The following is a 71548-nucleotide window of genomic DNA, read 5'->3' on the forward strand; positions in this document are numbered from 1 at the left end:
TAGACCCCATTAGTAGCATCGATCCGTCACTCAGTTTCAATACTACCAATGCTTTCTGAAAGAACTGCATCCCGAGTACTAACTTGAAGTCATCCAGCGGAACGGTGGTGAAGTCGAGCTCCCCTGCCCACTCACCCACTTGGACCGCGACCTTCTTAGCCACTCCTTGGACGCGTCTCAATTTCCCATTGACCGACTTCAGGCAACTGTTAGCATCCCGCAGAACTAGCCCCAACCGACCAGCTTCCTCTTTCGTAACAAAGTTGTGGGAGGCGCCCGAGTCGATCAAGGCTCGTGCTTGCTTCCCATTCACCATCAAGTTCACGTACATGAGCCCGTTGGATTTCTTGGCGCAGGAATCTTCGTACTTCCCCATCGCGCTAATCCTTTGAAGTGAGCCCATCCGTGGTTGGTCTTCACCATCACTCGAGTCTTCGTCATACTCTTGGTGATAGTCGGCCAATGCCCCATCAAGACGTTCTTGAGCCTCTTTCGGCATCTTCTTGAACATGGCATTGAACTCCGCTTTGTTCGGACAATCGGCCATCTTGTGAGGACCCTTGCACACAAAACACGCGAACGGTTTCTTCGTTGTGGAAGCAGTTGACTTTCCCGCCTTCGAAGACGAGCTTGAGGGCGAGTTCGTAGTGCTCGCCGATTGGGCTTGACTTCCTTGCGAGCGGAACCGACTGTTCCCAATTAAAATGGCGCTATTTTGTGGCCTTTGTCCATTGTACCCACTCTGTGACGCACCAGTATTCCCCGTTGGTGCCACAACTCTTGGTGTCTCTCGTTCCCCGTGAAAGTCGACCAGGCGCTCCGCGGCCGATATGGCCGAAGACAGAGTTTTGGGATTCTGCCTCATGACCTCCTGTTGTGCCCACCTCTTCAACCCGTCAATGAATTCGAATGTCCTGTCCGTCTCGGACATTTCGGTAATCTCGAGCATGCACGCTGAGAATTCCCTCACATATTCTCGGATTGATTTGGTGTGCTTGATTTCCTTCAACTTCTTCCGAGCAACAAACTCCGTGTTCTCGGGGTAGAAGTGATCCTTCAAGATCCTCTTGAAGTCGGCCCACGATGTCACCGTAATCGTGCCCGCATCGATTTTCTTGTACCTAGCCCTCCACCACATCTTGGCATCGTCGACTAGATACATGCTTGCCGTGACAACTTCCGCGTCTTCGTCGAGCCCACTTACTCGGAAGTATTGCTCCGTATTGAAGATAAAGTTATCGACCGCTTTCGAATCCCTCGCCCCATCGTAGGGACGAGGTGGAGGTGCCTTCACCTTATGGCCCCCCAAAGATTTCCCGTCATTGGCCACCGCTTTCACGAGCGTGGCGCAAGTGTTCTCTAACATCTCGACCTTTCGGTGGAGATGATTGATCTCTTCCTCCCGATCATCGGGGATCGCATCACTGATCGCTTGGATGCGGGTGTTCATCCCGTCCACCTTCGTCTCGAGTTCACAAACCGTCTTCTGCAACTCCTCGAGGCTCGCGGCCATCCGCATAACGACGCCCTCGAGTTTGGGAAGCTTGACGTCGAATGATTCCTCTAAGGCATCCACTCGGTCCTCGATTGTTTCGCCCATTTTCTCGATCTCGATAAACAAATGCGGCGTGCAGAAACCCGTCCGAAGACCGGACTCTGATACCAAATGTCACGGTCCGAAACTTTGAGTCGGGGCGTGACGCGCACCCTTGTCTAAACACTCGACAAGAATGCAAGCGAGAGCGTCAAGCACTAGTGCATTCGTAATCGGTCTCGGGTTGTGGGTGTCGGAATCCTAGTCTCGATCGACACACACGAACTTGTTAGTGAAGTGAAGACAAGAGTCGTTCACAAGAAAGCAACAACAAGCAATAAGAAGACAACTTGGTAGGAAGTAGATTTTCATTCACTAGTACTCCCTAAAGAGCGAAATTTGATATTTACATCCTGTTAGCAGGAAACATTGAAAGTGTAGAATAGCGATATACCTATTTATGGAAAGAAAAGCTATACTAACTATGCTAAACTAGGAAAGTATTTACTGAAAATATACAAGGGAAATGAAATTACATAAACATGAATAAATCTAAGGGTTCGAAGTGTACGGCTCATCACACTTGGCATGAATCTTGATCAACCCAAACCCAATATTAACCCTCCTCCACACCTGACATGAACTTGGATTAACCCAAAACCTATATCAACCCTATAAAACCCGATTCCCACCATACTTGAGATGTTTTATCCCGATCTAACCGACTCGAACCACCCGACTACCACCCCCCTTGAAGTATTTTGTCACCAAGAAATTCACACAATCGCACGTACCTTTCCCACCTTCTCGTCTCTAGTAGGGGAGTATTAATACGAGTAACAGGAGGGAGAAAGGAAGAGCAGAAGAGAGGAATCGGGTTTTTCCCAATTGCAAAGTCTTTTTATACTTTCACCATCAAATCACTATCAAATAACTACATAATCTAATTCCTTCTCTTTTAGGGTATTAATCAAAGGTAATAATCAAACCCCACCTAATAATATTCAACCAATTTTGTGCTTGTTTATGTGTTTTTTTGATTGATATTGTTGAATGTAATTCTGGGTTTTGTTTAATTTAAGTTAATTTAGGGTTTTGAAGAAAAAAAGGAAGCAACTTTGAGGATGTTTTTTTCTGGGGATCCGTCTACGAGGAAAAGGGTTGATTTGGGTGGTCGGAGTTCTAAGGAAAGAGATAGACAGAAGCTTTTGGAGCAAACTAGGTTGGAGCGAAATCGTCGTCTTTTTCACCGGCTTCAGAATTCTTCTGCTACTAAAATTCAGGTCCATTTTGATGTTTTTTACCCTTTTATTTGATTGGTATTTTGTTTTGGAGTAAATTATTGAGATTTGAGGAAGTTTGACGGGTTACTTAGTTTACATGGGTTTAATTGGGATCAGTGTAGTGGTAAACTGTTAGTTGATGGATGAGAATGGCGGTACGAGTAGGTTAAGGTATTATAATTGATAATATGTGATTAAGAGGTAAAATGCTATATCGAGGATTCAGAACTCAGAAGCCCTATAGTTTGCGTCTTTATGCAGTGATTGTATGATACTTCGTCCATTCATCTCATTTCCATACATTTGTTCAATATATGCAAGGAATATTTTAATCAAACGTATGAAAATGAAATGAGTAGAGGGAGTAGTTAGGAGCTTGGATGAGTTTAATGTTGAAGCAAAGTAATGTTCTCAGTTCCAGTCAAGATGTCAACATTTAAATCGCTCTTGTTGGTTCCTTTACACAAGAAAGATCAAAAGTTTTTAGGCCTGATAAATGTATTATTTAAGCGGATGTCCCTTTCATTCTAGCAAATCTTGATTAGGAATTATCTCCTCTGCCATCCGTAAAAACTATGATGATAATTGATAATATAGAGGCGGCATAGGATTCGGACTGGTACCAGTTGAAAGTCCAATTTCTCTGCTTCTGAGGACACCTTAAATTTTCAAATAAAAATGTTAACTTCAAAAAACATTCTGTCGATGTATACTACTGATTTATTACCCATATTTCAGTTACCTGGATAACTTTTCCGCCTAATTATTTCAGTTACCATGTTACCTGGAATCCTGGATAACTTTTCCGCCTAATTATTTCAGTTGCCTGATCTTCGTTTCTTGATTAATTGCAGAAATGCTTCAGAGCCTGGAGGGCTGTGCAAATTGAACACCAAAAGGTTCGTGAGCAATTTTTCAGTACATACGGGAGCCGCTGTGAGAATGTTGACAGGTAAAAATGATTTTCAGCTACGACTCATGGCTTCTCTTGATCAAATTTCCTTCCTACTGGCATCTCCTTGCTAAGTTTATCATTGTACAATAGACATGTTCTTCTGTCTTGTTGACAGTCTCAATCATCCAAATATGTAATGATTATATAATATTTAATCGTCTTTTTTATGTATCATGTAAACTTTCTTCTCCAGACATTGCTTTAGCCCAACATCAAAATATCTTCGTGAGCTACTGTTCTTCTTCAGTCCGAAAAATGAGAAGGACTTATTCACACTTTTGGAGACTTGTCGGCTACTTTTGCAGTATACTCAAGATACTGGTAATTATTTCATTCCTTCTCAGTTCTTTATTCAGTTCAATTATATTAGTTGCTACAGTTGCTACTGTGGTCTGTTACTGTATTAAGTTGTTCTTGGTTTCATAAATGTTGGTTATCTGGCGTTACTTATTAAAGTCCCCCATCTTTATGAGAGTTTACGTGCATTATAGGTTATTTGAGCTACAGCTAATTATGTGTCGATAAAAAAAAAGCTTGAAGTAGGCTAACCGCTAACCTAGCTGCGCCTTCTGCTTCTGCGGGACAATTTACTGAAGGGCTTTTTCTCCATGAACTGTCCTGCAGTAGTCTGTCAGTGTGGAATATCATCTGACAGTACTCTCTTAAACATCTCTTGAAAAATCTTATTCAAACTAGGGATTGGTGTCAATTGGTTTAACTTGAGTATGATAAAAGGTGAATATTATTCTGAAGTTTGTGAGGGTTATTTTATCATCAATTACTAAAGATATATATGTTGGCAAATGTGTTTGGAGTTGGGTCAACGAGAATATTGGTTCTACTTCTGCTCCTTCCGTCCCATCTATATTTTCCCAATGGTTCCTCTCATTGTACAATAGATCAAACATGATGATATGAAAAAAATTTCTGATACATCTAACATGAAAAATTCAACACAATGTTTCCACATATCTTTGGAGAAATTGATAGTCAACATTGATTTTGGCTGACCACCCAAAGTCAATGGAGGTAATAAGCTTGGGATAAATATAGTATAATCTTGGGTGGTCTATGTTTTGAAGTATGTGAGCTTCGTGTGGCGGCCTGGATGAGTTTCCAAATCACTAAATTAGTGAGTATGTCCAGTTTGTCCTCTGAAAATTTCCGGGAAAGTTATGTTATCATAAGTGCCTTATGACCAGTGGATGGTGGGCTGGATAGAGATTATTTCCCCCCAAACTTACGGTAATCTGACATCTGAATGGGCGTAATTTAAGGTGTCTGATTTACTTGGATTTTGATCTTCTATATTTTTTTTTGGTAATGGACTTTTCTTATTCATTACTACTGTTGTTGATGAAGCTAATGGTTATGTGTCAACATCTGCAGGGGATGCCATTGCCTTGTTTGCGGGCATGGACTATTTTTCTAATCGTGGTTTGGTTAACTATAGGGTGAAGCAGCTAACTTATGCATGTATCCGTGCTGTTCATGCTTATAGGTTTGTACTGGATTTATTTTAATGTTTCAGGGCTTACACGTTCTGTATGAAATTTATGCTGCTAATATACTATAGAAAATCTTGTTGTGAAGAATGTGCATGATGTACTGTGATGTGAGTTCCATTGTAAGGAAAGGAAACTAGGTTCATTTCCTTGATAGGATTATCCCATCTCCTCCTTGCTGATGATGGAGGGAAGTGAAAACTATCAAATTTTTAAACCACCTATAAAGAACATGGTTATTAGTGTCCAAAATTGGCCATGAATCTGTATTTCACTCTACGACCCCATCCTTGTGAGGATGAAAAAAAAAATGTTTCTTAGACAAGTATATATGGAATGGATAAATTATTTTAGCAAATACCTAGTTTGTATCCTGTTGTTTTGTTGGGTCAGTCTCAATTCCCTATGTTTGGTTGAAGCTCCGTTTGGAAAAGGGCAACGGTTATGTTATTATGTGTGTAAATGGCTTTCTATTAGAGGCAATGATAGTTTGTGATTTTGTCAACCGTGGCAACATGCATAGTGGATAAGTCTCGTCTCTTCTTATGTGATTGGATAGTCCGAGAAATGGAAAAATTGGTAGCGTGTGCAAGGCATGCGTTCTTTGGTGTTTTTTAAGCTCGTGAGGGCGATGATTGTGTATCTGATGGAAGCTATGGAACACAAAATGATCATGATTCTCGTATGCGCAAAACACATTGCACCAAGATTCTGAACTTAGTTGTCAAAAAAAAAAAGATTCTGAATTTGGGGAGGATAAGTTGAATGACTCATCATCAAGGGTTGTTGGAGACAATCATAATATGAAGTAATTGCACGCATGAGGTACAAAGATTTATAGAAGTTGGGAAGCCTCACTGCAGGAGTGAAGTGAGCTTCGTAATCTATTCTCGTTGTGGCATGAGACTGTGCTTGAGCTTCTTTCTGAAGCATGAACTTCTTAGTTTTGTATGCGGAGTGTCACCTGTGCCCAGACTGTTAACCCTTGACACCTGGATATAGTTTGAGAGATCATAAATTGAAGGAAGTACAATTTTTTATCAGGAAATATAAACAACAGGAAGAACAAAGTGCTTGTAGTTGCTCTTCTCTCAGAAGCTTATACATGTTATTTCTCATAATTTTCATCAGCAATGGCCACACATTCTCCTGCCTTAAATTGTCTGGAAGACAGTATGTTAGTAACTATTATCCATGTTAACAGGCTACATTCATATGCTTCTTTCCGAAAAAGTAGGAGCTTTATGGTTTTCCATTTTTGTGGACTTGTCTGTTTCGGGTACTAACCCAACGTTTAGTTGGTCAACACTCGACTCGAGGGAGTGAAAACTGCGTCTTTGCAACCAGTGGCTAGAGAGTGAAGGCCCTTTTTGTTGAAGAAAATTATTGCCTGCAATTTTATGATTAATTTGGTGCCAATAACATGTCTTTTGCTTGAACAATGAAAAAATCCATGATGAAACATGGAAAGCACATTAACAAAGGGAGGCATGAATGCCTGTTGTTGTCAAAGAATCAGAGAGCCAGCTTCAAACTGTATTCTCAATCCTTACATCTCTGTAACTGGCCTACGTGTAAGGAGGTGATGAGCAATGTTCTAGTGTAACCAAAGATGAATTCAATCATGATTATCTTAGTCTCCTTTAAATTTATCTCATTATTGTTCAAAATAAAAGATATGATCCGAGGTTTATGTCCGTTGTTGCTTTTGTCTTCGTTATCTTTTATTGTTACTCAAGTCAACAATGCCCATCCATTTGCAAACTAGTACAGATCTTTAAATCCGATTTGTTTTCTTTCTACACCACAAGGGTTTTGTTTTTGACATTAAATTCAACTGGTGAACTCTCTTATTTGTTAATAATTAATTTTGAGAATATCTTCCTAATTGCTGATATCCTTACTATCCTCTTTATTTCTTATAATTGCAGAAATCAGGTTAAAAAGTTACCTTATTGGTCTCAATCCAGTTCACACCTTTCAAAAGTTCTACTGGAAGCTGTGATCAAGTTAATTGACCCCAATATCCCGTGGAGTTGTGAAATAGTTCAGTACATTTTGAAAAGAGATGCCTTTACCTTGCTCAGAGAGATAACACTTGATGCCGAGGTATATGTTATTACAACTTTCATGGTATTTATTTCAGCTTAATTTATGCCTTATAGCCAACATCTAGTGGCTCTGACATGTAACCAACAATGCTTAGGGAAACTGGATCATTTCTTGTTTTCAAAAAGCTTTATTAGCTGCTCATTAGATTTTGCTTTCTCTTTTGTATTGCACTTTTATTGATCTGTAGTCTGTTCCTTACTGCATTATGCATGTGTTAAACTGTTAATTATTTTATGAGATGATCTTAAAATGATTTGTTGTGAAACCACCTTTTTCGTGGCTCCTTGCATGTTTTTGGTACCCTGTGGCCCTGTCCTGCCAGCAATAAAACCTTTTATTTAGTAATATTGTAACGTTAATGACCATTTCACGAGTGGACTATTTTATATCATTTGTAAGTCGTAACCCATCTTTTGACTTTTAGTAAACCTTTTACTTTATTTAGTGAAAGAGTTTCATGTTATTCTTCAAACTTTTGTTTTTACTTCTATTTCCAAAATCATTGTTATTAATTTGTATTTAAATCTAAAACCAAGTTTTTGATTTTTGTACCTATATGTTTAGCTTGATCTTTGTATTATGTTTCACTTCTCATTCGGTTTTCACTTTTCTCTTTCTATCTCTTTGCGTTTTGAGGTGTGTGATCACTTAGCAACTGTTCTAAAGGATGACTCATGTCAGCCGACCCCTAACCAATTTGGGATTAAGGTTCTGATGTCATTGCATATTGTCTTGTGCGACCTTGGTACACCTTGATCCTCCTGCATTATTGACCCTTAATAATTGTATCTTTTGGTGATAACCACCTAATAGCATTAAATAGCAGCTGCGACGCTGTATTGTAACAGAAAGTTGTGGCAGGTACCAATATTTTATGAAGAAAAACCTTAACTTTTGTTGTTTAAGCAGGCAGTGATATTTTATAGAGAAAACCTGCTATTGTTGCTAATAGGTCATAGCTATATCTGTCACAGTAGAAGGGTTTAAGGAAATTGTACACTATTATATTCTAATTGTTTTTTCACGCTTTTCAAAATCTCTTCACATGTATCAAATAACGTTGCTAGGAGTAGAGGGAGACCAAAACAGACATGGTTGAGAGTGATACATCACGATATGAGATTTCTCGGTCTTGATGAGGGAATGGTGACGAAGAGGGCACAATGGAGGGCAATGATACATGTTGATTTTTAGTATTTGACGTTATTTGATATATTCAATGTTTTTATTTAATTTTTAAAATTTATTTGTTCTTTTCGGATTTATTACACATTTTTACCCACAACTTTCTTATATATGGTTCACTTTTAAGATATTCCGGACCCTTAAGTTTTACTTCGATTTTCAAAATCGTTTTGATCTTTATTCTCGATTTAAATTCGAAGTTTTTATAAAAGAAATCCGGACTTCGATTTTAAAACCTATAAGTTTACCCGACTTTTGTGTTATGTTTCACCCCCATTTTGTTTTTTACCTTTTCTTTTCTATGTTTCGCATTTTTGAGGTGTGCGTTCACCCATGGACGGTTCTAAATGATGATTCATGTCAGCTGATCCCAAATCATTTTGGGATGAAGGCTCTGATGTTGTTGTTGTTCAAAATCTCGTCACATATTTTGAAAAACAATCTATTAGAATGGAGAGATACCGTTTTCGTTGATTGAGAAAGTACAGGTCTTAGTTGTACGTACTTTGCTTGTTAGGGATTGGGCTGGCTACATTATGCCCCTGGGCTCTGGGTTGAACATGATCCCTTGTTAATTTCATGTGAGTGATATCTTTGGTATACTTCCAGAATCCGGATGAGCTGTACATGTGAGTGATATCTATGGTATTCTTCTGGACGAGCTATACAAAATGCTTTGTTGATTATTTTTCTCACTTTCACAAATGTCTTAGTTAAACAGAAGATATTAGATATCTCGCTTATTTGTAGGGCTGCCTTCTTTAACTTCCTTATTTTTTAAACTTTAAACTGCTAAACAAACATATCTAGTTGTTTTCATGTATGTACTTACGTGAAACATGTTTGAGTTAATCATTGTGGTTTATGCTATGAAGGAAAGTTTGAAGACTCAGAATATGATTGATGTTTCTTCTTTAGAGCATGTGCTCATGCTGATCATACCACATGATGGCAAGAGGCCATGTGTGTGTCAGAATGCTGATCAATGGTGGAGCTTTGTATCACAAATTCTGACGATTCCTTTCCTGTGGCCTATTTTTCCTCGCCTTAAAGAGGTTGGTTCCTTGATGGTATATCTGATCTATATTCTTTAAATGACAGAGTCAATTAGAAGGTCATTGTTATGACTTATGATCCAATCTGTCTGATAACATATATCCTGAATGGAGTTTCGTGGGGGTGATGAGCTGTTTTTCTTTCTTACAATCCTGTTTAGGTCAACAAAAGCTTTTTACTTATGGAAGTAATGCCTATTTCACCCCGATTCAGTTTTAAGTATCGGATGCGATATGGTGCCCAGCATCAGGCATGGCTATTTGTTTGAAAAACTTTTCATGTTTCTTGCCTAAAATAAAGCATCAAAGTATTCTGTCATGTCAGAAGTAAGAGCTTATCTGTCACGGTTACATTATGGCAGTTAAGAAGGATAAAAGTATCTTAATTATTAACAAATGGTCTAAAAATCTATTACTTACTCTGAAATGTCAGCAAAGACACTCCTATAGACTACAAAAGAGGGACGAAGGGAGATGTTTATTAAAATCAAACAACGTATGCCTTTTGGCATCCTTATCACAGTCTAGACAAGCTATGCTTTTCACCGACAATTTATGTTGGAAAGTCTTTTAGACCTTTGTTTCAGCGCATGTGGATTTTTCTGCCCCAAAATTCGGCACCTTTTGTTCCTGGCAAAGCTATTTCTTTCCCGAATCCTTTGACATTTGAATGACAAGAAGTTCCAACATATAGTATCTACCTTACTTGCTGCTTTTGTTTGTCCGCTACTTGTAATTGTTGCTGGGATTTTGTGCTTTCCAGACCTTGGCTAGACAGCAGCTTTGTGAGCATTATGTGCACCAGATGTCATTGCATATTCAGTGTCATGATAATGTTCTGCCCAAGGATGTCTCAAATGAGTATCCAAGTTATGCCTGTCTTCTTGGAAACCTGTTGGAAGCTGCTGCTGGTGGCCTGTCTGACGTTGACAGCTCTTTTGAGATGGTAATGACATAAAACGTAATTGTTATTATCATTCTTTTAGTATCATTCCTGTTTGCAGTTTGCGCCTTCTTTTCTCCAGCACGAATGATTGGTGTTTCGGATTTTACATGTGTATGCTTTTTAATCTTATCTAGTATCAGTATCTCTCATATAAGGCAGGGCATCATGATAAACTAGTAATGAGATTGATCCATATTTTTAATAAACGCAGTAGCTATTCTTTGAATTGGTGCATTAATGGGTAGGGTTAATTTAAATAGTTATATGGGTTGGTCCCAACTTTATAGATTTAACATCAAGCCGCCTTTCAAGAGGCTAAAGAATCTATCTTATGTGGTGGCACTTGTGAGTTTGAAATACTTTTATGTTACGCCATGTTTACTCAGACTTGCCAACTCGGGGTCGAGTGTTTGGCCCTTTGTTTTAACAATTTAACCAGTATATGGATATAGAATCATTAATATTAACGGTGACCTAGTTTGCATATGGAAGGAAAAATAATCCACAAAGGTGCAACAGGCTTAATGTACCGTTTCACTTTTATAGATTACCAAGCTCCATGTACAAAATGGAAATTTAAAATTCTCCTCTTTATTTTAACTGGACTATTGCGTATTTGCTTCTCTCATGGCTCTCTCCTCTTTTTTCTTCTTCAAAGTGTTTCATTGTCACATACTCACATTCACTTACTTGATTTTTCTCTCTTCGCGGTCTTAGTTAATACCGTTCAAATCCAATTTAAGGATATTTGTCGAGTGTTAATGTTGTGCCTGATTTGGCCTACCATACGTTTTACGGACTACCATACACGTTACCCATGGTTCATTCTTCTCTTTTGTTTTATGTTCTTTTTTTTTTTTGCTAATTTTTTTAAAAAAATTTCAGGCTGTTGATTTAACAACTGTGGCAACATCTTTATTGGAGATGCTCCCTCCTTTAAAATCACCCAATAAAGAAACTAAAGAGAGTATGTTTCTTACCCGTTTTCAAGTTTTTGTTTTGCATTAGGAGATGGGATGTTCCTCTTCTTGGCACCTGTCATTTTACTCCTTTTCAAGTGGCAGGCGCACTTTCCAGTATGCCTTGTTTATATTGATGGTTTCTTAACGCTAAATGTTGTTCTGAACTTGAGATCAGACTCTACAATGGAGGACGAGGAGATGATTCCCGTGGAACAAAATGGAAGTATTTTATGTGAAGCTTTGGAAACTCAGATAGCTAATGCAATTAATTCGCGGTTTCTTCTTCAACTGGTAAGCTTTTACCTTGTGGTTTCTTTTCTTTACATGGTTATGGACATTTCCAAATGTATTCCCAAATGAATTTGTGATCTGAGTATCCTTGAACAGACGAATGCTTTATTTGGAGGAATAGCTTCTTTTAATGCCATGGAGGACAGTCCTAATGAAAGAGAAGTGATAGCGATAGGAGCTGCATGTGCGTTTCTGCATGTTACATTCAACACTTTGCCCCTCGAACGCATGATGACAATCCTGGCATACAGGACTACACTTGTTCCAGTTCTCTGGAATTTTATGAAGCGGTCCCACGAGACTCAGAATTGGGCAATGCTAGCGGAACGATCCAGTTACCTGCCAGAAGGTGCTCCTGGCTGGTTGTTGCCTTTGGCTGTGTTCTGCCCTATATATAAGTAAGTTTCTTTTTCTCTATCTTTTAAACAGGAAAGATCATTTATCTTGGTTTTGTCTATATTGAGGGGCGTTTATAGACACAGAGGTATTGGAAAGGAATCAAGAAAGGGATACTCGGGGAACAGAAAGGGATAACCCTTAATTCCCTTATCTGTTTGTTTGAAGTGAAAGGGAGTAACAAAATACCCTCCAAAACCACCAACCACCATTCCCCCTAATACCATGGGACACCATGTCACCGACGACATCCCAACCCTCTTCGATATCCCCACCGAACCTCCCCCTACCCCGTAGCCTGAAACCACCACTCCTGCCTCACCTGCGAAACACCTGGTTGCCGGCAGCTCCCCACCCCCGTTGAAACCCGTGCCCCCATCTCCGAAATCGCTGCCCCCACCCAAGAAATTCCTTCTGATTATTCGGTAAAAAGGACTGATGTTTTCCGTTTAAAAAAAAAGCCAAGAACTGAATTTGACTTAACAGAAAACTCGATTTAGATTTAATTAGTCAATCATCCCTTCTCTCTCCCCACCCGGGTAGCTTCCTCTCCTTCCTCCTCCACTCGACAGCCTTCTCCCCTCCTCAAACATATCTTTCCACCCCCCCCCCCCCCCCCAATCGTATCTCCCCTCCGCCCTTACCTCACTAAACCTAACCTCACTCTTCCCTCACCTCTTCTTTCCCTACCTCAAACCACACCCTCTTTCTTTCCCCTTCCCTTACTTTGACTTGCCATATCTCCCATATAGGCAGCGATTTTCGAGTCCAGTTGTGATGGTGGGAGGGATGGTTGACGTTGGTAGCCGGTGAAGAATGGCTGAAGGCGGTGTCTAGGGAGGCTGGTGGGAGGAGAGAGTAAAAGGGAGGGTTAGGGTTAATGGCTAATACTTTTAATAATAAGATGCTAAGTGGTTAATTATAATAATTATAAAATCTTAAAAGAAAGCAAAGATATCGTTTACTGTCAAGTCAAGACGAAATCTTGATTAGCTCTGATGGAAAAGTCAGTTTGGTATCTTTAGACAAACACGTACTCAGTTATTAGGTACCTTTGGGCAAAAAAATAAAAAAATTAAAACATTTGGTATCAGATTTGCTGACGGCGCAACTTTTAGGCATCTTCTAACAATAAAACCATTTAAAATAGTCGGAACTTGAAATAGATTTGTTCTTGTGTTTCATCTGCCTTTCTTTTATTATCCAGTTTCTTCTTCTTCTTTTTTTTTTTTTTTATTTTTTTTTTTTTGCAATGGACTCATTTTTATTTGCTGTGGTTGACAGACACATGCTTACGATTGTTGATAATGAAGAGTTTTATGAGCAGGAGAAACCTTTAGCTTTGAAGGATATTAGAGGCTTAATTGTTATTCTCCGACAGGTTACAACTGTATTTATATTTGCGTGGTTCTTTTTTATTTCTTTCGTATATTATAGGCTGTGCATTAACTGCGAGCATTAGGACCGCTCTCTATATGGCCCTGCTTTATGAATTTATCGTCTTTCTCGTGTTTACTCTTTCCACCTTCCTATATACTGATGTTTATCTTATGCTAAATTAAGTCAGATAACCATCTCTATTCACCAAAGTTCCCTCACAGTATTTCCCATTAATTGGTTTGTCTACGCGTTGAGACTCCATTTACGAAACATCTGTCCATGTATTCAAGGCCTTGCACCTTTCTGTTGGTTGACATGAGATGAAAATAATTTTCCATCATCGCAATTTTATAGCATTCATTTGGCTTAGGTGGTCAAATGATATCGCCTTTGATCAATATTTTCTTCTAATGTACATTAGTTTTGTAATTTTTTAAAATGATAATATGAAAGTTGTTGCTTTGATATATCAAGCATGACACAATGTATTTCTGCACGTATTTGGATAAAAAATTAATCAAATAGGAGCAATTAATTTGAGATGAGGTAGTACATGATATGATATCGTTTTGTACATGTGTATATCTCCCTTGGTGTCCCATAATTAATATTATATCTTACATATAAAAACAACTATACATGATATAAACTTTGCTACTGATAATATTCTTAAATTTTATCTCGTCGGGCCTACCTTGAAACCTTGACTCATGTTATGATTTATTTTATTTTAATAATTCAGGCTCTGTGGCAGCTGCTGTGGGTGAATCCCGTGAGTCCGTCGAACATGGCCAAATTTTCTTCTGAGAGCTCGGCATATAAGAAGCAGCCATTAGAGTTTCTCCAGTACAGGGTCAGTGTAGTTACGGCGGAGCTTCTCACTCAAGTATGTAGACACTTTACAGTACGAAATTTGGTTATTGACTTTTCTTTGAATACTGCTTGCGATTGATGAGTTTGCTGCTAATCTGACAAGATACTTCTGGAACACTTAAATCATAAGCCTGAAGGGAATTTCACACGCATTTTCGTAAAAATTTTACGTTTGTCGTTATAGTGAGCCACTAACATCTCCTTGAAGCCTTGGCTAGTGTTCCCTTGCTGCTTTTTAGTCACTGTAGCTGTCAATGTTGCATATCATTTTTCTTCATTTTGTTGCTGGATATTGAATTTATTGTGTTTGGACTTTGGAGACTCGAGTGAGTAAAGCAGAGTCCTTGTGATTGTATCATACTCCTACTTCGAAAGGCTCAACATTTAAAAAAAAAAATTACTCAGGAAAACAATAATAATGCAATTTAAAGTGCAAGTAGGGCACATGGTAGTGTTTTTACAAAAAACTTAAACAAGGAAAACCTTGAAAAATGGAAACAAGCTTGAATGTAGGACACTTGGTTGACGGCAATATTGTCTTTTTTATGCCAAGTGGTTAACCCAAAGGGAAATGGCAAGTCTTTATGAATCAGCCCAAAGAGAATTTTCTCAGTCTTTCTTAAGCAGAGGGAGTATATGGTTGATGTGTCTTGGAAATTTTTAGTTTGTCTGGGCCTTTAGGGGATCCTCTGTTGCACAAAAATCTAGTTACGCGTTATTCATGTTCAGAGAGATTGTTTTCTACTTCCAAGCGTACAGTATTGTTTCGGACAATAGTCCAGGTTGTTTATTCGGGGTTTAGCTTGTGACGGTGTATACGCTTCATATTTTTTTTTCCCTGACTAGTTATTTTAGAAGGAATGACAAGAAACAATGTGTGGGATTAGTTGACCCTTGAGAGGATTTGCAAGATTTGAAATGCTCTTAGCCAATTTCCAACCCGGCAACCTCAGACGAGTAGTTTTCACCAACAATGGAAATCATATGAATTGCTCCCTCCTTTTCACTATATTCTTATCTTTTGCTTTTTTAGCGTCAAAGGTAAATGCATTATATGAAAATCATATTATGATCTATAAATATTGCATTAGTTACCAAAAAATCTTTCACAGAATTATATATGTATTGAAGAAAGGCAAATTATAAATGTAAAAAATATGGTCAAATTGTCATTTGGAGACCACAAATTTCAACCAGGTAGATTATAGTGAAAAAGAGACAGTATGTTTCAAAGACTATCATAGAGAGATGTTCCTAACGTGATTTGACAAAATATCACGGCCACGCGATCTTCAAGGGACACACGTTTTGCTAACTAAGGAAGCAAGATATATTCGAGTACCAGTTTCACTGTTCAGTTTTTGTAATTGCAGTTGCAAGATTGGAACAACCGAAGGCAGTTTGCGTCCCCAACTGACTTTCATGCAGATGGTGTAAATGAAGCCTTTATTTCTCAGGTACTTTTTGCCTTTCAGTAAACTAAAATCCCCTTGATCTCCAGAAACGGGGCTGTGCCTAGTTTGATTCCTGTATTGTACCTCCTGCCAGGCTATGCTGGAGAACACCAGGGCAAGAGAAATAATCAAACAGGCTCCGTTCCTTTTGCCATTTACTACCAGGGTTAAGATATTTGCTGTAAGTTATTCTGGATTTTCACGCGTGTGAATTTCTGATATTACTGATTTGCTTAGTTTCTTTTTGGTTAACTTCCATGTCACTAATTGGAGGTAGTGTAACAAAAATGTAAGCTTTCATGCGAAACTGCAATTGGAACTGCAATACTTGGTCGGTGTTTTGCTAATTGATGTTCACGGCTTTATTGAGACTCCCCAGTTTCAGAAGTTGTGCTTTGATCATTTCTGTAAATTATTCGGGTTTACAAGTAATAGAGTACTCAAGACTGTAGGGTACTCCTTTGTTGTTTCCTTTCTCACCGACTATATTGTTAATTATTGAGTACATGAAACTATGAAATAGGTACAAAAATATCCCAGGTTTGAGGGACACGTGTAACTGAAAACTGGAACTAAGTAAATAACTGATTATTAATAACATAGATTGGTTAGTGAATGGTCACAATGATTAGGAAGTGTATTTGTAAGTGTGATGTGCAAGATGTAAAATTTGGAATAGCCTCCAATTAAGTACTATGTATGGCTTCTAAGGTTAGGTTGGGGCCTTGTTTCCGACCCGACACTTGATGAAATATGCATCCCACATCTACCAATTCAACATTCTCGTAAAGAAAGGCTTGCATGACAAGGGAGGGATTGGTCCTCAAAAGAAATAGCATGATTTTTGACAATTTTGTTACCGAGTCTGAGTAGCATAGCACAGAAGTACTCGGGGTGAATATTCTTATGTAATGTTAGAGATTAACTGATTTTAGTAACTGGTTCGTTTTACTACAGTATGTTAGTCTGCTGATCTCCATTGGACGTTTGTACAATATTTTACAGAATGAAAAATAGTCCTGTCTATTCATTTATTAGGTTAGTTTCTTTATTTACACAATTTAAATAATGCTTCAAGGAAGGATGGTTGGATTCAGTAGTGATATTTTGAAACATTGTCGAAGATTCATGCTGATTAGTGAAGCTCTATCGATTACAACAGGGTTCTATCTTCTTGGGATATTTAGCACTTTTGATTTTGCTGGGCTTTAAATACCCTATTATTTTCTCTGTTTGGGTTAAAAGATCTTTTTTCTGTTGAGGTATATGTTTATTTATGGGCGGCATTTATACACAGTATCTTTCTGTGTTTCAACAAGTGTTGTACTTTGATATCTTGTTTGTATGTCATTTCATCAGTCACAATTGGCTACAGCAAGGAAAAGAGATGGTTCTCATGGAGTGTTTACTAGGAATCGTCTCAAAATTCGGCGGGATCATATCTTGGAAGATGCTTTTGATCAATTAAACACTTTGTCAGAGGAGGATCTAAAAGGATCGGTAACTGTTTACATGCACCTTATAAGTTGTACTGTCTATCAACTAATAGCTTATTAGCTTTTCTTATAAACCTGTCCTATCGTTGCATCAAGAGACGGTACTTTTCTTAGGAGTAATTAATTCATAACTCCTACCTTTTCTACATGTGTTTTCCAAAACTCCTACCTATTCTAATCTTTTTCAGTATCGCTGCCTTTTTTATAACATGTTCTTCAAAATTTGCAAGTAGCACAATAGGGGGGGCCCGGGGGGGGGGGGGTGTGGGTTTGGTGTGTATCTGTTACTTTTATTCATATCCCGCTTTCTTCAACATTTTCTAATCCTCGTATTTTTCATTTTCTAGATTCGTGTAACATTCATCAATGAACTTGGGGTAGAGGAAGCTGGAATAGATGGCGGTGGAATATTCAAAGATTTCATGGAAAACATCACTCGAGCTGCTTTTGATATGCAATATGGATTGTTTAAGGTTGTCTTTCCTAGACTTCAGCTTTCTACTATAGAATCCCCAACATTTTTTGTTGCATGCATGATTTAGGAGCTCTCACATAAATGTTGCAAAGATTTCATGCATGATTTCTGACATGATAAATTGCTGAAAGACTCAGGAGCTCTCACATAAATGTTGCAAGATCATTCTTTTCAATATTACTATTCATTACTTCGGTTTTTGGGAATTTGTTTTTAACATGTTCTAAACCAAACACAGATTTTTCTGGTGTCTTAATTGCATGTTCTTTTTCTTTTAAGTATCGTTCTTGTCTGGCTGTTTCTTCATATCTCATTTGATTTCTGATTGTATGAAAGCAAGACTATTAGTTTGTTTAGTGGCCCCTGGCCAGTGATGATCTTTCAGTGAAACTTTAATGATTTCTTTTTTGCGTGCTTGCATTTAATTTTGCTTGCTTGGCATGGTGTGATGTATCTAGGAAACTGCTGACCATCTCCTCTACCCCAACCCGGGTTCAGGATTAGTCCATGAGCAGCATCTCCAGTACTTCCATTTTCTGGGAACAATTTTGGCAAAGGTAAAGTTTGCAACTTGAAGTTTTACAATGAAACTCTTAACTGATTTCTAAGTTTCAATGCACATATAGAAGTTTCTTGTGAAACCAGGCGTATAAGCTCTTTATATGATGTGTGTCCTTGTCTAATATGTATAGCTAGAGGGCATGACTAACATTTGATGCATCAAAGAATGGTTGAAACCATGGTTACCGTATTCGCTATGAATACGCCCTTACCTATTCGCGATTCGCTCTTATAAAATGTGTGTTGTTATATGTATTTTCAGTAAGCGACGAGACAGGGCATTTAACGATTCACGATTCGTTGGGTAATTGAGCGAATCCGGTAACCCTGGTTGAAAAAGTTTGGTTGGCATTTGCACTTCAGTTCTGACTGTTGCCACTTTTTTTTTTTTTTTTTTTTTTCCTTATTTGCTGCTTGGATGTTGAAAGGTGAACTGGACTAGAAAATCAATCGGAATTTCTCTCCATGCACATACATCATAACATAGCAAGAGTGCTATATTCCAACACAGTATATCTCTTTACTTTTGTAAGCCTACAAGTATCATATACATGAAATCTAATGGAGACCTTTTATAATGTGCTGCTCTACTCACGCGTCAATCAACCTGTGTGTCACAGTCCGCCATTGAAAATAAAACCTGATTAGAATGTCTTCGCCCAAAAAAGTGTAGGTTCTACATGCTATATAACATCTGTAAAGATTTCTCCATCGCAAACTCGCAAAGGTCCAACGAAATTCTCATACCTTCTGTAGAGTTCTTGTCTTCTATGTACCATGCATGTAAAGGCATAAGCTTTGGTGGATGTGCTACTGAATTTCTGTAAGAAATAATTACATGTGAACTAACCCCAAAATGCCAGTTGCTAAACACTAATATTATAATGTCCTATCAAACTGATAGTATTCATTTATTGGGTTGTCATCAAAGTTTCTCGCACGTGAAGAGTCTTCAGAGTTTCTCGAATGAGAATAAAATGTTTAGAAGTCTCTTTCATGTAGCTACTCTTCTGACGTTTTTGTAGTATATCATTGGAGTTTTTAGGTTGGTTGTCTTAGACAACGGTTTGGCTGCTCTCTCCTCATAGGTATTTTCTCAGAAAATCCATGTATACCTCTTTGTTGAGGCTGCAATTTTAAATGTGAAAAGTTGTTTGGCCGAAAGCAACATTTAGTGCATGATATCAAAACCTCTCTAAATGCCTCTTCTTAGAATTACAAGCCCAAATTCCAGAAGGTGATCTCTTGGAATGGCGGTGAAAGGTTCCAAAAAATGGTTCAACGTGATTGGGAGAATATGATGTGGAGTAAAGATAATCCTTAGTCACAAACTATTGAGGTCTTTTTCGAATGTAGTTACTTTATGGAAGGCTTGTCTAGTACTCTTGTTCTCTAGGGTTCGGTTTGTTAGGAATCTATGGTTGCTCCTAGAACCTGCCTTTACTTGCATGACTCTCTCTTAGATAAGATTCCCACTATATATATGGGGCAAAAGACAGAAATTCCTCTGTATGAATCTGTCTTTGGCAGCTAGTTGCCTTTTTTTCTGGTATTTGCACCTCTCTTGTTTAGGATAGTTTTGGTTGAAGTATCATGTTTCAAAGACGGCTATTGTGTCTTGGAAAGGGTAAACAAGATATCTTTGATTATCAACATGTCGAAAACTGTATGTGATGGTGCATAAGAAACAGAAGAAATGAATAGATGTTTTGAGGGTACAATGTCTCTTCACAGCTTGAGGTTATGTCACCTTTGTCAGGCTATATATATTCGTTCCTCTTGGAAGAGGAGGATGAAAAATTGTTGGATTAGCGACATTGGAAGATGGTTTCATTAAATATTTGGTGTACTTGATATCACATCTAGAATTCCAATTCCTTTTTCGAAGTTGTCACGTAGTTGCAAATCTAGTGCTTCACTCACTCGAATTCGAATATTCCACTCGTTCGGATGCTTAAGAGCTTAAACATTTAGTTCTCGCTGTGTATACTGATGCTGCCTCCCCCCAGTGTCTTTTTCTACACAGAGACACCTATGTGTGTCCTTAACTGATGCCCTTTATTACTTACAAAAACTTAACAATCTCATCCGGTCTTGTTGTTCACTTTTTGGGTATTTGGTGTAGTTGCTGTCAAGTCTTTCACAAAATTGTTCCTTGTTGATATGCAGTATTGTTGATAGGCCTCAATCTCATGATGGTTCGAGGGCATATTTTTTTGTGTTCTCTTTATTATTTTTAAATTAGAGTCACCATCTGGATGTCTTTTTTTTTTTATAATTTATATAAACATCTTCACTTATAAAAAAAAAACTATACAGCTTCCTTTACTATTGATTAACACTCAAATGTTTGTTTGATTTCACTCTCTCGAGTCTAGCCTCTTCCTCAGTTGTCGACGGCCAGTGATTTCCTTGATTACGTAGGTTCTTTATACTGCTTTATTGTATGCTCTTATGTTGTCACAGGCAATGTTTGAAGGAATTCTTGTGGATATACCGTTTGCAACATTCTTCTTGAGCAAACTGAAACAAAAGTAAGGCCCTGACTGATCTTATTATTCTTTTGCATCAGATAAAAATTTCACCACTTTTTTTTTTAATCCTATTAGCTTTACTGACTGTAGAGTGTAGATGCATGTTGTTGCTGACAAGGTATAAAAATGCCCTCGTTATGTAATAGGATTCTCAGGGCTGCGTTACATAATTTCCCATTATGTAACACATCATAGAGAAACCCCTATTTGCGGTCGCATCAACCAATATTTCTTAATATATTGCGTTTGAGTCCCCGCTTTTATTTCTTAATATATTGCCTATAAGTCACCCTTTAATATATTGCCTTTAAGTCACCATACCAACCCATTATTTTTATGAAAAATGTGGACAAAAACACAAGGAAATACTCCTTATTCCAAGTAAACCTCCCCATTTCCCTTTTCGGCAAATTCAGGTTAGCTTCCCTATTTCCCTATTTGGTAAGTTTCGTATGGTCCAAATTTAACTGTATGTGGAGTAGTGTGTTTGTGTGGTCCATATTCACTCCAGCTTTACTTGGAATAGGAGGGAGTATGTATTTTTTGGCAACGGTGTCTAAATTTTTGTAGAAGAGGTTTTAAAGAGAAGATAGACGACAAATATGGAAAATGAACCCAACTTTCATTCTTTTGAAGTGAAGATTAATGCATTGTGTATATGCTTTTGTAATTACAACCACATTGGCTGCAACCCATGACATCCAGTACTGCATTGTGCTATACCACTTATTATATCATGGCTGGGTGCTTTTGCTCTAAAGCTACAGCTGAAGTTATGCAACTGCAGCATACAGCAGTGTAATAAAAAACTTCAATTTTATTCCTTGATGTTGCAGTTAGCCAATGTACAAGGGTAGGTGAGTGAAGTTTTCCCTTTAGTTTTTATCGGTGACCCCATCTCTAATCAATGCAAATTTTCATTTGTTTCAGGCATAACTATCTAAATGACTTGCCTTCACTTGATCCAGAGTTGTATAGACACCTTCTATTTTTAAAGGTACTGCATGTTGATCTTAGCTATTGTGATGTCCTGCTTCATCATGTTGCTAAGTATGATTATTAATATTTTTATCAATATTTTGATTCTTCTCAGAGATTGTGTTTTAATGTTTTTTCTTTTAGTTATACTTTTTTCTGGTTGTTCCCGCTCTCAGAATCCTTATATCTTGGATTTGAATTTTGTAATATAATGAAACAAAGCAAACCTGCTGATTAACTGTCTATACTTCTTATGCTATTAAGTATAAAGTATTCCCTCATTTCCACTCATTGTATACATTTGAGTTTTGCTCCTTGTTTAAGGAACACTGTTATTCAACATCCCACATTTGTCCCTAAATACCCTCAAACCTTAACACCAGCTCCCCACGACCACCCCTCTCCCCACCTACCACCCCTCTTCCCACTGCCAACTTGCATCATCACACGTGGACCTATCACCCGTGAAGTTGGTCGCAGGTGAACCCATATGACCCATTACCATTGGCAGCCGCCTTCCCTCCGCTGCTCCTCACCGGCCACCACCCTTCTCCTCCATCGACCTCTTTCTTCTTCTCCGCACTTGCCTTCTTCTCTGCTTTCTTCCCCATCTACCTGACGATGTCTACTCCTCGCACTGGAGCATTGTCTTGATTTGATATTCCACGCCACCCAAACCCTAACTCGTGGCGACTAGGTGAGAAGAGGAATGTTGTTGCATTTAACGCTGGTGTGGAGGAGGTTGATGTGCGACAATGGTGGTGGGGAAGAGAGGGAGGATGGTGTCAAAGAGCTGCTAGATGGGTGGTGATATGACGACGGTGGTGGTAGTTTGTGGGTGCCGATGTGCGACGATGGGTGGTACTTTAGTGGTCGTGGTTTAGGTTGAATGTTAATAGACGAGTAGGATGGTGGTGGCGGTTTGGCTGGTGATTGTGGTGGGTAGTGGGTTGTGTCGATGGTTCAGGTTCATAGCATCATACTGGTGGTGGATTGGTGTGAGATGGTTGTGGTGGGTGCTGGGTTGGTAGGGATATATAAGGTAAGAGAAGGGTATAGATTAAAGGGTAACACCTATAACTTACCAAATAAGGAAATTTATACAATTGAGTAGAAAAGCCCAAAATCTTATACGTATACAATTGAGTGGAAAGGAGGGAGTAGTAGTTAGTGAGGTTTAACTCAAGGATAGGCTATGTCTCTTTGTGCTTTTAAGTTTTAACTCAAGGATAAGGTTGCGTATAATAGTATATCCAATCTTTCCATTGTTATGGTGAATGGTGATAACAATTTTTTGGTGATAAGTACATGTTTGACCAAGGATAGTAACTCTATCAGTCAATATTATGTAAATATTGGTTGTGTTGATTCCTCCGCATACCCTAACAAAAAGGGCGAAACATGACCAACGTTCTCATATGTTTTCATTTCCCTCCAATCTTGTCTATGTACTTCTTTCTAGAACCCACTTCTGTACAGGAAGTAATGTTGAAGAAGTAAGGGTAAATCTATGTTATTGGTACTGGTAGGTATAATCGTGGACTATGTAAAACTAATGATGTTTGAAGTTCATTGGTTCTGAGAGCTTGTTTAATTGGAGGTTATTTCTTGGGCAAACGATAATAACATTTTGGTCGGAATGGATGTCTACAGTAATTTAAGCTCAATAGAAATCCCTTAGGTTTCCTTCAATTATAAGTTGCTCCATTATGACATATCAGGTGGGAAACAAGAAATGTGGTGTTGAAAATCAATGAACAAAAAAAATGTGTTTTCTGTGGTGAATTTCTATCTTGGAGGCATGGACATCAATGTGAGGGTATTTCAAGTAAAATTATGGACAAGTCTTATTTTCCATATTCCATTTTCCATTCTGTGCCATAGGCAGGTCGTGCTGAATATTGATATTCAACATCTATGATCCAAATGGCAATAATCTGGAAATGTGTGGCATTTGGAGATGACGTTAGTGGTTCTCGCCCTTCTGACGTAATGACTGAACAGTCATAAAAATTTGATGCCAAATGCCATGTCGTTCCAGATTTAGTCATATGCTTCTGACCCAAAATATTCTGTTTCCCCATGGATTCCCTTTGTCTGATTAATGAAGCTTTAAAAACATTTTGGTGCATAATTTGTATGTTTTGTTGCTTTTGCCGTGCTCTCTTCTTGAGGGCCACATCCCATCCAAAGGCTCTATCAAACTGATTTTATTGGTTAGTTTGTACAATTTGTCTGATTTAAACGTATTTTAATTCTTTTTTTTTTTTTTTTTGCAGCATTATCAAGGTGAAGTTTCAGGCTTGGAATTGTACTTTGTCATTGTAAATAACGAATATGGGGAGCAAACAGAAGAAGAGCTTCTTCCTGGAGGGAAGAATATGCGTGTTACAAATGAGAATGTGATTCCATTTATCCACCTGATAGCAAACCACCGTTTAAACTTTCAAGTAATGTCTTGCGAATTTTTATGTTTATGTTTAAGCCTCTTCTTCAACTTTATCGGTCTAGTTTAAAAAAAAAAAGTCATCACACTTATGAAAATTGAAAACTGTTACTGTCAGATACGGCAACAAAGTTCTCATTTTCTCCGAGGATTTCAGCAACTTATACTGAAGGAATGGATTGATATGTTTAATGAACACGAGCTCCAGGTACTGCTTTTTCTCGGAGACTAGTGTTTTCGTAACTCCCGCCTTTTTCCTTTATTTCTTGAGTAGATTATTCTCCTTTCTGATTTATTGTGGTGATTGTATTCAGAGTAGAAATTACGTTGTGTTCTTGCTTAATGTCGTGAAATGACTAGTTATTTTGCATGGTCAATTTGGTAGCTGTGATGCGAATAGCAGAGTCTCACTGAACTTTCTGCACTTAGTTATCGTAATTGAGTTGACACAATTATGGGTTCCATTTTCGTTACGAGTCTGGCTCTATGTAAGATTGTGTACATCCAACCCAGCCATCCGGCGCTCTTACTTCGTCATGTATACGACAGTACGACACATCAACATATAAGTGCATTTAGAAATTCAGTGGGTGAATGTCAAAATGAAACGTGGCAGTAAAAGCTAGTGTTGACCAGTGTGTCATGATTCACACAGCGCCACGGGTCAGGATACAGCTTTGAAAATAAACTTCACTGGCTTGGGGAATTTATGTTGCTCTGTATGTTAATGTAATAGAACTAGCTAATTTTAAGACTTGTTTTGTCAAGCCTTACCTTATGCATGTAATTTCACATAGTTGTAAATTTTTTTTTTTGCTTTCTGCCGCTGACATTGGAAACTTGACTTGCGTTGTTGGCTGGAATAATGACTTTGGTCGTGTTTGGCAAAAGAAAAGCCGGCGTATAAATAAATATTGCTTCTTATACTTTGAAAATGGAATGCAGAGTACATTTTAGGTAGTATCTGACCTCAAAATCGCTAATCTAATTGTATATATAGACTATTAATATGTGTTGGAATTTAGAACATAGTACTAAATATGGCCCAGTGTCATCGCATGCCGCATTGTATGGTGTTGAAGGTATTCTAAGGGGTCACAGAACTTATCTTTGCCTTGGTGTTTTGCGTTAATCTTTTCATTATTTTTGTTTTGTTAGTTACTTGAACAGTTGTACCCTTTTGCTGATGTCATACCCCTCTCATGTCAAACCTCTTTCTTCGTAAGTTACTGAATATTTTATGTGAGCCTTGTGCCTAATTATATTGGCTTTATTGGAAACAAATAAAGTTCCTCCCAGTTCCAGTGTTGCATATATCAGATTTAACGGCAGAAAATTTAAGTGAGAGCAGAATGAGTTCTGGATTAATTTTACTCTCCTTTCTCTACCAACTTTTTTTGCTTAAGGTGGCTGCATATATTTATTTATTTACTTGTTTTCTTGCCCGTTGTACAGATTCTAATATCAGGTTCACTTGATGGATTGGATATTGACAATTTGCGTTCTCATACCCAATACTCAGGCGGATATCATGCGGTAGGCTTCCTATGTTACACACTTACACCGCTCTTTTATGTTTGGAGAAGTTTCAGTATAGACAAATTATTTAATAACAAAAGAGCCTCAATCCCATAACGATTTGGAGTCGCCAACATTTGAAATGTCAATGATGAGTAAAATAAATAGAAGGTTGAAGAAATGTATAAATAAATGATTGAAAATAACTACCATTAAGAAAATAAAAGTAGAATCAAATCAAATGTTAAAATCTTCCAGAATGTCGGAAATGATGTTGAAAAGAGATTTGAAGGGGAAAAAAGGCGAGAATAGTTGGCAAAATAGAAAAGGCGTGAGAAAAATAAGCAGACGTATGCAGCCGCTGCTCCAATGCCCCATCATTGTTTGTCTTACTCAGGGTTACCGGATTCACTCCATATGGTTGCGAATTGCTTATCGATTCGCGATTCGTTTGCGTATCAGTACGCTAGGATTCGCTAATCAATTCAATATAATTCACGTATCGCTGAGTTTTAAAAGTAGGGGGACAAGGAAGAACACGTAAGAATGCCGACCAACTGTATCACATTCGTCAAGAAGATTCTCTAAATTTACATGTAGGACTTCAAAGCACATAAGTTTTTGCAGTGAAAAGCTACTTGTTCCAACTTCTAAGCATTGATATTGACCTGATTTTAGAACAAGATGAAGATGAAGAGTTCAAAGCATTTCGGGAAAAAAAAGAGATAGAGACGACGCTAAAAGTTTAAAGAAGATGAAAAGACTATTATTTTTTAAGAAATGAGATAGAAGAGGATGAAAAGCCACGTTTTCTAGAATTCTATCTTGAGACTTGAACAATAAAAACAATTTTTTAGTTGTTTTTTGTCATTGGTCTTTACCCTATAGTCTTCTGCAATTACATAATTTCCTATGGTATTAAGGGGGTGTTTGGTTGAGTGATTTGGAATGGAATGGATTGATTCCATTCAAGTGTTTGGTTGGGTTATTTTGGAATGTAGCTAGAATCCATCAAGTATCTAACTCCATTCCAACCCCCTAGAATCTCATTCCCTACCCTCTACCCAAGTTTCCAACTCCATTCTCCTCTTAAGTATAAAAGATTATCAACCAAACAACTATGAAGTGTATGGGTATCTAAACCCACACCTCCCAAGTATCAAACTCTAACCCATTCCATTCTACCCTTGTGAACCAAACGACCCCTTCAAAATTATTTAATAATATATCATCTCATTAAAAATCAAGCTTATTAATTCTTAGAGAACATTAAGATTAGGGGAAGAACGATTGATCAGAATCACGGCAGGGCTGCATTGTAAATTTTTAATGGTTGCAAGAAGCAGGGTGGTCGTCAGGGATGGCGGTGGGGCTGGTCTTCGGAGAATGGTCGAGAAGGTGAGAGGGTCTGGGTCTGCTTTTTGTTCTTTTTTTTTAAAAAAAAAATGAAGGGTATTAATGGAATAATAGGGTAAAATGTGCGGGAAATGGTAAAACGGTGTGTGGGATTTAGCAAATACGTAAGATTATTGTATTAGATAATATTAGGGAACATATCATTAGATAATATACAAGTTAGGATATTATCATCAAGAATATTCCTAATGATATTATCCTAACTAATATATTATCTAATGATAATATATTTTCTAATATATTCTCTAATACAATAATCCTAACTAATATATTATCTAATAATGATGATATATTTCTCAATATTCTTTAATACAATAATCCTAATATTAATCCTAATAAATATTACGAATTCACGTATTAGCGAATTGTGATCTTTGTAATATGCTCAGAGAATTGAATGCGCTAAATAGAGCGAATCACGAATTCGAATTGCGAATTCTTATCGTGCGTATCACGAATCAGGAGTTACCTGACTCTTACTTAGCCGTCTTTCCCATTTTCATGTCTATATGTCACACAACCTCTTTGTTTGACACATCAGCAATAATCATTTAAAAAAATTGTGCTAATCTCATAAGAGGGTGATATGCCGGAAGATAATGATAATGTGACACAAAATGAGAGAGTCGACCCTCATCAAAATGTGTTGATACATCACCTTTGAGAAGAGCAATATGCAATCAGACAATTACGCTCCTTCATGGCTCTCGTCTTCAGTTGCTTTTAAGATGATTTGTTTTTTCCTGCTCAGATAAATACAAAGCTAGATGTATTTGGTGGAAAATAACTTATTGATTGTGTTGACACTTGGCAGGAGCATTATGTTATCGAGATGTTCTGGGAAGTTCTCAAGAGTTTATCTCAGGAAAATCAGCGAAGATTTCTCAAGTGAGTAAAATTTCAGACGGCCTTGTGAAGTTAAGTTATGTCTGGTTGCCGAGTGGTCAAGATGTCGCTCAAAGCAACAAAAATAAAATGTTTTGAAATAAGTCTGTTCTACTTGTTTTTCTCTATGTTTTTTAAGTGGGTTCAAAAATGCATATTTTCGATTGCCGTAGAGAAAGTAACTATTTCATGAACATAAAAAAAATTGTCTGGAGTTTTTTTTTTTCAGAAAGAGTTCAAAAATGCATATTTTCCGATTAAAGTTCAGATTGCCGTAGTGAAAGTAACTACCGTATTTCGTAATAAACACAAAAAACACTTCAGTAATGTGTACGTACAACAATCCATCTTAGCCATCTTAGTCGACCTCAAATCATTTTTCGACCAAGGTTAATGTTGTACCTATTATGTTAATAAATTACGACAAGGGTTTCTAATAGTACAAGATCACTTGTAGATATCTCTAATATTGCTATCATATATATTCATATGCTTACCTACTTACCCCAGCCCTGTTATTTAGTTGCTGAAACGTTGCAATAACATTTTCCCCTACTGTGCCTCTCAGGTTTGTCACTGGATGCTCCCGTGGACCACTTCTGGGGTTTAAATCCCTAGAGCCTCAGTTTTGCATACAGAGGTATTGATTTTCTAGAAATGATCCATTTTTGTTTCTTCCGAGTTCCGATAGCTTATATGTCTTCTTTACTAAATTGTGGATTTACATGTCTTGTTTTGTTTGTTGTATAGAGCTGCTGGGAGTGCTTCAGAGGAAGCTCTTGAACGCTTGCCAACATCGGCAACTTGCATGAATCTTTTGAAACTTCCCCCATATAGAAGGTTTGCTTTTAACTTGAGTCTTATTCATAGCAACATGTATATTACGTAGGAGATTCACCAGATCCAGTTTCCCCTTTTTCTTATGCCTCAGCGATTTCGAATTGTTAAAAATCCATACGGGCTAAGCATTTTACTGACATGAACCATGGTATTATATATTGGCTCATTATGTCGGTGTTGTCGATATATATATATAGGCTGCAGAAGTTACCTGATAATTGACCGTATTTGACTGTTACATGACCGATACGATTCCCAATATGACATATAATTTATGCAAAAATAAGCTGCGATGGACCCAACATTGAACGCATCAACTTCACTGCATCATAGTACATATCGCGACCGTTTCCGTGTTTGTGTTTGATTCCACGATTTAATACCGTGAGTGAACGTGTCCTATTTCCCATAGGTTTGGTTGGAAAAGGTATAGCGCAATTAGAGACGAATACCAAATAAGTGATATGCACATCATAGAGTGGCATACATAGATTTAAGCAAATCCCTTCACAGAGAGTATGTACAACCAATTTCAAGAATCGCTGGGGTTGAGGGAATTTGGTAACCTCGATTAAAACCGGTTTAACTGTCTAAATCACAGTAGGCAGCTTTTCTTTGTGTTGCATACATAATAAAAGCCCTTGCATTTTTCATGTATTTTTTTTATATAAATTTTCACACGGAGTTATTCTTTTGATAAAATAGCAAGGAGCAATTGGAGACAAAGTTGTTGTATGCTATAAATTCAGAGGCTGGATTCGACCTAAGTTAATGAAGCATTATCTTGTGGAACATCATTGGCAAGTCGCATTGCTGAAGGGTAGGATGCTCTTCATCGATAATCAATACTTGAGTCGGAGTCGTAGCTGCCAGAGTGGATAGCCTGAGCATGTTCAGACGCTCATATTGAGGAATGCGGAAAGGGAAAACTGAACACATCTGGGAGTCTGGGACTACACGAGGAACCATTGTAGATATATGTATATCGCCAACTTGCCGATTTATGTACATGTAAATGTCTGAAATAGATTTCTATTAGTATATGAAGCATCCTTAAAATTGTATGATATGGTGCCTATTGCCTTGCACCACCTTCAAGCATTCTTCTCTTTTCAAAACTGGATTATATGATTACAGCTAATGATCATTAATGCTGCTCACCGACAGGCTTAACTGCACTGGACTCGTGTAATTTCTGTCACTCGGCTTAGGTTGGGCGTTTTTAGGTCTGCCTGGTGCTTGATGTGTGGTATAACAGGGAGCATTTTGGGTATGTGTTGGTTTGAAGTAGGTTACTTTCCAACTGTCATGGTTCGGGTTAGCTGGGTATGGGCAAATTGGGTTTATAATGTTTGAATTTGGTCCTTTATTTGTTTAGGTTTGGAGTTTGGACCATTTCAGGCGTGATATATTATCGGGTTTAGCCAAGTTTGGACTAGGTACAATTAAACAAGAGGGATTTTACGAAGCTGTTTCTGCATTAGGCAAAGTCATCAGGTTGCCATACTCTGACCCATTCATACTCTATGTATTCGTTTAGGTTTGTTTGGGTAAGAAAAAACGATTGGAATTGGAAGGGTTAGCGTTTTCTCTCTAAATATCTAGAGATTATTAGAATGTCTTAATGAGAAAAATGAAAAAAATGAATTTTCTCACCTTCAAATCCCTAGAAACCTTTCATGCTACTAAGAGTGCTAACCAAACAATGAAATTCATCCAAAAACAATAATCAAATTGCAAAGTGAACGTTTGGTCAACTCCTCTTCGTTTCCTCCCTAAAAACCCTAACCTCCATCAATCAATTCGGGGCTTCCAGGATACGAGTTATTCGTTAGCAATCGTTGGTGCCAACAAAAGGTAAATTTCCTCCATCAAAGAAGCAAACGAAGGATCCCCTTAAAATCTTAAAAGCTACATAAAGAGAGCGATGAAGGACGAGCCGAATTGTCATATCATGTTTTGACATCCCTAGTTTTAGAAGTGAAAATTTTGCTTTGGTTTCTATTAAAATTGTTTTCGATTTTACATATCCTTTTTAAGTGTTGTTTGACATTTTATTAATGAATTGGTCTTTGTTTAAAAAAAAATGGAAATCATCCTAAAATGGAATGGGGACGATAAAAAAAGGTGGGATGCAGGGAATACGATGTCAACTAAAGCACTTTTATCTTTTTATGCAAAATTTCAAGTCTCAAGCAAGTATATAAAATTATCCTATTTTTTTCTTTTCTGTTTTTTTAAGACTTATACTTTGCTTAAGTGATGTGCAAGCTGAGTAGTGCTGACACTCCTCCTAACCAACCGGTCCGTGTCTGACACCGTGTTGGACGTGACACTCGTCGGAACACGTGGACACGCCTAAATTTGTCAGATACCTATAAACGAGGAATGAGATGTTCAAAAACTAGAAGAAATTGATTAGAAAATGGGTTTGATTGGAAAATGAGAATACGTTAGAGTCAAAGTCAAATTTTACCTTTAATTATTTAAATTTAATATCAAATACATTTACAAAAATAAAACGATACATTAATTATAACTATAAAATACAGTATGTATTTTATTAAATTTATATAACGTGTCTCGTCTACTAAACATATAAAAAAAGTAAATTCTTTCACTTGAATCAGGTCAAAATCCAAAAATAAAATTCCGATCCTAACAACATTCCTCGGTAGACGTCAATAAAAAAAAGGTAAAAAAGCCGTCCATTGGGTTCCTCACGCCGCCGCGGAACTAACTTGAAAACTTCAAATCACCCGCATGTCATTTGTCATAGGTGTGTAAAAATAATTTCTTTTCTCTAACTAATAATTCTTTCCACCCTAATTTTTCTGTAAAAAATGGCGATGGCGAGCATAACCCGAAGAAAATCAATCCCATTAGCTAAAACACTTCTCTACAATCCATGTCTCTCTTCCTTTACTCGTCGTTTCTCTTCTGGATCCGATGAAAACGACGTCGTCATCGTCGGTGGTGGTCCCGGTGGTTATGTTGCCGCCATTAAAGCTGCTCAATTAGGTCTCAAAACTACCTGCATCGAAAAGCGTGGTACTCTCGGTGGTACTTGTCTTAATGTCGGATGCATCCCCTCTAAGGTAGCATCATTATCGATTTCATTCAATTTGATTGTTTTTGAGTAATTTTGATTGTTGTTTTGTGATTGCAATTATTGAAGTTTTGATTGGGAATGTGGAGCGGTGATTGATTGTGTTGATTGTTAGCTGGTCAACTGAATTTCGACTATTTGTGTTTTATGCGCGCTTTACAGTTGATTGGATGATGAATCCGTAATCGAGATCGAGTATTTTGATTTAGAAAATAGTTTTCTCTTCTGATGATGTTGATTGTGTTTGATTGTGGATGGTTAATTCGATTACTAATTGTAGCCGCACCGGAATTTGTACTTCAGGTTTATGATTCCTGCAATACTGGTTTTTTAAAATTTCTCATTGGTTCTGCACTAATTAGTAAGCATGAATTATGTAATTCGTACTGACGGATCGTCTTTTTTAGTACATGGACATAATTGACTATTGTGCGAAAGTAAATTAGTTTTAGGTCTCTTAGCATCAAAAACTAGCAATATGAAACTGGATAAGTAGTGTTAAAATTGTTTATTTGTAGCTACTTCATTCGATTTCTAACGTTGGCTGAATCAGGATTTGTAGTTCGGGAGCTAAAATATATGGGAGGTTGCAACTTTCAATGATTCTCCTAAATTTTGTTTGTTTGAGTTTTTATCTAGGCTCGTCTCAAACTTTGATAACATCGGTTGTTCTTATATACTCCCTTTGTCCCGGTCATTTGTTGTCCTTTCGTTTTGGCACAAAAATCAAGAAAACAAGTTGAGTGTGAATGATCAGATTGTTCATCAAATGCATTACTAAAATAGAAAGGACAACAAATGACTGAGACACCCAAAAATAGAAAAGGACAACAAATGACCGGGACGGAGGAAGTACTCCGTAAGATGCAATAAGCCTTCTGAGAGACCGTCTTACATGAGAGATCTTTTATTAGCATGATTGAGAGATACCTTCTCACATGAGAACTTGTGTATGAAATGAATGTACAACCATGTGACCCTCGATGATCCTATTTATTTTCTTTAATTGTGTACCATGATCTAAATGTGTTGCCTTGTAATTCTGAATTCCATTATGATTTGAGCTGTCCTTGTAGTAGTTAACTCTATATTTCGCAACATTTCTTCGTGCTTCGTTCCTCAAAACATTTTTAATTGCAAGAGCATTCAGACTTTTGTGTAAGATACAAACTCTCCGTTTGGAATTACAGCACTATCCTCCATTCATACTTTTCTTTTGGTTATTCAAAAACTGTAGAAGGGAATTTTTAAGAAATGAAGAGTACATGAAGATACGGGGCTTATTTTGAATACCAAGAAACTCAAAATATATGTTGCCTACCACCTTTTGATTGACTTTTGCTGTATTTGTCAGGCACTTCTTCATTCTTCTCACATGTACCATGAAGCAAAGCATTCTTTTGCCAATCATGGTGTGAAGTGCTCTTCAGTCGAGATTGACGTAGAGGCCATGATGACCCAAAAGAACAAAGCTGTGGGAAATCTAACACGGGGCATTGAAGGTTTGTTTAAGAAAAACAAAGTAAACTATGTCAAGGGCTATGGAAAATTCATCTCTCCTTCTGAAGTTTCTGTCGAAACTCTTGAAGGCGGAAGCACTCTTGTCAAAGGCAAACATATAATTGTTGCTACTGGTTCCGATGTTAAGTCTCTTCCTGGTATTGAAATTGATGAGAAGAGAATTGTTTCATCAACTGGAGCGTTGGCCCTAACAGAAGTCCCCAAGAGATTAGTGGTGATAGGTGCCGGCTACATTGGGCTTGAAATGGGGTCTGTATGGGGCAGGCTGGGTTCCGAGGTTACTGTTGTAGAATTCGGTCCTGATATTGTTCCTACTATGGATGGCGAAGTGCGCAAGCAGTTCCAACGCGCCCTTGAGAAGCAAGGAATGAAGTTCAAGCTGAAGACCAAGGTCCTTGGCGTTGATGCATCTGGGGATACACTTAAGCTGACATTTGAGCCTTCATCCGGAGGTGAACAGACCACCTTTGAAGCAGATGTTGTTCTTGTGTCAGCCGGTCGAGTCCCATTCACCGAGGGGCTTGGGCTTGGTGAACTCGGTGTGGAAATGGACAAGATGGGTCGTATCCTGGTCAACGAACGGTTTGCCTCTAACGTACCAGGGGTTTTTGCGATTGGGGACGTGATCCCAGGACCTATGTTGGCTCACAAGGCCGAGGAAGACGGTGTTGCCTGTGTCGAATTCATTGCAGGAAAGGAAGGACACGTGGACTATGACTTGGTTCCGGGAGTTGTATACACTCACCCTGAGGTGGCCTATGTCGGTAAGACCGAGGAGCAGGTTAAGAGCCTTGGTGTGGAGTACAATGTGGGCAAATTCCCATTCATGGCAAACAGCAGAGCTAAGGCAATCGATGATGCAGAAGGCCTGGTGAAGATATTGGCAGAGAAGGAGAGTGACAGAATTTTGGGAGTACACATCATGTCACCGAATGCTGGCGAGCTTATCCATGAGGCGGTTTTGGCATTGCAATATGGAGCATCTAGTGAGGATATTGCACGCACTTGCCATGCTCATCCTACTATGAGCGAAGCCGTGAAAGAAGCTGCCATGGCCACCTACGACAAACCCATCCACATGTAAAATGCAAGCTCTCTTCGGTTAGGACGGTATTCGATTACTGGTATATGAGATTTTTGTTGACAGATAACAGTATCTGAAACTCACTGATGGATGTCTTCATTTCTGAGGTTTTCCCCTTGAAAGTTCGGTATATGAAATGTCACACGCATTTCGACTTTGCTGTAATAAAGATTTTGCTTGGGGTTTTAGGCGATGGTTTGGAACGTTTGTAACTGGTTAGAATGATATACTATCATAAAAATTTTGCTACATCAGTAACAAATGTCGTGTGATGATGCTTTCTTCTTGTTAAATTCCAACGTTTATTATACGCGGAGTATTAGTGTAGAATTAACTAGATAACGTTTGAATTTCTCGTGTTACCTACGGGTATCCTATCGAGCATAATAACAAGCGTACCCCTCTCAAATTAGTCGCTTACTTCATTCGACAATTTAAGATCATCAAAACAAAGGACAAAAGGTGAACGGGGATGACCAAGGCGGACAAAGAATTGTGGAGAAACTATTACTCCCGTGTAAGGGTTAATGAAATACCCAAAATTCGTCTTTCCTCGTCTATCTTCAAATTTTCGTCATAATAGATGCTACAGAACTTGCAACTTACATACAACTAACTAATGCTAGAATTTTTCTATTCGTCATCTCTGAACAAAATTTCCATTGGTAAATAGCTCCTTGATCATTATTCATTCACAGCATATAGCACGGCGTTCTTTCTGTAGCTTCTCCCATAAGCATAAAACCTTTCTCGGGTTTTGATAGTGAGCAAGGATGTAATCAGTATCGCAGCCAGCATTGTAGAAACGTTCATCAGTGAAGTATTTCACTTTGTTGCCGCTGTTCTTATATTGCTCAACCCAAATGCCCATAGCAACATCTTCTAATTTAAAAAGCTGCAAATGGAAGTAAGGCCTCATTAAAATTAGTAACACAACAGTTTACGATGAACACAAGTTAATAACACTGTCAATTACTCAAAAACAATTCATAATATAACAAAATTCTCCCAGAACCAGTGCTTCATTTACTAATTTACCTGTTCTCGAGTGTTTTCCGATGTATATGGCTGCTAATGCAACATTAGATGGCAAAATGGTAGAACAGAACATGACATATTTTCTTTTCGGCAGAAAAACAGCGTGTGAAATAGACAGAGAAAAGACACATTAAACCACAAGTCCATAATAGGTATCAGTAAGTGTAGAAAAGAATAGGGGTTCAATCATGGTGACTGGCCGCAACATTGCATTACAACTTACAAGTTACGGCCTCTTTGCAAATATGAAGCATTATTGTCTTACTGAGATAGAATTTCAAGGTCACAAGAACCAATTCTCAGATCACAGGTGAAAATTGTGATACAGCTTAATATTCGAGGACTTCATATTAGAAAGTCTGTTAAATATTAGGGTATAAGTGTCTCAGAGAGCAGGGAACTTTCCGTCATGCTAAACATATAGAAAGCCTTATGAGTTGTGATATGGATGACACAAATATCACATCCAAAATGCATATGCACGATCAATGGACAACGAGAAAAAGAGATCAATCACAACAATCTCTCAATGGTGTGTTTACTTTGACATTTCACTTTGGATGTTTGGCGTGTATGCAACACTTAGACACAACACAACATCTCAAAATTTCATTTATGCCAAAAGAAAAAAACATGGAAAGTTGTCACAAAATAGGCGTGTCCAATACTTTGACACTTTTCAGATCTAACAGCCTGCAGCCACAGAAGCATGTTTAGGCATACCTGTACGGCTATACTAGTGGAAAAGTTACTAGTAAGCACAAGTTTAGAACCATTCTTCTAGAAAATGTCAAATCATAAGGGAAACCGTTGGCTGGTCCAAAAACTGAATCACAATCTATGCTCATGCATAGGTGACTGTATTATTGCTCTTCACTCTAACTTATTGGCTTTACATTTAACTCTCTCTGACTCACTTAGTCACATGGCAGTAATATTAACACTTACCTTAAGATCTCTTTTCTGATGACCTTGTACGATGAATTTTGCAATGTCACGAGATATTATATAGCCTGGACCATGAGCCCATGGTGGATATGAATCTTTTGGCCATTCCTGCAACAAAAAGCAGTCAACAAAGTAGGACGCTCTAATCTCAAGTCAACAAAAAGAATTTGCAAAACCTCAAAGAGAAATTTCAGAACTCAGGGCACCAAAAAGACTTTTTTTATTAAAATTATATATGAACTTCAAAGGCGATTCATACCTCATTGCTGATATACCACTTGCTCTCTTTATCCCTATGGGGGGCAGACTGGAAGGATATGAGGCCGTACAGGAGGCCATTAGTAGTCTTCGTCTTCAGACTTGCAAGCAGTTCATCAATTCTAACGAAAGCATCATCATCAGTCTTCATTATATATTTAGCTGGGAGAATTTTGGTCTGCAAAAACCCAAGACGATTATACTAATATCAATATCATCAAAATAAACCGACTTTTGGACTTTAAATTAACCATTTCAGATCATATTTGGGTACGGGGTTTTCTGGTTGGGCCGGCTCTACTTCGAGTTGTTCTAATCGGTTCTGATTCAACTTTGGAATTTTGCCAGGTCTAGTGCTCATCATATGCGAATCACCCTCTAAAGTTGAGTTTCTTTTCTCGTGATATGTGAGGCATGGTATTATAAGAAGCCAATGTGAGACATTTTGATACGTCTAGGCCAAAATAAAAATCGCGAAAATCACCTGAGATTGTCGAGTTATACGGCAAATTGCCAAGGTTCTTTTAATAATAAAAAAAAAACACTTTTGTGGCATAATATAAAGACTTGTGAGATACGGTCTCTCATTAAACTGTACATTTATTTAGTCATTAACATGATATGAAACCTGCTGTCAAAAAAAAAAAAAACATGATATGAAACCGACAATGGATGATTAAAACCACTTACCCCTAGGATGCAAACTGCAATAGTTTTCAAGCTGATCAAACTGTAATAGTCAACAAAAGGCATCAGCTGGATGTCTCCATATGCTTGAGCTTCTCTCCACAGATCATGATTTACCTCTGCGTTTTTGTGCTACATATTCAAGAGAGGAAAGGGGAAATATCAAACCAATTGCTTAAAAATCTTGTAGCCAGACATAAACACCAAATTTGAATCCTTTGAAAGTGTAACATGAAGAGGTGATTTACAAGAAAAGACTAGTTGTACTTACAAATCCAATAATAAACCGAACGGCTACACTGCCTGAGCGCACAGCTTCGTACTGCATCCAAGACCTCCTCAGGGCCATCCTACGCTCGAAATTGTTTCCAGTCGAAAAAACTCCAACAACTAAGACAAGTCTTCCTTTTCTTTTTATCAATGGTGGAGCTTTGAGTTGATCAACATCAACAATTAGGTCTGAATCCTCCGATACAGGTAGTCCTTTAGCTATACCAGACAACATGCTCACTCCACCAGTCACCCTGACTTTATTAACCAGCCACGGTTCCAAATTCTGCTTCCATGTACAACAGGAGTCATATGTCAGTATAAATTCTGGTCCCATTTGTAGCTATATACTTCAATGTTACTTGGGCACTTCACTTTAGCAGCATGTCGCATCTGACACTTCATTTTAGACCACACAAAATGAAACTTATTCACAACGTGATCATGTTACACACTAGACACCATGTCACGTCCGGCAATTGCAGTAAATCAGAGTAACAGATGTACTTATGTAAGTTATGTCAGATATTCCAAGCATCAAACTTTTTTATCATGCACTATTTGTTAAACTAATCATCGCCCGCTTGATACAAAATCACTATAGCATTAGTGCATAACACAAATCTCACCTCTCTGTACTTGAAGGAAGTTTCATGCCTTCCATTGACAGTCATGTGAAATCCTTCCGAGCCAGTCCACAACGTCGCACTAAATAGACTCCCTTCACTAAATGGGAAAATATCTCTCACGTGACCATATTCCGTGGAATTGTTGTTCTGCTTGCTGCTGACAGATTTACTCACATTTGGACTATTTTCCATGGTGCTTCTAATAAGTCTCTCATTGCAGCTGGCCAGCCCATCAACTATTGTAAGCATTATCAGCAGTGAAGTAGTGTATGAAATAATCCGACGTAAAGAGAAATAGGAGTGTTGTTAATGTTTTTCTTTTAATTCAACCTGGTAATGGTTGAGGGAGGAGGGGAATCAGAATCAGCTATGTTAGATCCAACAAAGAAGTTGGTTCATCATTCATTCCGGAAAGTGTTTGACACTTGTCAAATGAATGTGAACAACCCAAAAAAAATAGAGAAACATTGCATCATCTTAAGTATCTAGTACATTCTTAATTTCTTATACACATAAGTTACATAGTTGCAGGACGCGCAGCCTTTTGCCATAAGTCTAACTACTGTGTATTCATATGCATACCCCGTCATACGAGAGTCGAAGGCTCAGTCTCAGATCAGTCAGAATTTAGACATATGATTTATCAATACAATTATGTTTCAGACCAATACATAAAACTTACCTTTAATATTGCTTGCTGATCTTCCCCGGAAACATTTCTCTTCTTTCCCCCAACCAGCTTCATTAGTCCATGTATTTTGGATGACAACGGGATCTTTTGTACTGTTTTCTTCTGGCAAGTACACAGTATACTGTAGTACAATTGGAGGCTTTTGCTCATGAGCAAATCCAGCACCCTCAAGCTCAAATTGAAAACTTTCATTCTTTCCATTAGGAATACCAATCAAAGTAACAGAAGAATCTTCGATCAAACCACAGGGGAGCTCAAGAAGGTTCCTGCTACTATTCGCAGGCTCATTAAAGGTGCTAACCATGAAAGGGCATTTTGCATCTTTAGAGGTATTGCTTTTAATCTTCAAGGATTCCTCTCTCTTTATTAACGAGAGTAATTCTCTCCAAGCTATAGAAGCCTCCTTTATACCCTTAGCTGTTTCAGGTAATGCATCGGACCTTGAAAGGACTACGCGCAATTGGGCCCACGTTGCAAAGCTATACCCATCTTGCCTCGTTATATTTATAGAACTATACAGCTCATTTAGTCCTTCAACGTCAATAAGATAAGGTTTCTTCTCTTCTGGCACGGTCTCACTAGTATTAGATTTGGCAACAAAACCAGTATCGCTGACCTCAGTTTCATTATGCACAGAGTTTCTAAAGAAGTCATAAGCTGACTGTTTTGCCGGCTTTGATGGCTGCAAAACAATGATGGTATACCGGACTAGCAAAATGAAAGATAAAACACAAATGAGGGTGCCCCCAGACCACTTCTTCATTCTTACGTAAATTATGTGCTCAGTAACTCAACAATGTTATAACAAAACCATCCCATTCGCGTTCTCACTTTCGCAATTCTGCACAAGCAGCAAACTTCCTCAGAAAATGAAAATGAGGACATACAGTATCCGTAAACGGTAAATCCACTGGCAACATTAATATAATAACAACATCAGCTTAGTGCCTCAACTCCTCAAGGACTCCCCCAATTAACGGAGCAAAGAGGGGTCTAATCTCTAATGTAATTGCCTTACACTTGTGCTAACAACACAGCGAGATTATCTGTAGGTGACTCATTATGAAAATTGCGTTGGATATCACATCAAATGACTCTAACTTGACCATATTACCATGAAAAGAAGTGAACCACTTCCATGAGTCATTTTATTTTATTCCATCATAATCCAAAAAAAAATAAAAAAAATATTCGGTCTTTGCCTCCTTTTGGAAATGGAAACCACATCAACTCAACACAAAATTCTGTGATTCAACTAAACTGAAACCCTTTAACCAAGTGTACCACAAACAAAGTTGTTGCTTTGTACCACTCCACTACATTATCTGTAAATCCACACCAAATGACCCAATAACGAAGTCCCGAAATTAGACAGTAATCCAATCATCATACCATTAATTAAATTTACCATTTAAAAAGGACTTCCACTTACTCACCTCATTCTTTACGTTTTCCGTTTTTTAGGGGAATTTCCAAAAAAACGTAAAGAATCAGTTGAGTCGATAGTTCATAGTTATGAACCCACATGACAAAAACTCGACAACGACGACCCAACCTAAAATCCTGCACCAAAGACGACTGAAATTGCATTATCACTAACCAAGCTCTACTTGACAATAATATGATTAGTTTAACTAGTCAGATCTAAACCCCATCAGTCAAACTCCATAGCTAAGCAAACCGGAATACAACTTAACATTTACAGGTGCAAATCAATGATTACCATATCAACAGAAGCATCTGAAAATTCAAGTATTTGAGCAACCCACAATAGCAAACATATAGAAAAAATCATTAAAACATACCCACAAAAATACAGAAATATTACTAAGTATAAATGATTGGGACGGAGGCAGTAATTTTGTAAATTGGTATACATTTGAGAGATTAACTTACAATTAGCAGATGATATACGCAAATAGTTGTCTCCCAAATTTATATCCTCCACAATACATAGAAGTTTACTCATGGAATTGAGCTACTCAAAGTCTCAAACAGTCAAACTATTAACGGAGTATGACTTTATTTCCTTTGTATTTTGTGTTTCTTAAATTTTTATTTTTTTTGGTCAAAATCAATTTATTTATTAAAGCTTATGCGTAGAACTGTAGAAGTGCAATCAGGTCGGTGATCGGGTTAGTGTGGGTCAAGTCAGGTCATAACCGGTCAACTTATCCTTCCAGGTCGAGTCGTGTTCGGTTAAGGTCATTTCGGGTTAGGTTAGGGTCGATCATATTCCGGTCCGGTTATTTTATTGAATTATTTCAGTTTTTGACCACTAAATTTACTCTTTTTTAACTATTATTGGTATTCAATCTATATAACAAAAAAATAACTTTGATTTTGACAAATATTTAGCTTAATAATTTTCGGGTCATCAATTTAATCGGTTCAATATCGGTCAGGTCTGGTTCGAGTTTGGGTCACTGATAATCAGATTGGATCGGGTGGGTTTTGCAATGCAACATTAACGGGTTTTGTTGGGTCGGGATTCTTCGGGGTCAAGTCACTCGGGTCGGATGAGACTTGCCAGCTCTACTGTCATGCAACATCTATAAATGACGTCAAAACTGACGTAGTTGATAGGGTTACTCATCGAGGGCTGGTAGTTGGGTCTGAAAGGAATCTATTTATCGAATTAGCACAGGTCTTATTATTTCATAGGTCGAGCGTGCTCCTGATAATCGCGCCTTCTGTTAATGATGTTCTAAGAAGTATTTGGGTTTGGGTTTGGGTCGGGTTAATTTCGGGTCAGGTCATTTTAGGTCTGCACACTTCGAGTAGTGTTGGGTCGGACCGGTCATTTCGGGTCAACTATTAAAAAGTTATTTGTGAATAATAATCAGTTTGCAGTAATAAAAATTCGGGATGAGTCAATTCGATTTCGGATCAAGTTTAGATCTTAAGTTCAAATGTCGGATCGGGTCATTCGGGTCGGTCGATTTTACCGGGTTAACCCCGCTTCTTGTATGGCTTTGGGTTAACCCGCTACTTGTAACCAAAAAGATGAAAAAAAGTTTTCGGGAGGATTCGAAGTGTGTCTCTTTAGTGTCATCCCTGATTCTGAGAAAGGTTGCTGTAGAAAAAAATGGGGTCTTTGAAAACATTGATCAACTACTTCTCTCAGAAACTCACCTCCTCCATATGCCTTACCATGCAGGTACTACTCATTCATTCTTTATTGTTTTTCTGGGTTGTTTAGGATTTGACCTAATTTGGTTGCTTCTTGTAATCAATTAATTCCGCAGCAGTAGCACTATTGTTTTTAATCATAAAAAAAAGGGTAGTTGATATGATAGAGATAAACCTAAGTTTGTGTTTCGTTACGGGTGTGTTTGGAACCAAAATACGAGGGAAAGGGTGGGAAGGGAAGGGAAAATATGCTATAGTGGCGAGATTTTGATTAGGCTTGAAGGAGGGAAAATTGATCCGCCTATTCCCCTCATACCCTCTTTGCTATCCGAACAAGGGATTTTGCATCTTCCCTCTCCCTCCAAATCGCTCAATCCAAACAAGGCGTTAAGCAGTGATTAGAACCATGAAACCTTAGATATTTTTTTTTTTTTTTTTGGAGTGTGTGTGATGTTTGGTTGTGTATGGTATTTGTAGTGGATTTGGAGGGTGAATTCAACAATTTATAGCGCATACACTTGGTGAAAGTCAGGTATGTGTGATTGAGAAGCTTAATCATTTACGGGATTTTAGAGAAACTGGAGCGAAATCTGGCATTAGGTTACTGGCCTTTGGCTCTTTATTCCTTTGGAAAGGGACCTTTAATTCATCATAATTTCTCGTTCTGCAATTTTTGTTACAATCAACTATACATCGTTTTCTGTATATGTCAGCAAGTTTAACTGCTGAAGTCTTGAGGGGTGGTACTCATGACATGGGTAACTGGGTTGAAATTTGGTCAGCGTTAGAACTGTCTTTCTTCCTCCCTTTACAGCAAAATGAAAAAAACTTGCCTTGTTTTCTACTAGCTGAATTTGATGGACCCTTGTATAGTTCATATATACTTTATGATTAGCAAAGATAGTCTGGTGAAATAACTATTTCTTCCATTTTAATTGTTATCATTCGGAAACGGATATCGTCACAATTTGAGTGCATCAATTAACCACGTAGTACCTCATTTTTCTCAAGTAGACTACCACTTCGAAAACCATTCATTTTCCCATTGCTTACATTTCCTAAATGGTATTTTCCGCACACCTTTAATATTTTCTGTAGAAGGAGAATATTGAAAAAAAAGCATCAGTTTTAGAAGTATGTACAATAAGTCAATATACATATACAATATGCTATCCTCATGACTTTCTCTATCTAAGAACCCATTTTTTTATTGAAACAAAGCGTTCACAGTTGGTTTAAAGCTGGATGATTTTAATCAGTAAATATTCGATTAACAGGTTTATCAAATAGCGCTTTTTTTTAGTATTTGTTCCGAACTGTTGGCAACCAAGGGAGTAACATGCTCACTAGGGCTTCCCTGAGGCAATCCCGGGATTCAAAAGAGGAGAGATATATTTCTTTTTGTTATTATTCTTTGCTTTTTGGTTAGACTTTAAAGAGAAGGCTGTCTATTGTATGAAATTCAAGAAATGTGTCTTTGTGGTTAGGATTTTGGTTGAATGAGCTTGTCTCTTTTGTTTCTATCAAGATTTTTATAATTGTGAGCCTTATCTATTGATTTCCCATTACTGCTTATGCGTATCATTGGGGGGGGGGGGGGGGGGGGGGGGGGGGGATACTATTAGTTCCAAGACGTTTTTGCCCTGAATAGTTTTCTTCTACCATGTTTGTTTCCGTTCTTTTCAGCCTTTAAGAGGTATTCAGTAGTGTATAAAGAGTATTAATTTCTTCATGGAGCACAGGGTGAACGAAAAATGCTGTTCTTAACTACATTGAAATTGCTAGATTTGGAAAATGAACGGGTGACAAAATTTCCAAAATTGTGCATCATTGGCATAGGTCTAGCGTTGTTAGCTTAGACTATATGACTTCTACAACCATTATTCTAACTTTAGTTGTCCCTTCAGAAATCCGTCTCCGGTGAGCTCACAGAGAAGAGGCATGCATACTACAGTATCTGGAAGAATTTCATTCAAGGAAGACTCACTTATGTGTACAGGACTGAGGGTCATGAGATGGCTCCATCCATTCCAGGTCAACAAGAAATGCTGCTTGTTCGTCGATTGCCTTTCTTACCTTATGCAGAGTAATTTTCTGCCATTCTTAAATCATTCATATTCTGTTATTATACCCAAGATTAACCTTATGTCATTACTGTTTTATTATGAATTTACTGTTAATGCCTAATGGTGAAGAGATTCCCATTTGTTCATAGTTAGCACACTGTTAGGATTGTAGAACATAAGACATAAGTGCATGTAGGGCTGACATGGCAACATTTGGACAAGTAAGAGAAAATTCCATATACGCTTCTGGCAGAATATGCCGAGGAAGTACTTCTAGAGGCTGGCGTGTTTATCCAAAATTTGGGTTTTAGCATTTGAATGAAATGACCGTAATAACATGGATAAATAGCTGGTCTCGTTTCTGTTGGAATTTATTCCTTGGATGATTTCTGAAATCTGAACTTTTAAGTTATGTAAGGATGGATAGTCATTAATGCTGGATACTCCTGTTTTTTAATCGTGAAATTCTTTTTGAAGGCATCATTTCATGTTTCGAATGTATGCTTAACTTTTACTCTGTACATTATATAAAGTTCTTATAACAACAATGTTACTATAATGCCTCAGAGACACCCTCCTATTGTGGGGTTAGGGGAGATTTGATTTATGCGGCCTTAACCCATCTGCTTGAAACACAGGCTTTTTGCGATGATGTGTAACTAAATTTAGGTAGAGATTTACATCGACTAATTACTATCTCACAATATGAACAACTCAAACATTTATCAATCTCTTGAGTTTTCATCCTCTCACTCTTAAAGAAACCCATTTGACGCTTTTATCTTAAGTGAACTTTATCAAAAAAAAATTCTGATACATCTAAGGCCAGCAACAATATGATGAAAAGCATTTCATATGAAAGATCTACTGAGAGAAATCCGTAGATTTCACTTGCTGATGTACTGAGAAATGAATTGAGGAGAAACGCTAACAGAGGACATAGGAGATGTTTCTTTCTTAATTATTTGAATTTGACGGGTGTTAGTACTAGAAGGTAAAAACCGTGTGGGGCTGATGGGGAAGGATGGGAACCTATCTTATTATGAGACGCATAGTCAATGTAAACCTCACCAACCAAAAGGGTGGAAACTTGAAAGAGCCAAGTTTCAGACACTAACCCTGAGTTTTGGGGAGGGAGATCAACTGGGTTGCTTCCACGCGGTTTAGTCGGACTAGAGGAAGAGTATGAGATTAGGAGAGTACTATAGTACTATCTATCCAAGCTGATGACATTCTTATTAGTGATCAACAAGAGTAGATATGACATTAGAGTTTTAAACTGATTAGAGGGCGAGGCTGTCCAGTCTTTAAAAGAAAGAGAGTTGGGAAGAGAGACTGGGAGAGGAACTCAGGAAAATATCAATGGGAAATGGAAACATAATGTTGCTATGGAAAACGGCGAGGCAGTGCACTACAGCACTAGTTGGTAGGTAATATGACATCTGAACACTGTTAACAGAAGCACGCTTCCAGTTTCCTGTCTTGCTGATGCGGTCATGGGGTTCATGTATCATTGCATGTCTAGCAGGCTATATGCACAGACCGGATCTTGCTCCTCCCCATTTGAGTGGAACTGACTGGGAGTAGTTTGTTTTGATGAAGTGATGAACCATCTTGTAGCGTACATTACTTAAGACACAGCCCATAGCTATCTTATTCTCTTCTGGTCTCTGTCATATGTGGTTACTAGATTCACCTTTACAATTTTTCTTCAATGTGAGCTACTCATCCGTAATCAGTGTGTCAAGCTGTCAATGATGATCTCAATGGTAGCAAATATGTGGGCTTGAGCAATGGTTTCATGTGCGGTTGGACCAAAGCAGCTGAGGAGAGTCGAGAAGTTTACATATCCCACTTTTTACTTATGTTACGTAATTAGAAGTGTCCAACCCAGGCATATTTTCAAATGTCGGACGTATCAATTTTATAAAAACTCCCCATAGTTTTATCTTAATATGGAATTCACGGGCCTCACCGATGTTTAAGTTTTGAGTGTATATGGTTAAGCAAGAATAACTGCAAGATAATATGAAGAGTCTGGTATCATATGTCATCATCTAACCGTCGTATATATAGCTTTTTTTCCCGTAATGCATGAGTACTCGATGCAAATTCAGGAATTAGATTCTAAAAAGCTGCATGGATTCCTGTTACTTTTATTAGAATAGTTAGAGACTAGTGATTATCATATTTCTTTATTTCTACTCATAATTTAGATAAAGTATGTTTATCCTCTTTATATTATCGTATTTTCCGTAGGCTATCCATCAGGGCATATTCAGTATGATAGTTCAGCGAAATTATGTTCATGAAGACGGTATTTGTTTGGCATGAAAGACGATAAGTAGTCAATTCTTTTTTTTTTTTTTCTGTGGCTGCGTTTTTGAAGGAATATCTTCATTGATTATTGTAATGAAGCATATTGTGATGATGAATGCTTTATTTTCATTGTGCATCTACATTCGTCCTTAACTTCGACATCTTCTCCTTAATAAGCACAAGAATATAAACATCTTTGCCTTTGTAAGCATGGTAGTTTTCCTTACTTCTCGTTTATCTCTTTTCTGATTTCAGTCTCCGACAAAAATTTAAACGAGTATTCGTTGGAGATGTAATTGTTTTTAAGCACCCATTGGATCCGGATAGGCATCTAGTGAGAAGGGTGGCTGCAGATGGAGGGTATGAAATGGCTACAACAGATGAAAAAGACGATCCTTTCATTCTCGACGATGAGGAGTTTTGGGTTCTTTCTGACAACAAAGATCTTAAAAAAGGGGTAAGATTATGTTTCTTATCAGTTTATCATTGCTTACTATTAGAGTACTTGACAAACATTGAGGATCCGTCTTTATCATTGCTTTCTTTTTCACTGAGGAAGTGATAAACACAATTTAATGCTTTTCCAGTTTTACTTTCTGTACATCTTAAAACTAATTTACAATGTCAGCCAGTGAACCATGCAAAGGCGATTATAATACTTCTCTTAGTAAGTTGCGAGGGCGGGTTTTGTATGAGATGCAGAGATGTTTCTGTGTGTGAGACTAATCCAAATACTTGTGCACTTCTCAATTCTTTTTATTGTTAATGAATTAGTTTGACATGTAAGATTGTCTCATTTAAGGCTTTTGGCTTTTCTTTCGGAAGTCTACTAAGAATGTATATCTCGTAATTGTTGCAGGAAGCCAAGGATAGTCGTGCCTTTGGTCCTATAACAATCAATGATATTGTGGGCAGAGTCATATACAGAATGCAATCGGCTGAGGATCACGGCCCAATTGAGAATAGGTTTGTCATTGTAACTCTGATTCCTCATTTTGCAGCACAGTAATATACAATTTACGAACAAACAACTTCTATAATTGACCGTCTAATATTATGTTTTGATTGTGGCTAAAGTGAGGAGAGCAAGGTGGATGATGAAGCAGTTCTGGATGTCGAATTGGACGTAGACGAGATGGCCAAGAGTTTCAAATCTTGAGCGTTCTCTCATGTATTCCATATTCCATCCCGTCTTCTTTCCCGCACATGCGCCCAAGTCTTAGTGCGTGTGGTCTACATAGAACACACCTCATTTAATGTTGAGCGGAGGGGAGAATGTTGAGCTCACGTTGGACGCCTCCCTAGTCTTTTTGTAGAACTGAGCAGGAAAAACAAATAACGGATGAGTAAGTATTGTATATGTGCATCGGCCGTGTGATAGTGTGATACTACCCTAACGCCTGAATATTTGATGTTGTACATCCATATGTGAGGATTCTGAATGCGAGGGTCTCATGACTATACTCTAGGCTATAATACATATGTGGCATACTACGGAGTCTGGGTATTAAGCATGACTGTATTATACTCTTTCCGTCACAGTCATTTGTTTGCCACTGATTAAAATACTCATCACAAGGAATATAAAAGGTACAGAAATGATTGAGACAAGAGTTCCCATCGAGCCATACCTAAATCGATCACTAGATGTTAACATTGATCCTTTTACATTGAACCATAAACTAATAAAAAAAACACTATGGCTACCAATTTTCCATCACTCGAGTAATATTTGTACATTTGCAGCAGATGACGGCAGGTCTTGATCTATGGCCGTCAAAGTCCCATAAAAAGTGACGGTAACATTGAAAGGATTGAACTTTGAAGGCACCAAAATGCGCGCCATAGTGAATGCACACCATCCCCTTACACACTACCCCTGCGAAATGTGCACCAACATAATATCCATCATTGGACGGTTTCAATTGGAGTGTAACATCTATGTTTCGTCGTTGACATGCATGTCTTGGATTACGAAACTTTAGGGTAAGAATGAGCAACAACCACCTTTACTTGTCCGTCTAGATACGTAAGAGCGGCCCAAATAATCTGTTTTTGGTGGACTTGAGAAGGTGGGAGAACAATCCATTGTTTGGTTAGCGGATTATAAATGTAGTACACGCCTAAACCTGTCAAAGGATCGACACCATAACTTAAAACCGAGTCTTTGAATGTTGCTACAAGTGTGGACTGATGAGGAAGGAATTAATTGTAAGGACAAAAAGGTGACCACAATGTCCTTTGGAAACATGGTGGCGCAACCATGGCCGCTACAAATTTGTCATCCTACATCGTCAGCATAGTCAACAAGAAGACCGAAGATGGTTCCTCTTATTTGATTTCACGAGCGTTAAAAAGGCTTGAGTGATAAATAAAGGGTCGGAGATCACCGAACACCAGAGCTTAGAGACGGCTTTGCATAGAAATGCAGTACAATAACAAGGCAACCGACATAAGATCTCTCGCAACATCTCATCGCTAAGATCATCAATCACCATTGCTAGCCATGCTAGGGAATTAATTTGCTACCCTAAGAGATTACTAGATTAGTTTTCGTTAAATGTAAAAACAGTAAATGAATAGGATTCAGGATTGTAACATGGAGGATTGAGGACCCTACGTCTAATAAGCTTTGTGTTGTTTTTATAGCTAAATCTTAAATTTTATTTTTTCTTATGTAATTGCATAGGATATAGCATGCACAAACCAATTTTTTTTTTTTGGTAGATATTTATAAGAGTAAAAGATGGCAATATTCTATGCATTTAAGATTTGCATCGTATTTTTTCTTTTCTCAACCTTCATTTCATTATATGAATAATAACCTTTTCAATTAAGTAGTTGAACTGGGCTGTGTTTGGACCCGGGAAGTTGTGTACATACCTTAGACCATGGCTTTGCTCTGCGTGGTAAGTCGTTATCCTATTATAGTTGAGTAGCGTGTGAGATAGCTTAGGTCGCTGCGGACATCAGATTATCTTATCTAGATTGGTACTACAGTACTGTAGTATATCCGAGTGAAACTCTTTACAAGTCATTAAGCGAATTCCATAAGATTTGATTGTTATTGATACTCTACCTTTGATTGGATTATACTATTTATATTTTCACATGATTTATGTTTTAAATATATTTTTGTATATTGTTACTTCTATTCTTTTCATAGGATGGAAATATGGAATATGGCTGGAAAAACGTCTGAGTTACTCCCTACTAATTGTGGCATGTTATATGAGCATGGTGAATCGGGATGTGAGCGAGTGGTCTGGTAGGACTTACTCTACTTCAGGTTTTTAGTTTTGATAGAACTCTTTTATTTATGTTGGATTTTAATAAGACATTGTTTTCGAGTTGTAGCTATTACTTTTAGTTACTGGTTTACTGCTATTTGAGACCTATCATTTCGTGAAACTTTTTCTCCTGAGGATTATCTATAATAATCCGATTTTTTATTTCAATTAACATTTTTCGCTGTTATTCAATCCAATTCGATAGTGTTTCCGCCACTGTTTTGCACTAGAATTATAAGGATTACAGTTGGTATCAAAACATGCTGCTCTCGACGCTCATACTTTGATCTTTAGGCAAAAGAACTGATAAATGAGTTGACAAGTTAAAATGAATTAGTAAGGGATGGGTAGAAACAAATAAGGACTTGTTTGGTAGTCTATATGTTATTGTAAATCGATGATTTAACATTGACTCAATGTTACCTTTTTTTTTTATAAGATGGCTGGACGTGGACGCGGACGTGGTGTGGTCCTAGAATAGAATGCTATCCGATGGGGCATATTCTGCACCCGCTGACCGAGTCAACATATTGACCAAGGTCAAAGCAAAAAGACAACAAGTCAAAGGAAAAACAGCTTAACCGACAAAGCCTGTCGGCCTGTCACTTGGGTCTCGGCTCGGCAACTAGCCGGCCGAGAGGCATATCCGTATACTCACATCCGGTCCCCTCGGCATGGAGTCAACCAGGCCTGCCGGCCCGCCATGGGTCTCTCGGCCGAGGGTAAGACAGTCTTTTCACCTGCTACGCCACTTGGCCACTACGTGACAAAAGGTGAAAGTCTATAAATACTCCACATCTCTCATTGAGAAATCTGATCCAATAATCTGGTATAAACTCCCTTATCTCTCTACAATATACTTTACCAAGTTAAACATACAACTTATCTCTCTAAGTTTACTGAATTGAGCGTCGGAGTGAGTACGCTTGGCCCCAAGCCGAGTTCTCAGTTTGTTCATCTTTACAGGAAAGAGTGAAAGGAAGAGACAAGCAACGACATCATTCTACAAGCTCAAGTGGTCACAATCCTACTTCGGAATTACACCCGGAATAATTGGCGCCGTCTGTGGGAATAGAAACTAAAAGCTAGTCACCTACATTAAAAAAAAAAAAACCATTCAGCGAGCTAAGAAGATGTCAAAGCAACAAGAAACTGTGAGTGAGGGAACTGCATTCTTCCAGGATGACACGTTCCATAATTCTGAGATCGGGATGCCGAGAGAGCCAGAAACACCGCTGCCTACCGACCAAGTCACTGTCATGGGACATGTGGTCGATGCGGCCAAATTGAAGCTATTCCTGGACCTGATGGGTAGTACGCCGATTACCCCTGTCACGACGACGGGGGCGGCAGCGCATCCACAGGTGACCAGTGTAACACCCCCATACTCCAAGTGCCTTTCCAGGACCACTCAGGTATGAAGACGTTACCATCTCGGTTACCCGAGGCAATGATAATCAAACAACAATAAAGAAACAATATTTATTATAAATAGTTTAACGAATAGTTACAATCCATGAAACCAACTAAAAGTGCGATACATTATTCTCAAATGACTGTCTAACTGAAAAGTAAATAAACTAAGGCTACAGCGGAAGACTCCTATCGTCATGTCGTGGCATCCCAGCTATCCCAGTACTCATCTCAATACCTGCTCAATATCTGCTCACCATCCCCGAATGGATCACCGCAGGTTTACAAAACAACACCGGGGTCAATACTAATCACACAATCAATATAGATAACAATAATAAGATACACAGACAATTTGAACCGTCACACACACACACACCACCAACTCCCATCATCTCAATATCGACCGTCCACTTTGGACCGCCCCACAGCGATGGGGGACCGCAGCCGTTCCCACCTAAGCCCCGCTCATCATACCGAGCGATAACCCTGTCCCATTAATGTGCACATCCCCTCCCGTGGCGGGTTCCACGAAGGGCGAAACTAGGGCGTGAAGTCACTCCCGCAAGTGACCCCACTCAGCCGAGAACGCATCTCGAGAACCGTCAACAAAGCAATCACAACCACAAACACAAGACAATCATCATATCAAACAACTAACTACAGGACATCACCAATATCCCATTATGGGACTAATAATGCGAGTAGGAAATCCCCCGGAAAGCACAACAAGCGGACGGTAGCTACGGTGTATCAAAACGCCTCTTCTACGAATCCTCCTCCTATCACATAACACATAGAGACTACACATCACATACTACACACAAAACCCCCAATCCCTAAATTAGGGTTTAACCAATCTTAACAAAGCATTATAAAAATTATGTTAAAAGCTTACCCTTGACGCAAGGAACTCAACGATACGAATTACGACAAGAACTGACCGTCTGAACTCCGGGAATTGCTAAGAATGCGATTAGGAAGATGAACTGGTCGCTTTCTCTCTTAAACAGGGTTTTAGGTTTTGTAAAAGTGATTTAAAACAATGACGATTATGTTTAAATACCTTAATCGCATAATTAACAAAACCCGAGAAAACTCCCCGTAAAACCGGACACTCGATCGAGTACCCAAGGTACTCGATCGAGTACCCCCTTACTCGATCGAGTACCCCAGCTACTCGATCGAGTACCCAACAGGTCAGAAACTATTTTATTTCGCAACTTACCCTTACTCGACAGAGTAAGGGCTACTCGATAGAGTACCCCAAGACATATAAATACGGAGTATTACAGTCTTCCCTCCTTAAAAGGAACTTCGTCCCCGAAGTTCAAACCACTACTAAACAAAGGTACTCCCTAACATTCCCGACTCAGCAACCGAACATAAAACATGATACTAACCCAACTTATCCCGACAAACATCCCGACACAACATATAAAAGGTGTATAAAACTCTTAAAAACTCTCGCGATCATCTCCTACCCCCTTAAAAGAAACAAGGTTACGTCCCCGTAACCATACATACCTGATCAAAGAGGAAAGGGTAACGCTCTTTCATGATATCCTCTGCCTCCCATGTAGCTTCCTCAGTCTCGTGGTTAGACCAAAGGATCTTAAGCAAAACTGTCTCACCACTCCTAGTCTTCCTAACCTTTCGGTCTAGAATCTGCTTAGGCACCTCCAGATATGATAAAGACTCATCTAGCTCTAAGCTCTCTGCCTCCAACACATGTGACGGGTCACTCACATACTTCCGCAGCTGCGATACATGAAACACATTATGCACTCTCTCCAACGCAGCTGGTAAAGCCAAACGATAAACAACTTCCCCAACTCGCTCTAAGATCTCATAAGGCCCTATAAACTTCTGACTTAACTTGCCTTTCTTCCCAAATCTCATAACTCCACGCATCGGAGACACTTTCAGAAGAACCTTGTCCCCAACTTGAAACTCTATGTCCCGACGATGTAGATCTGCATAACTCTTTTGTCGATCCTGGGCTGCTCTCATCCGTTCCCTGATCATCTTAATCTGTTCCACCATCTCATGCACCATCTCTGGTCCTAAAACCACTGCCTCAGCACTATCGTCCCAACAGATTGGACTCCTACATCTCCTCCCATACAAAGCCTCAAACGGTGCCATACCAATACTGGTGTGATAGCTGTTGTTGTAAGAAAACTCTATCAAGTCCAACCTCTGCTCCCAGCTACCACCAAAATTCATCACACAAGCTCGCAACATATCCTCAAGAGTCTTGATTGTTCTCTCGTGCCCGCCCGTCTGTCGCAGGATGAAATCTTTGTACTAATCTTCAAAGTTGTTCCCAACGATTCCTGCAACTCCTTCCAAAACCTCGATATAAACCTCGCATCTCTCGTCGGACACTATGTCCTTAGGGACTCCATGTAACTTAAGCACGTTCTTTCGATAGGCCATAGCCAATTGTGCCTTAGTCCATGTATCTTTCATTGGAACAAAGTGAGTGACTTGGTCGACGATCCACTATCACCCAAATCATGTTGTTACCTTGTTGACTCTTAGGCAAACCCACAATGAAATCCATGGAAATGGATTCCCACTTCCACTCAGGCACCTCTAAAGACTGAATCTTACCTTGTGGTCTTCTCTGTTCCCCTTTAACTCTTTGGCATGTCAAACAACGGGACACAAACTCAAATTTGTCTCTTTCTTCATCCCTGTGCCACCAAAACGTTTTCTTCAAATCCTTGTATAGCTTGTCTCCACTTGGATGAACTGAGTATGGTGTGCAATGCGCTTCTGTCATGATCGTCTTTTTCAACTCCTCATCATTAGGAACACACCACCTACCATCAAACATCAAACTACCATCTGTATGAATAGAAAACCGGGACACTGTCCCTTTCTCTACTCCAGCTCTCCACTCCACTATCTTAGGATCCAAAGCCTGTTTATCCCGAATATCATTATAAAACTCAAGCTGTACTGTCATATCGCCCATGGCATATCCTTTCTGCATCATATGTATCCCAAAGCTCGCTACCTCATCCCTCAGCCTCATCAAAGATAGAGCTGTACACAAGGAATGTACACTCTTCCTACTCAAAGCATCAGCTACAACGTTGGCCTTCCCTTCATGGTAGATGATTTCCATGTCGTAATCGCCAATCAACTCCATCCACCTCCTCTGTCTCATGTTCAACTCCTTCTGCGTGAAGATGTACTTAAGACTCTTGTGATCAGAAAATACCTTAAAGATTGCTCCATAAAGGTAATGTCTCCAAATCTTGAGAGCAAACACCACTGCACCCAACTCCAGATCATGGGTAGGGTAGTTCTCCTCATAAGGCTTCAATTGCCTAGAAGCATAGGCAATCACTTTACCATTCTGCATCAACACACATCCCAACCCATTCTTCGAGGCATCTGTATAAACCTCAAAATTCTCGCTCCCTTCGTAATGCGAGGACGGGAGAGCTGTGGTCAAACGCTCCTTTAATGTTTGGAACGCCGTCTCACAACTCTCATCCCAACGAAACTTGTTCTCTTTCCTCATCAACGCTGTCATCGGTCTAGCTATCTTGGAGAAATCTTTCACGAACCGTGCGTAGTATCCACTAAACCCAAGAAACTCCTAACCTCAAGCAACATTCTTCGGTGCTTCCCACTTTGTCCGCCTCAATCTTCGCCGGATCCTGCTACCCCATCTTTAGAGATTACATGCCCTTAAAAGCAACTTTCTCTAACCGAACTCACACTTGGACAACTTAGCATACAACTCATGATCCCTCAAAGTCTGCAATACGATCCTCAGATGCTCCTCATGCTCCTCCTTAGTCTTAGAGTAGACTAAGATATCATCGATAAACACTACTACAAACTGGTCCAAGAACGTCAAGATTCTATTCATCAAATCCATAAACACTGCCGGCGCATTAGACAACCCAAACGGCATCACCACAAACTCATAATGGCCATACCTTGACGTGAAAGCTGTCTTTGGTATGTCCACCTCTCTAATCTTCACCTGATGGTACCCCGACCTCAAATCAATCTTAGAAAAGACTGTTGCACCGCTCAGCTGATCAAACAGGTCATCTATCCTTGGCAAAGGATACTTGTTCTTTATCGTCACACGGTTCAGCTCCCTGTAATCTATGCATAGCCTCAAACTCCCATCTTTCTTCTTTACGAAAAGAATTGGTGCTCCCCAAGGCGATACACTTGGTCTAATGTATCCCTTCTCTATCAAATCATCCAACTGCTTCCTAAGCTCCTCCATCTCCTTAGGACCCATACGGTACGGTGCCTTAGAGATTGGCCCCGTCCCTGGCTTCAACTCTACGGTGAAATCTATCTCCCTCTTCGGTGGCAACCCCGGAATCTCCTCTGGAAAAACATCTGCAAACTCTCCCACCACTGGTATCTCATCAACTGTCGGGCTCTCTATCCGGTCATCTCTCACATGACACAAGATCAGCGGACATCCCTTCCTCAGATAAGACTTCAAGGTGACAGCTGCAATCAACTTAACTTTGGGTTTGACTAGAAACCCACGATAAGACACACTAACACCCTTTGGACCTCGTAAGGATACTTTCTTTTGATGACAGTCTATCTTAGCTTTATACTTTCCTAACCAATCCATCCCAACTATCATCTCAAAACCATTAAGAGGAAACTCTAGCAAGTCTACAGGGAAATCAACTTGCCCAACTATCAAACATACATCCCTAAACAACCTCCCACACGATACAGACTCACCCGAAGGTATGAAAACTTGCTCACTAACAGACTCATATACTCTCAAACCCAACTGTTTAACATGATTCGAAGACACAAACGACTGAGAAGCCCCCGAATCAAACAAAACAAACGTAGGAATACCGTTAACAAGGAATGTACCGGTGATAACGTGCGCATCCTCCTCAGCTGCCTTCTTCTCCATCATGAACAACTTGCCAATGGTCTTCTGCCCACCTCCCTGGACAGTACTGGCTGATGCGGTCGGCTTAGCACCCGACCCTTGATTGTTGTTGTTGTTCGTCGGTGTCTTCTGATAAGAATTACCGCCGTTGCGGTTGCCTCCACTCTGGTAACTCTGACTTCCCCGGTTTGGCCATGATCCAGCCGGTCTGTTGCTCGCGAAGCTCTGTGCAGGTCTCTGAAAAGACCCCGGTGCACTCGTGCACTCATGTCTCTTGTGGCCTACACCACCACAACCAAAGCAGGTCACTCCTCAACTATTACTCACACTCCCACGGCCACGCCCAAAGGGAGCCCCAGCACTAAACCCAGACCCAGCAGAAAATCCCTTAGACTGATTGTGGTTGCCTTTCTTGTGATTCGATTGGCCACCACCCTCGCTCTCAGACTTCCTCTTCTCACCACCTGACCTCTCCTGAGCCATCTCCACCAACCTTTCAGCTCTTCCAGCCCTCTCATAAGCTTCCTTAACATCGGTAAGGATCCCCACGGGTAACTTATCCATAATCGTGGTAGTCAACCCTCTTTCAAACCTCAATGCCAGGTTCTCCTCACTCAAACCCATATCCTCAAAGATACCTGGACTTCTCATTGAACGTATCGTAGTACTCGGCCACCGACATCTCGTGCGGTCATCTTAAACTTATCAAACTCTTCCCTCAACTTACTCCTTACATGCTCCGGTACGAACTCCTTCCTCACAGCCCTACGAAACTCCTCCCAAGGTATAGCAGGTAAGCCTTGGTTGGTGTATATCTCCTTAGCACTCACCTTCACTGAATCCCACCACTTGCCTGCTGCCTCCCTCAGGTAGAACGCAGCCTGTTCCACTCTCATCTCATCAGGACAATGAACCAAGTCTAAGATGTTCTCCATCTCTCTCAGCCAACTATCAAGAAGGTTAGGTTCCCCAACCCCCTTGTATTCCTTCGGGTTAAACCTCGCAATGTAGAGGCTGATTTTTGAATGATCAACCTCCTTCTCCTTACTCTTATCCTTGTCCTCATTCACTCTCTTCAGGGTCTCAGTATGAGCATCCTGGTGCTCTAACATCTTAACGATGTCATCCACGGTCATAAGCTCAGCTCTCGCGTACAAAGCAGTTCTCTTGGGCGGCATCTTGAAACTATACATATATAAGAAAAGGGGTAGATATGAACATACGTACCAAACTTCAAAACACGAAGACGCGACCCCCAGAACCTACTCGATCGAGTTCCCAAACCCACTCGATCGAGTAACGGGCTACTCGATCGAGTGCCCCACGTACTCGATCGAGTACCCAAACTCCAGAATCAAACAGACCTTCTGATCTCTTACCTACTCGATCGAGTATCTAGGCTACTCGATCGAGTGACCCCCTACTCGATCGAGTACCCATAGTTACTCGAGCGAGTGCCCCAAAACTCGATTCTGGACTCAAACTCGCCAAAAACCCACCCGATCGAGTCAGTCTCACTCGATCGAGTAACACTAATTCGTAAAAGCTACCCGCATGTTATGTCATATGCTAACATGTTAAACTTTATAAATCACATATTATATCATAACGATCATGCTATTAATTGCCACGTTGTAAAACATTCAACATGCTATCATTTCATCAACAGTTTCTATATATCATCACTTTTCTTTCACCTTCTCAACTTCCAACTTCGAACATCCAACAATCAACACATTCCATCAAATTTGTAAACAAGTTAACCAAACACACATACAACTCGACAAACACTTCCCCCATGTGACCGGCTCAAAGTTGTAGGGCGACCCCCGCGACTTTAGGACGTCTCCCAAGCCTTTGCACTAGCTCCTACAACTTTTACCCCGGGTTCATTTTAATTGACTCCCTATGTTCATTAAGTTCATTGGTTACAGGTTTCAGGATCATCGCTCTGATACCATTTGTAACACCCCCATACTCCAAGTGCCTTACCAGGACCACTCAGATATGAAGACGTTACCATCTCGGTTACCCGAGGCAATGATAATCAAACAACAATAAAGAAACAACATTTATTATAAATAGTTTAACGAATAGTTACAATCCATGAAACCAACTAAAAGTGCGATACATTATTCTCAAATGACTGTCTAACTGAAAAGTAAATAAACTAAGGCTACAGCGGAAGACTCTTATCGTCATGTCGTGGCATCCCAGCTATCCCAGTACTCATCTCAATACCTGCTCAATATCTGCTCACCATCCCCGAATGGATCACCGCAGGTTTACAAAACAACACCGGGGTCAATACTAATCACACAATCAATATAGATAACAATAATAAGATACACAGACAATTTGAAATGTCACACACACACACACCACCAACTCCCATCATCTCAATCCGACCGTCCCTTTGGACCACCGCCGAGTGGGGGACCGGCCGTTCCCCACCTAAGCCCCGCTCATCATACCGAGCGATAACCCCTGTCCCATTAATGTGCACATCCCCTCCCGTGGCGGGTTCCACGAAGGGCGAAACTAGGGCGTGAAGTCACTCCCGCAAGTGATCCCACTCAGCCGAGAACGCATCTCGAGAACCGTCAACAGCAATCACAACCACAAACACAGTACAATCATCATATCAAACAACTAACTACAAAGACATCACCAATATCCCATTATGGGACTAATACCGAGTAGGAAATCCTACCTGGAAAGCACAACAAGCAAGACGGTAGCTACGGTGTATCAAAACGCCTCTTCTACGAATCCTCCTCCTATCACATAACACATAGAGACTACACATCACATACTACACACAAAACCCCAATCCCTAAATTAGGGTTTAACCAATCTTAACAAAGCATTATAAAAATTATGTTAAAAGCTTACCCTTGACGCAAGGAACTCAACGATACGAATTACGACAAGAACCGACCGTCGAACTCCGGAATTGCTAAGAATGCGATTAGGAAGATGAACTGGTCGCTTTCTCTCTTAAACAGGGTTTTAGGTTTTGTAAAAGTGATTTAAAACAATGACGATTATGTTTAAATACCTTAATCGCATAATTAACAAAACCCGAGAAAACTCCCCGTAAAACCGGACACTCGATCGAGTACCCAAGGTACTCGATCGAGTACCCGCTTACTCGATCGAGTACCCCTGACTACTCGATCGAGTACCCAACAGGTCAGAAACTATTTTATTTCGCAACTTACCCTTACTCGACAGAGTAAGGGCTACTCGATAGAGTACCCCAAGACATATAAATACGGAGTATTACAACCAGAGCCCATAAAGTGACTCCGAACAACTTGTCCGGAGCGATACAAGGAGCTGGGCATACTAGAACGCCAGCAGAGCCCGTGGTGCCAGTGGCAGACCTGAGTCCTTCCCCCACTCGCGGTAGGACAGCGTCGCCGCGGCAACAACGAGGCCTGCCCCGAAGAAATGAAAGAAGTCCGACTCACCAAAGTCGGATAAGAAGCCCTTCCCGCCAGAGGGAGAGAAGCCGGACTAGGGTTGCGAGGAACCGATCGCTGCGTGTCATTCGACACGTGGTCAGACAGCCCCTCAGTACCTATGTCCTAGAGATCCCTGTGCCGACTAAGCTGAAGCTGCCGCCCATATCATACAAAGGGGATAGCGACCCGACCGACCATGCCGAGGCTTTCTAGTCGTACATGTCGGTATGGGAGCAGCCTGATGAGGTGTGGTGCCGAGTCTTCCCAACGACCCTGCATGGGATGGCTCAGAGTTGGTACAAGGGGCTACCTAATGGCTCGGTATACTGTTATGCCGACCTGAGAGACAATTTCATAGCCCAGTACGCTTGCAACAAGAGAAGGGCCGTGGAAACATCAGATCTCCTAACTATCCGACTGGGGGAGGACGAGTCCCTCCGAAGCTACGTCAAAAGATTCGACGCTAAGGTTCAGCAGATCCGTGAGCTGAACACCGAACGGGCGGCCTTCGCGCTGATGAAAGGCCTCCCGAAAGGCGAATTCAAAAACGAGCTGATCAAGTGCGAAGATCTCAACCTAGACTCCGCCAGAAAGATGGCTGACCGAGCCGTAAAGGTGGAAGACTATCACAAGACCTGGGTAGGCCACAGTGAAGCTGGGCACCCAGAGAGGAAGAGCCGCCGGGACAACATAGATGAAGGCCGCCGTGACAGGAATAGGTCACGGCCTGAGAGATTTAATAGGAAACAAAGACTCGGCGGGCCGGGGAGTTCGGGACCGTACAACCAGAAGCGGTACAGTAGTCTCACCCCCCTGGTCGCCTCTCCGGCCGAGGTCTTTACCCTAAGTAAGAATGATGGACAGAAGTGGGCAAGGCCCCTCAAGGCGAGGGGGGGACGGTGACGCAAGTCAGTTTTGCGAGTACCAAGGCCACACCGGCCATAAAACTGACAACTGTCGGCACCTAAGGAACGCCATCGAAGAGCTAATCCGAAAGGGGAGCCTCAGCAAGTATGTAGCTGGAGGCCCAGGAACAAGCTCCGACGGGGCGAATAGAAAATCAGTTTTCCAACGGATGGGAGTAATCCAGGTTGTCATCGAGGGAAACGAGAACGGTGGGTCAGCTAATGGGCACAAACGGCACCTAAATGAGTTATACCAAGCCATCAACTTTGTGCCTAAAACAGCGATCCCCGCTTCCACCATCCCCGATATAACCATTGGAAAGAAGAACTACGAGGGAGTCGTCGCCCCGCACAGCGACCCGCTTGTTGTCCACCTGGATATAGCCAACCACTTGGTCAAAAGGTGCCTGATTGACACAGGCGCCTACACGAACATCATGTTCAGGGAGTGCTTTCTTAATCTCGGTCTGAAGATTGGAGACCTGAGCCCCTGCACTAACCCGCTATACAGATTCTCTGGGGCCGGCCTGGTACCCCTGAGGTCAATCAGACTGCCGGTGATGTTCGGCCTAGCGGAGGCGGCTAAAAATGTTTTATCTGAGTTCGTGGTTATCGATGGTTCGTCTGCCTACAACGTTCTCATAGGCCGGGTCACTTTGAGCGAGGCCGATGCAGTGATGTCCATCCGGGCCCTGACATTGATGTACGTCTCGGACCGGGGGGAAGCACAAAAGCTTGTTTCAAAGGACGAGAAAGATGAAATAGTAAACATCCAAGTGTCTGCCAGGGGGTGCAACATGCAATCCCTCAAAGTGGCGAAGAAATCGGAGAAAGGGAAGAGCCCATCCTTGCAGCAGGAGGGCGACCCGATGAATACTAATGTCGGCATGGTCGAAGGAGCCGAGACCGAGGAAGTGGAAATTGACCCAGGGCGCACCGTGAATCGTCGGTGTCAACCTGGAGCCAAAATTCGGGCCGATCTCCTAGACCTACCGAGGAAGAACAAAGATGTCTTCGCATACTCAGCCGCCGAGATGCCGGGCGTGAGCGGAGGTAATCGTTCACAAGCCGAACGTACTCTCCACCGCTCGGCCGGTCAAGCGAGAAGATGAGGAACTCCTCGGCCGAGAAGGATGAGGCCATCAAAGTCGAAGTAGACAAACTATTAGAGGCGGGCTTTATCATGCCTTGTACTTACCCTGAGTGGCTAGCAAATGTTGTAATGGTGAGGAAATCATCAGGGGCGTGGAGGATGTGTGTTGATTTTACCAATCTTAATAAAGCGTGCCCTAAAGATTGTTATCCCTTGCCTCGAATAGATAGTTTAATTGACGTCACGGCAGGCTACACTATGCTGAGCCTGCTGGACGCCTTCTCAGGGTATCATCAGGTATTTATGGCCGAGGAAGATATGCCTAAATGCGCATTCATCACCATTCACGGCACATTCATGTACAAAATGATGCCGTTCGGTTTGAAGAACGCTGGCGCAACTTACACTAGGCTGGTGGACAAAGTGTTCCAAAATAAAAAAGGGCGAAACATCGAGGCTTACGTCGACGATGCTATTGTAAAAAGTAAGTCTGACAGCGAGCACTTGGTCGATTTAAGCGAGACATTTTGTTCACTAAGGAAATATAAAATGAAGCTTAACCCAAAGAAATGTAACTTCGGTGTCCGGGCCGGCAATTTCCTCGGCGTGCTTGTCAGCGCCAGGGGAATTGATGCCAATCCGGAGAAAGTCCAAGCAATACTAGACCTACCGGAGCCGAGAAATCGAAAAGAGGTTATGACGCTGACCGGGAGGATGACGGCTCTCGCCCGCTTCATCTCTCGGTCGGCCGACAAAAGCACTCCGTTCTTTAAAGTCTTTGAAAGGGAATAAAAACTTTAGGCGGGGGAGGAACAGAGCACGGCTTTTAGGCAATCGAAAGCCCACCTTCGACACTACCGACCCCGTCTGTGCCGACGCCGGGGGAGACGCTATATCTATACTTAGCGATTACCTCGGCCATGGTCGTCGTAATCGTCGGGGAAGAAAATAAGCAGCAATACTCAATTTACTTTATCAGCCATACACTGCTGGACGCCGAAAGAAATTACCCACTAATCGAAAAGGCAGCCCTCGCCGTCGTCGTTGCCGCAAGGAAGCTGAAACCCTACTTCGACGCACATCCTGTGACGGTCTTAACCGACCAGCCATTGGAGAAAGCATTAGAAAAATTCGAAAAATCCGGCAGACTTATCAAATGGGCAGTAGAGCTCTCCGGCTTCGGCATTCAATACAAGCCGAGGCCTTCGATAAAGGGGCAAGCGCTGGCAGACTTCCTGACCGAGTGCACGTATCAAGAAGAATCACATCCCGGCGTGTGGGAAGTGTATACCGACGGGTCCTCCACGGCGAACAGCTGAGGAGCCGGCATCCTTATCATCAGCCCTAACGGAAACGAGTTTGAGTACGCCTTGAAGTTTACCTTCTCGGCCTCAAATAACGAATCCGAATATGAGGCGGTGATAACTGGAGTCGAGTTAGCTAGAGCTGTCGGGGCGGAGCATATTGTGTTGAAAACAGACTCGCTCTTAGTGACTAATCAAATCCGAGGAGAGTATGAGACTCGAGACAATGGGGTGGTAAGGTATCTGGAGAGGGTAAAAGCCGACACCTCAAAATTGAAATCTTTCCAAATACAGTGCATCCCCAGGTCTGAGAACAACCGAGCCGACGCTCTCTCAAAACTTGCCAGTTCAAGCATCAAGAATGTCAGTCGAACTGTGCTGGTGGATATCAGAAATGCTAAAAGCATCACTGAGACCGTCGGCATGGTGGGCGACATCGAAGCCGAGACGAAGTGGATGACTCTGATAATGAAATACAAGCTGACAAAAGAGTTGCCGGAGGACCGCAGTCTGTCTCAGAAGATAAGACGGATCGCCGCAAGGTACTTAGTGTTCGAAGGAGAGTTGTACAGAAGGTCCGTAATAAGACCACTCTTGAAATGTGTCGGCCCAGCCGACGCGGAGCTTATACTGACAGAGATTCACGAAGGCATCTGCGGACATCACATGGGGGCGAGGACGCTAGCCCACAAAGCTCTCCGAGCCGGCTACTTCTGGCCTACCATGCTGAAAGATTCCAGGGCAAAAACCAAGAAGTGCAAGAATTGTCAGATGCATGCTCCGGTAATACATGCACCTTCCCGAGACCTGCAACCGGTACTTAGTCCCCTACCATTTGCACAGTGGGGGATGGATTTATTAGGACCATTTCCGACGGCTTCTGGAGGAAGGAAGTACCTGATTGTCGCCGTTGACTACTTCACCAAATGGGTCGAGGCTGTCGCGGTACCTGCCAAGACCACGGCGGCCGTAAGAAAGGTGATTTGGGAGAACGTCATAACTCGTTTTGGGTTACCCCAAGTCATTGTATTTGACCACGGCCGAGAGTTTTGGAGCAACATGGTGATGAATTGGTTGGAGGAGCTCGGTATCAAATTTGCATACTCCTCCGTCTGCCACCCTCAGAGCAACGGGCAGGCGGAGGCAGCTAATAAAACAATACTGAACGGGTTGAAGAAGAAGGTTGAAGATCTAAAGGGAAGATGGGCTGATGAACTACCCGGCGTCCTGTGGTCCCTTCGAACCACGGAGAAAGAAGCAACAGGTACGATCCATTCCACCTAGTCTATGGGTCCGAGGCCGTCCCGCTAATTGAAGAAGCGGTGCCAACATTCGTAACGCAAACCTTTAACTTGAGTCGAAAATGAAGAAGGCCGAGAGCCTCCCTAGACACTGGTCGAAGAAAGTCGAGATACGGCACGGCTCAACTTGGCAGTATATCAAAACCGAATGAGAAGAGCCTACAACCGTAGGGTCCACAAAAGGGACTTGAGAGTAGGAGATCTAGTCCTGAGAAAGTCGGCCGCAACCAACAAAGGAAACATCCATGGTAAAATGATGGCCAACTGGGAGGGACCTTACAGGGTGGTTGAAGAAATGAGGCGGGGACATACCTGACGGACATGACATGGAGGGTGTGCCTCTAATGAGCCACTGGAACACAGACAACCTTAGGAAATATTTCGTATAGCGGCGGAGGTGTCCGAGACCGTTGTGGGCACCCCAACGCGTGATTATACCTTATGAAGAGTGATCCAAGTTTTCCATCGAAATGCTTGTCCCCTCCGTAGTCATACCAAAGTAGACGCTACGGCCAAAGCCGGGCAGTCACTACAAATGCAGTTGATACTCGCGAAAGCGACCAACATGCTTAGTAGACGCCACGGCCAAAGCCGGGCAGTCACTACAAATGCAGTTGATACTCGCGAAAGCGACCAACATGCTTAAGAACGTATAAGTACAGTTGAGAAACGCAAATCTGACTGCCTCGACCAATCCGGGAGTGGCGGAGGAAGCGATCAATATGTCTATAGATATGAATGCAGTCGAGCCGTAACCTCGATTGCCTCGGCCAATGCCGGGAGTGACGGGGAAAAACGACCGATATGCTAACATGTTTACAACAGCAGTTGGGAAGCGCAAATCTGACCGCCTCGGCCAGATCGAGAGTGGAGGAACAAGCGACCGACATGCCAACATGTTGCTAAGCAAATTGGCACGACCAATATGCTAAAAACGTTTAAGTACAGTTGAGACACGCGATCTAACTGCCTCGGCCAAGCCGAAGGTAAAACGAAAAAAAGCGCTCAATATGTTTAAAAACGTAAGAAGACAACTGAATGGAGGATGAGATCAAAACCTCGGCCAAACCGAGGGCAAATAAACAAACTTCATTAAAAATGTTTACAAGTGAGACGAAGTCGACGGCCGTCCCCATAGGGATAGCCTAAGCTCAACCTACCAAAGTTTAACAAAAAAAGAAGGAACAACAAAAGATTACAACATTAAGACATGAAGCGCCAAAAGGATGGCAGGGAGGAAAGGCTCAATAGTTGGCCCCCGAACAGCTGAAGCTGTCCGAAGGGCCAGGTGAGTCTGGTGACGACCGCCCGTCTCCCTATACTTGTTGCCGCACGCCACCGGCAGCAGCAGCAGCATCACCGTCGGTGGGCGGCCCAGAGGACGACTTGGTAGCTTGACGTGCCTTTGCCTTCTCAGCCTCCTCTCTAGCCTCCTTCACCTTAGCATCATGGGCCGCCTTGGCCGCAGCTTCCTGAGCAGCCTTCGCCGCCTTCGCCTAGGCCGCGACCTTGGCCTCCGCAGCAGTCGCCTTCTCATCCAGAAGCTTGTCAAAATATTGCCACGGAAAAGTGCCTTCAGGAAGGAGCTCCTTAATCGCATCCCTTGTGGCATCTTTAGCTTGGTCCCGGTACCGGGCACACATTTCAGGGATGATGACGGTTTTCAGCATCTCAATATCCTTCTCCCTCCGAGCAAGGATAGCCTTGGTGCCCTTATGTTCCTTCGCCTCGGCCGAATGCAGGGTCTTCCATCTTTCCCTCTGCTCAACCATGGCCTTATAACCGCCCTCAAATTTATTTCTCTCCTCCCGCAGCTTAGCGGCATCAGCCAACGCAGACTCAACCTTAGCTCTCTCGGCCAGGACCACCTTCTCAGCGTCCTCCTTAAGCTTTCGCTCAGCGAGGAAGTCCTTCATGGTGGCCAGGAAGTCCTGCTTCGTCTTCTCGGCCTCCTCCCTAGAAGCGACAAGCTCAAGCCTAAGCCGTTCGAGCGTAGGGGCAGTTTGAGCCACGAGCTTTTCTTGCTCGAGAAGATGAGTGCCGGCAACTTCAGCCCACTTCACCAGCCTTTTGGCCAACCTTATGTCGTCCGCCCTGAGCTGAACGAAGGAAACCTTCTCGTACAAGGAGTCGGCGGCGACATTTTTTTCGCCCGTCTGCACATGCTGCTTCTCCAATTGCCGTTCGGTGAGAACAACAGCTGGCGACGGCTGATCTATAAAAAACCCAGACAAAGCGTCCATGTCAACATTCATCGACATATCGAAAGCTTTGTCATCGAAATGCATAAGGAACACCTTAAATCCGAGCCATGGGTTAGATCCGTACCAGTCTTGGCCTTCTTGGATAGAGGGCCGGCTGCCCCTTTCTCTTTCCCTGCCTCGGTAACAGCAACGGCAGGCGTTGTTTCTTTCCTCTTATTTGAAGGAGGAGGACCCTCCAGAACGGTGAGGTCCTCATCAACATTGACGACCTCCTTATCTTTTTGGACTATGGGGATTGGAGATCGAGTTAGAGTTGACGTCGTATCCGCCGTAGACGTCGCTTTTGGTTTCCGGCGCGGCACGTTACCGCCAATCTCCGCCTGAGTCGCCCCCACGTCCATTGCTTTCAACGCCTGCTCCATGAGTTCGTGCGGGGCCAGCCTGCGATCACGCGACGCGGCCTTAGGGTGCAGTTCAACAACTCTCCTGTCCTGGTCAAGTCCCAACTTGCGTAGGATGGAGACAGAGAGATCCCGGCCAAATTGATCTGCAAGAAACAAAGCAGGAGTTAAGCGAAAGAAGTAAACCGAGGCAAAAAAAAACATCGAAGCATAAAAGCAAAGAGGGGCCTCATACCGACCCTACTCACCCTGGCTGAGGGCCGGTATGAGGCCGACGTGACAAAGCAGCTCGTCTTGAAGGACGATCTGCGTCGGAGGCATCCATCCCTTCGGCGTGCCATCCTTCGTCACCTCGAACATGCTCATTGCCCGCACTTCGTCGTCTTTAAGATAAACCTTCTTGGCGTCCATCTTAATCTTGTTACGGGAGACATATATTTCATGCTCCCCCTGACTCTCACAGCGCAAGTTGACGCGGCGCTGGAAGGACCGGGGCAATGGATAGTCCTCCGGAACCTCGACTTATACCCACCGCCCTTCCAGTCTTTGCAGGATGTCAGCTTGGAGACGGTCATGTAGCCCGGCTCGGTCTGTACGCTGTACCACCCCATGACGCCTTGGGCAGACAGCCGAAGATGGTGGAGCCGGCGAAAAAGGTTCACCGTTGGGGCCTCCCCCTTAAAGAGACAAAACCATACGAAGCCAATAATCGTCCTAATGGCCAACGGATGCAGTTGTGCCACGGCGACATTCATGGCTTTGATTATGGCCGCGACGTGTTCATTAAGAGGAAAACGGAGCCCATACTCCAGATGTCTTATATACACGCCTATACAACCTTCGGGAGGGCAACAGACTGCCTGATCACCCACAGAGACAATAATTCTATACCCCCTGCCGAAGTTGTAGTGGTCTTCAAAAAGTTCAGGCCCGGACACAGAAGCGAACTTGTTCGTCCAAACGCGATCAGGGTTTATTGAGCAGGCTTCGCCGTGCCACAAGTAATGCGGCCTCTCTGAATCAGATTGGGTCTTTTCCTCCTCCTCATCATCAAAATCCTCGAGATATTTCTCGTCGATTTCAGGAGAAGGCGACTTGCGACCCCCGAACCCTACCGGGGTGACAACCAGTGGCTCCTGTTCATCGGGACGCGACGGTTCGCCCTCCGGGGTTGAGGTACTAGGCGGAGCATCAGCAGCAGACATGGTGGCAACAAATACTTAACAAATAAAAGTTGGGGAAGAATTTGTTTTTTTACCTTGAAAGAAAGTGTTACGCCGAGTAACGCTTCGAAAATTAGAGAGAGAAAACTCTTCGAAAACTAGAGAGAGGAAATTTTTCAAGAAAATGAAGTTTGCAGGTCAAAATGAGGGGCATACTGCTCTATTTATAGAGCAAAGCCCATTCAATGGACCAATCAGAGAAAAGCCCATGAAGCGTCCACCAATCAATACCAGGCCACGTGTCAAGCATGCAGCCACAGAATGTCAATCGACATACAGTAACCAATCTTCTTTGACACGCTCCTTGGTATCTAGTTGCCAACGGCCAGCTGATCAACCAAGCTTGGCAAAGACCGCCGGGGCAATCAAAAGCACACGGCACTCTCAACCTTGGTCTCGGCCAGCGCCATTTTCTTTTCCACATTCGATGTCCATTACACAACAATGTGGAGGGGGGATATGGTACGGCCTGAACAGAACCAAGCCGAGGAAGAAGTTCGACATGCGCAGAATACGCTCAACACGCATCGAAGGTCCATACCACGGCATAGACTACGCTGGGGGCAAATTGATGGGGCATATTCTGCACCCGCTAACCGAGTTAACATATTGACCAAGGTCAAAGCTAAAAGACAACAAGTCAAAGGAAAAACAGCCTAACCGACAAAGCCTGTCGGCCTGTCACTTGGGTCTCGGCTCGGCAACTAGCCGGCCGAGAGGCATATCCGTATACTCACATCCGGTCCCCTCGACATGGAGTCAACCAGGCCTGCCGGCCTGCCATGGGTCTCTCGGCCGAGGGTAAGACAGTCTTTTCACCTGCTACGCCACTTGGCCACTACGTGACAAAAGGTGAAAGTCTATAAATACTCCACATCTCTCATTGAGAAATCTGATCCAATAATCTTGTATAAACTCCCTTATCTCTCTACAATATACTTTGCCAAGTTAAATATACAACTTATCTCTCTAAGTTTACTGACTTGAGCGTCGGAGTGAGTACGCTTGGCCCCAAGCCGAGTCCTCAGTTTGTTCATCTTTACAGGAAAGAGTGAAAGGAAGAGACAAGCAACGACATCATTCTACAAGCTCAAGTGGTCACAATCCTGCTTCAGAATTACACCCGGAACACTATCAATCAGTTGGTTCTCTAAACGGGTGGAGAACATGGCACCACACGAACGAGAAAATGGTAGGAAACAATAGTTCAACTTTGCTCGAGCTGCTGGGCAAATGGCGAATAATAGATTGACTTTTTACAATGGAGCTGTTGATCCCAAGGTTATGACCTAATGGACCCGTCAGATGGAGAGGCAGTTTGAGATCTGCGCTGTTCCCGAGCAACACAATGTTAATGAACCTAGCTGGCGAAGATTGGTAGGTCCTAATGCTGCTCTTGCTCCCGATTTTGGTTAGACCCAATTCGTGGCTACCCTAGAGAGGAGGTTTTATCCAGAGGAGCTGAGGCACCATAAACCGGAGGAGTTTATGTCGTGCAAGCAAGGGACTCAGTCAGTCCCGAACTTCACTGATCAATTTTATAAGCTTGCTCATTTCGTTGCGGATTTATTACCGACCGAGGCCCAGAAAGTCTTTTTTTATCGAGCTTTGCAAGCCGAGATTGCTCACTCTGTACAATGCTGCTTTATTGGTCGGAAAATCATTGAAACGCGGAAAGGAAGAGTTTGTACCTGCTACTGCTTTTGCGTCCTATAAGAGGCCTTATTCCCCTTCTACTCGTACCCATCTCTACTGGGGCGAATGCAGAGCGGTACCCGCTTATACTCGCCCAGCTGACATCCCTACTAGTGAACGACTGAACGATATGCGGCTATTTATCTCACCCGACATGCGTAAATCTTAGGGCTTGCTTGGATTGAGGGTAAAAGGAGGGGAAAGAATATGGGAGTAATAGGTAAGGTGCATTTTACATGTTTGACATGAGAGTAATTATTCACCTCCTGAATCTATTACCCTTCTGAAAGGGTAATACATTACCCACCATCCCCCTGGGTAATGATTAAAGGAGTAAAACATCTACTCAGTAATCATTACCCTTATACCAAACCTATCATCAATGAACTCATTACCCAAGTAATTAACTTCCCCGGTAATTATCACCCAATTACATGCTAAATCCAACACATGATTTTACTCTTTTCAACACATTTGTGCGCCTTATTCCCAGTTTACCCCTTTCATTTTTCACACTAATTTGAGAGCAAGGAGAACAGGAACATCAAAAAGAAAAAACCCGCCATTCTAAATCTGCTCCGACTCGACTCAGTTAGGAACGATGTAGAGGTTCGTTATACTGTATATTCATTTCTAACCACACCTTTGAGCAAATTAAATTGAAGTTTTGGGGCAAAAATCAGTCGGAAGTTTGTATTGCTCATTCCAAATTGCAAAATACCTTAATTCCAGAAACCAAAATGAATTGCACTTGTTAGATCTTCACATGTTTGCATTTCTTGTATAAATCAAAAAACTGTACCTTTAGACGAAAAACTGGAAGGAGGAGCTCACATATGAATCATTTACTAAAGATGATTTTGGTGTTCATTGTGCATAATGTAATTAAATCGATGTAACCTAATTGTAAAACCCTTTCCAACAAAAATTAAATCATTCTATCAAAGATGACGTGTATTAATAAAATTGTTCATAAGACGGAGAAATTAGATGTGATATGTGGGAAATAATCCGAAATATTAACAAATTGATTAGGTATTGATTAGGGTTTGAGAGAGAAAGAAGGAAAAAGCTTTTTAAAAAAATTTAAGATGAAGGGTAATTCTGAAATAATAGGTGCAAAGTGTGTGAGATGTAGTAATTCATGTGCGGGATTTAGCAATTACGTTAAAATTTACCCGCGAATTATTCTATAGATTCCAGGCAAGCCCGGCTCGAAAAGTCCATTTGAGCCCAAAAGACCGATCTTGCTATTTGGGTTGGATTTGGGCTTACAAAATTGGCCCGATTTAGCCCAGCCCTATAAAGAAAACCTTTTTTTGTTCTTAGCCCGACCCAAGCCTGCATGAACTCGGCCCATGATCATCTCTACTTTCTCTACTTTAGTGTGATTGTGATACTGTGATTCCTGATTCTGAGAAAGGTATCTGTAGAAAAAAAAAATGGGGGCTTTGAAAACATTGCTTAACTACTCCTATCAGAGGTTCTCATCCTCCGTCTGCCTT

At 40.8% G+C, this 71548-nt stretch overlaps 5 protein-coding genes across 6 annotated transcripts in view; 4 read left to right on the plus strand and 1 right to left on the minus strand.

Moving 5' to 3' along the window:
- Window positions 1-2238: 2238 nt before the first annotated feature.
- LOC141642437 (E3 ubiquitin-protein ligase UPL6) lies at window positions 2239-30198 on the plus strand. 2 transcript variants are annotated; one of them, XM_074451247.1, is made up of 27 exons: window positions 2239-2510; window positions 2626-2817; window positions 3672-3769; window positions 3966-4093; window positions 5162-5273; window positions 7209-7386; window positions 9450-9629; window positions 10393-10575; window positions 11461-11542; window positions 11713-11828; window positions 11925-12226; window positions 13509-13605; window positions 14347-14490; window positions 15851-15934; window positions 16026-16112; window positions 17291-17431; window positions 17775-17900; window positions 18361-18459; window positions 20930-20997; window positions 21928-21994; window positions 24255-24425; window positions 24540-24629; window positions 25877-25957; window positions 28170-28243; window positions 28809-28880; window positions 28991-29080; window positions 29786-30198. In XM_074451247.1, the coding sequence occupies exons 2-27, from the start codon at window positions 2659-2661 to the stop codon at window positions 29850-29852; spliced, it is 3096 nt and encodes a 1031-aa protein (XP_074307348.1). In that variant the 5' UTR covers window positions 2239-2510; window positions 2626-2658; the 3' UTR covers window positions 29853-30198. The 2 variants fall into 2 exon arrangements, with proteins under 2 accessions (XP_074307348.1, XP_074307347.1); XM_074451246.1 differs by having other exon boundaries at window positions 2244-2510; window positions 2617-2817.
- A 1512-nt stretch (window positions 30199-31710) lies between these two features.
- Window positions 31711-35087, plus strand: LOC141642439 (dihydrolipoyl dehydrogenase, mitochondrial-like). Its single transcript, XM_074451249.1, has 2 exons — window positions 31711-32178; window positions 33544-35087. Exons 1-2 carry the CDS (start codon window positions 31924-31926, stop codon window positions 34792-34794), a joined length of 1506 nt encoding a protein of 501 aa, XP_074307350.1. The 5' UTR covers window positions 31711-31923; the 3' UTR covers window positions 34795-35087.
- Window positions 35088-35278: 191 nt separating this feature from the next.
- LOC141642438 (hydroxyproline O-galactosyltransferase GALT3) lies at window positions 35279-41378 on the minus strand. The gene is made up of 8 exons (XM_074451248.1): window positions 41212-41378; window positions 39307-40156; window positions 38625-38860; window positions 37997-38281; window positions 37729-37857; window positions 37040-37216; window positions 36781-36888; window positions 35279-35689 (listed from the first exon to the last, which is right to left on the minus strand). Exons 2-8 carry the CDS (start codon window positions 40076-40078, stop codon window positions 35483-35485), a joined length of 1914 nt encoding a protein of 637 aa, XP_074307349.1. The 5' UTR covers window positions 40079-40156; window positions 41212-41378; the 3' UTR covers window positions 35279-35482.
- A 924-nt stretch (window positions 41379-42302) lies between these two features.
- LOC141642440 (mitochondrial ATP-independent inner membrane protease subunit 2-like) lies at window positions 42303-48443 on the plus strand. The gene is made up of 5 exons (XM_074451250.1): window positions 42303-42475; window positions 44355-44533; window positions 47088-47289; window positions 47692-47798; window positions 47910-48443. The coding sequence occupies exons 1-5, from the start codon at window positions 42404-42406 to the stop codon at window positions 47989-47991; spliced, it is 642 nt and encodes a 213-aa protein (XP_074307351.1). The 5' UTR covers window positions 42303-42403; the 3' UTR covers window positions 47992-48443.
- Window positions 48444-71446: 23003 nt separating this feature from the next.
- LOC141642441 (mitochondrial ATP-independent inner membrane protease subunit 2-like) overlaps window positions 71447-71548 on the plus strand; it is a 6140-nt gene continuing 6038 nt past the window's right edge. The window contains exon 1 of the mRNA XM_074451251.1: window positions 71447-71548. This exon is cut by the window's right edge and continues 9 nt beyond it. Coding sequence (XP_074307352.1) covers window positions 71486-71548 — 63 coding nt within the window. The 5' untranslated portion in view covers window positions 71447-71485.

This window comes from Silene latifolia, chromosome 2 (assembly GCF_048544455.1).
Source record: "Silene latifolia isolate original U9 population chromosome 2, ASM4854445v1, whole genome shotgun sequence".
Lineage (NCBI taxonomy): Eukaryota > Viridiplantae > Streptophyta > Magnoliopsida > Caryophyllales > Caryophyllaceae > Silene > Silene latifolia.

Coding starts and splice junctions, on each gene's coding strand:
- LOC141642437 (XM_074451247.1), top strand. CDS start 2,659: ATGTTTTTTTCTGGGGATCCGTCTACGAGGAAAAGGGTTGATTTGGGT. Junction 2,818..3,671: donor CTTCTGCTACTAAAATTCAG/GTCCATTTTGAT, acceptor GATTAATTGCAG/AAATGCTTCAGAGCCTGGAG. Junction 28,881..28,990: donor CCTCAGTTTTGCATACAGAG/GTATTGATTTTC, acceptor TTTGTTGTATAG/AGCTGCTGGGAGTGCTTCAG.
- LOC141642439 (XM_074451249.1), top strand. CDS start 31,924: ATGGCGATGGCGAGCATAACCCGAAGAAAATCAATCCCATTAGCTAAA. Junction 32,179..33,543: donor TCGGATGCATCCCCTCTAAG/GTAGCATCATTA, acceptor TGTATTTGTCAG/GCACTTCTTCATTCTTCTCA.
- LOC141642438 (XM_074451248.1), bottom strand. CDS start 40,078: ATGAAGAAGTGGTCTGGGGGCACCCTCATTTGTGTTTTATCTTTCATT. Junction 37,858..37,996: donor TTCGGTTTATTATTGGATTT/GTAAGTACAACT, acceptor TTGAATATGTAG/CACAAAAACGCAGAGGTAAA. Junction 36,889..37,039: donor AGTGGTATATCAGCAATGAG/GTATGAATCGCC, acceptor TTTTTGTTGCAG/GAATGGCCAAAAGATTCATA.
- LOC141642440 (XM_074451250.1), top strand. CDS start 42,404: ATGGGGTCTTTGAAAACATTGATCAACTACTTCTCTCAGAAACTCACC. Junction 42,476..44,354: donor CCATATGCCTTACCATGCAG/GTACTACTCATT, acceptor TTGTCCCTTCAG/AAATCCGTCTCCGGTGAGCT. Junction 47,290..47,691: donor ACAAAGATCTTAAAAAAGGG/GTAAGATTATGT, acceptor TAATTGTTGCAG/GAAGCCAAGGATAGTCGTGC.